Source organism: Aythya marila (assembly GCF_965140915.1).
Source record: "Aythya marila genome assembly, chromosome: 2".
Taxonomy (NCBI): Eukaryota; Metazoa; Chordata; class Aves; order Anseriformes; family Anatidae; genus Aythya; species Aythya marila.
In genome coordinates, this window is record NC_139043.1 from 22,039,997 (window position 1) to 22,112,085 (window position 72,089).

A 72,089-nucleotide genomic window follows, 5' to 3' on the forward strand; every position below is an offset into this window, starting at 1 on the left:
GTCTTGGTTTTTAGCATGGAGAGGAGATTGCATTATAACATAAATGGTACCCAGGCCTTAATTACAGTGACTTGATACTATGGCAAGCCACTTCAGGAAAACTAAAGTCCCACAGTGAAAAGACATTTCCACATTTTCCTTAACTTTGTTCTAAAGTACTGAGACCTCCAGTGCGTAACTTTTCAGCCCATTGGTTTTCTGTTCTTGGTTTCCTTGGAAAAAATATTTTTCCTTGAGATGTAAGGATGCTCTGGTAACTAAAGCACTGGTCTAGCACTCACCATCCCAGGCTGTGTTCCTGGCTAACACATGGTCTTTGTGGACAGCTCTGCACAGGGGCTCACCCTGTTCTCTCTGTTCTGCTTGCTTACACCGTGATTTCTGTGGCTGGCTCATGGGCCTTCTCTGAGAGAAAGTCTGCAAGTCTTGAGTGAATGAGCACAGAGACTCCTGGCAATCTGCAAGAGGATAAAACTGAGCAGTAAGAAGGTAGGCAGGACCTTGCATTAAGAAGCAGGCTTATCCTAGCTGGAGTAAGGGTACGCTCAGCAAACCAGTGCCCAGGTGCCACCCAGAGTCACCACGGCTTGACAGAGCACAATGGGTTTGTGTCTCTTTGAGGACAGGAGAAGAATTGCTGCCTCCCCAGTATGTCACACGGCCGTTGCAGTGGAGGTTTACGCACGTCCTGATGTCATGAAAACCTCCCGGGTTCGAGATGACTAAACACAGCACCCCAAGGGCCCAGCTCCAGCCTGAGACTGACCTGTCTCTCCCAGCACAGCTTTTTTGCTTCCTGGAAGGACAAAAGAGCGGTGTTGAAAGCCCTCTCCTGTGGGTTGAAGAGAGCGATGAGATATAAATATAATCCTCCAAATGTGCTCAGCTGCCTTCCTGGGTCTTGAGCGGCAGCCCTTTGCTAAGGGAACGGGCGAGCTTGTGTCAGTACCAGATAAAGAATTTTTTAAAGACAGAACATTAAAGAAAAAAAAATAATAAAGAAAGAAAAAGGGTGGGTGGGGGGAGATATTTACGAACGTGTGAAATGGAAGCTTTATCAGGAGTTTTGTGGGGAGATAAGGAGCTGGGCTGGCCCATCTCTGCACAGTGCGGACACACTCACTGCCTTTGAGTCTCTCAGGAAAGAGCAAAAGGAGCTGCTGACATTTCTGCTTAAAAGGAAGAATCAATGAATCTTTGTTTCCCACTGCCTGCTTGTTTGACCTTATTGTGTTGTGGAATAGAAAAGAAAGAAAAGAGAACGGGTAAGGGGAGAGGGGATTCGTGCTAATAAAATCCAAGACAAGATCACAGCCCTCTGATCATCACTGGAGATGCTATTATTTGGTTGCTGTCCTATTTGCTGCCATTGCTCATTTCGGATTCCTGCCTTGCTGTAATAAGTCACACTCTTTCCAGCCATCATCCCTGTATTGACAGGCAAATGTCACCCACGTTTGATTGACGTCCATTGCTCCTGAATACAGAAGTATGATTTAGGAATCAATTCTGTTTGTTTATTTAAACAGCTCTTTGTGTACCTTGTGTATTTGTGAGCAGGACAAGTTGCTTAATATTTTCTCCGGAGAAATGCCACTAATAGTGCACATTCACCTTCCTACCCTGTCACAGAGGTGCCCACCAGCTCTTGGGGGAGGAGAAACCTTTCACAAAAGGAAGAAAAAAAAAAAAAAAAAGACTCAACAAAACACTTTGCTGCCGTGAAGTTAAGCCGGTGAGATGCTTTCTCTCAGGTCCAGGCATCTGTTGATCTGCAGATGCCCCACGCTTTCCTTCGGCTTCTGAACGAAAGGGAACTCTTTGCCTTGTGTCACTTTGTTAGCAAAGCAGTGGCTGGCTGTAACACCGGGAAACACTGCAGCCGGTTATGAGCATGCCGCTTTCACTTCATGAACAGAAACTTTGCATTGATAATTGTAATTGGGGAGGGGGGACGAGGGAGACCCAAAACTGTGAGATATGCTGATGTCTGCTACCGCGCGTGGTGGGAGGCATATTGTCAAATAACTTCCACTTGGACACTCGGTAACTGTAAAGCATCCCCGCGTTTACAGTGATATTTCCCAGCGAGTGCTAACATGGCAGGGTGGCCTCGGGGATGCGTTAAGCAGGAGGTGGATTGACCTTTTAATTCTCGATCGGTGACCTGAAGGGTGCCCAGAGGCTGCTAAGCAGATCTCTTCCTTTCGGTCTAGCTCCAGAAAGAGCTGTCATCAGGCGATGCAGCTAGCGAGTGAGCCTCACGATTTCACTGCTCATCCGTTCACGGAGGGAGGGGGGGGGGGGGACCGGGGAGGGGAGAGAGAAGGGAGGGGGGGAGGAAAAAAAAATATATATTTCCCACACTGCCAGAGTAATGCCAAACTCTCTGTGAGTGGGAAGAGCAGAGCAGATGCTGGAATGAGATGCCAAAGCAGCTCCCCTTTCCCCTGCGCTTTTGGGTGCCTATAAATTGCTCCAGCGCGCTCGTCAGCCTCCTCCTCTCCTGGCAGGTGGCACCCGGGCAGGATCCCGCTCGGCTCCGGCTCCGGCTCCGGCAGCGCTCGGCGGTGCGGGCTCTCGGCGGCAGCAGCAGCAGCAGCAGCAGCGGGGCTGAGCCCCATCACCTCTGCGGGGAGAGAGGAGGGAGAGAGCAGAGAGCGGGGCGACCGCGGCAGGCAAGTCCCGGGGAAAGTTGACTCGGACTGACTGGCACAGCGTGCGGAGAGAGGAGGAAAAAAAAAGAGAGGAGAAAAAAAAAAAAAAAAAAAAAAAAGTCGATCGCCAGCGGGAGCATAAAAGTGAGGGCGGCCGGCGAGCAGGCAGCTCTCCTTCCTTCCTTCCCTCTGTCCGTCCATCCGTCCGTCCGTCCATCCCTCCTCCATCCATCCCTCCTCCTGCCCCCCCGGGCCCTCCGGGTGCCCCGCAGCCGCCTCCGCGGCGCAGCCCCCCCCCCAGGGGAGCCGGGCTCTCTCGGGCTCGGCTTTTTTTCGGCTCTGAGGAGGTCCCCGCTCAACCAGCAAGATTTTGTCCAAAAGCAGGCAAGAGGATCGCCCTGCGCTGAGCCGGCTGGTGGGCAGCAGGCGGCGGCTGATCGCGGCCGGCGCGCTGGGGGTGGTGATGGTGCTGCTGCTGGTGGTCCTCATCCCCGTGCTGGTCAGCTCGGCCGGCACCTCGGCGCACTACGAGATGCTGGGCACCTGCCGCATGGTCTGCGACCCCTACGGCGGCACCAAGGCGCCCAGCACGGCGGCCACGCCCGACCGCGGCCTCATGCAGTCCCTGCCCACCTTCATCCAGGGCCCCAAGGGGGAGGCCGGCCGGCCGGGCAAAGCCGGGCCCCGAGGGCCCCCGGGGGAACCGGGGCCGCCAGGGCCGGTGGGGCCGCCGGGGGAGAAGGGCGAGCCGGGCCGGCAGGGGCTGCCCGGCCCCCCCGGGGCACCGGGGCTGAACGCGGCGGGGGCCATCAGCGCCGCCACCTACAGCACCGTGCCCAAAATCGCCTTCTACGCCGGCCTGAAGCGGCAGCACGAGGGCTACGAGGTGCTCAAGTTCGACGACGTGGTCACCAACCTGGGCAACCACTACGACCCCACCACCGGCAAGTTCACCTGCTCCATCCCCGGCATCTACTTCTTCACCTACCATGTGCTCATGAGGGGAGGCGACGGCACCAGCATGTGGGCAGATCTCTGCAAGAACAACCAGGTGGGAGCCGGCAGGGGACGGGGGGGCTCGGGGAGCCCCGAGGGGACGGGGAGCAGGCGGGGAGCGGTACCCGGGCAGGGCCGGGGGAGCCGAGCGGAGCCCCCCGCTGCCAGCAGCCCCCGGCTCCGGGACGGCTCCTGCGGGCGGTGGCTCCTCACAGGGAGCCGGGAACGGAGTTAACGAGGGCAGCGGCTAATTCAATTAGGAAATGTCTACTGTAAATACTACGGGAGCAGGGAAACGAAGTGCCCCGTGGTATATTCACTCCCATGTGAAGGCAGTCCCGTCCATCGCGGGGATACCGTTTTACCGGCAATTAAGACATTAATTTTTTTTTTATTTTTTTTTTTTTTTGGTCCCTATTTATAACGCGTTTTAAGGTGTTTGCTTTCCCCAGACCTGCTACCTTTTTAAAAAATAAAATACTAAACGGAGCCTGGAGTCTAAGCGCCCCCACGTACAACCGCTCCCGGTACCAGACATCAGACAAATTAAACCGATTCAAGGGGAAAAAATATAAAAGGGGAGGGTTTCTAGGCATGTACGTGTGCATTTTTATGCTAGGATAAATACTTAGGTAAATAAAATTGTCTGAAATCGACAGCTCGGATGCGGCAGCGCTGCCTTTTGGTTACGGTCCGTGCCCAGGACGCGAGCCCCGCGTGGTGTGTGGGGAAGCTCGCAAGTTTTGCAAAAAAAAAATCGCTTAAACGGCGCCTGACGGGGCTGACACTGTAAAGTCGGTGTTTTCCAACAAAGCAAAAGCCGTCGGCAAGCGGGAGCCGTGGAGGCAAACACAGCAATTCCCACGCAGTGCCTCCGAGGGATCCCGAGGTCCCCGGTGCTAACACATCGCCCGCTGCCTGCCGGCTCCCCGGGCGTCCCGGCGCAGCGCTGGGAGGCAGCAACATACATGTCTATGCTGCCTGAGTGCTTTAATTTCCAGATAGATACACTGACACAGCGGCACGCTGAGAAGTCATCTGAGACCTTTCTGCCAGGCTTTAAGAGGAAAAAATTATGCTGCCTCACCCACCGAGGTGAAATACTTGAAAACAGCATGCTGGGGTTTGCAGGACGTTTGTCACCACTCGCATACCTGCACTTTACTTTCCAGGCTTTTGAATCCAGGGTCCCTTTTCTCCCCCTTCAGCCACTGTCTCAGGTCTTACAATGAAATGTCCATAGTGTCCAGTGTCCATACGCTGACCTCCTCACGACAGTCACAAACACGGTTTAAATTCGCTTTTACTATCCACAGCAGTACAAAATTTTAGAGAAATCCACTAAGCAGCATTTAATTATGGTCTGTGTGGAAACTAGGAAAGTAATTTAAACCATTTATTTTTGCCAACACGCAAGATAATGTCATTTGATGTGAAAGTTTGTCTCCTTCAGCTGTAGCCCTTTTACTCCTTGCTATTTTGCCCTTTCCATTTCTATTAGCACTACAGCCTCAGCCCACCTTATCTTCTTTGGAGGGCATTTCTAGGGTTAATGGCCCAGAGCCTTCAACTCCACCCTGCTAGTCATTAATCCAGACGAAATACCCTGTGCTTAGAATTGTTATTGCTAAAACACTAGCAAAATAGGTGCCCTCTGTAAACAATACCAGGAGATTCGGGATCAAGAAGTCCTGAAATAGATGTGGTTTATTATCATGCGATGCATCAGTTTAAATTTGCAGCCTGTCAAACCTCTGCAAGGTTTTCAAGCCCTTCTCACTCATACAGGATGTGTAAAGAAATGTATAAATAATTTCCACCTACAGTGATGTTTAAGCTGCATAACACCACAAGATCCTCCATGGCAAAGACATCCCCCCCTGCCACCTTTTAACATTTCAATATTAATGTGAGGCCATATCACATGAAAGTTTAATTGGAAATTTATCATTTAAACTTTGAAAGGAATCTGTGGAAATTTGTGACTTATAGCCTATTTTTTCAATTCAGAACAGATAAAATCCCACATACAGTACGCCAAGTCATGCATTATTACTTAGTTCAGGTTTGCAGTGCCACTAAATCACTTACTGCTCTGTAACTACACCAGAACAAAGACAAGCAACAAGCAGATGATGTGATATAAATCTCATACAACTAAGTTTAAATATTTTAACAAACGGGGTCAAATTATATATAAATGATTTGGAAACTTACAATGCCACAGACTATTCCTTGCTGGAAACCAACATACATCCACTTCCAGTTTGCTACTAATGTCAGATTTAATCAGCTGTGGAATAGCAAGGGACAAAAAAAAAAAAAAAAAAAAAAAAAGCAAAAAAAAAAAAAAGCATATGTTTAAATGAAAGTTGCAAATGAAATTAGAAGTCCTCCATTGCTTGTAAATTCCAAGAGCTCTCAAAGTAAACAGCGACTCGCCCATGATTTTTCAAATATGCATCTTTTACACTACACAGAAATTAAATGTTTGTTTAATGAAATGTGGCATTAACAGCTTTTCCAAGCCCTGACTAGACTACCTTACCTGCCTGTGTGCATTGGAGCGAGCATGTGGGTGTGTGTTTTTTTTGTTCAGTTCTCTTTACAGCACGATACTATTAGCAGCATGACAATAAATCGCCTCTGGAAACACTCCAGCCTGGTACCAGTAGGGCCTCACTGTGGACCCTCACCAATGTCAATCAATTGTTCTGCTGAAATACAAGTCACGCCAGTGTAAAATGGGCACGCGACCACATTCGGTGCTCCCAACTCTAGCTCTTACTACACATGTATATAAAAAGGCACAAAATATTTACGGGATATAAAATATTAAGCAGTTTTGTATTGATCAGAGGACTGAGAAATAAGCAGGTTACTGCTGTAGTTTCAAATACTGTATTGCAGGAGAAAATTAGCAGTGCCCATAAGAAAAAACTACAATGAACATTATTAGATATTGAAAGCGTCAATGTGTGCATGCTGAATCAAATGGTGAGGCTATGCTTGAATTTCACCATGCAGGAAATATGACCAGAGTTTTATTAACCACTCCTTATGTATTTTATGTAGGTTCGAGCTAGTGCGATTGCTCAGGATGCTGATCAGAATTACGACTATGCCAGTAACAGCGTGGTTCTTCACTTGGAGCCCGGAGATGAAGTTTACATTAAATTAGACGGAGGAAAAGCACACGGAGGAAACAACAACAAATACAGCACATTTTCTGGATTTATTATTTATGCCGACTGATAACCAGTAAAAAGACCCACCAAACCAGTCCAAAAACAAAGCTCGCTCTTCTAAGCAATGGATTTGCGTGGCAAAAGTCAATGAAACAAGCACCCCAGCAGAGATCGACCACCGAACACCTCACTAGTGGGGAAAAAAGTCGAATGCTACCTGATGCACATCTGTACGACACAGAGAAACCTTATGTTAAAAAAAATTACTAAGCGAGTTAAACAGATGTGTGATCCACTACCGCCAAAGCAAATACTTCCTCATTGTTAGTGTCCATGTGAATGAAGTCCTACACAGGTCAAATTTTTATAGGAGAAAAAAATAAAAACAAACCACTAAAGACACTGAGCTACTTCTTCAGTGTATATGATACTTGGATGTGTTATGATCTTGCTGCTTTATCCATACTTCAGCTTTGGTTCTTGTGACTTACTCGCTAACAATGATGCTTAGAGTCCACTCATAGTGTGGTGAGGAATGATTTTACAATAAAAGGAAGAGGTAATCGAAATATACTTTCTCTCTCCAAAGGAATTGTTTGCCTTGTACTTTTCTTATTCTTCCACTTAAAACTAGAAAGTAATCAGCTTCAAGCCTTAACTCAATGTTCCTGCTTTGTAGGTTTACATTAGACTTTTAACATAAAGTCAAACCACCGGAGTTGTTTAAATTTTGTCTTCCCCTTAGCTATGTTCTAAAAGAAAAAGAGGGATAGAAGAAACACTTTTTTTTTTTTTTTTTTCCTGAAATATTTAACAGCTGACAAACTATTCTATTGGACCAAATCCCCAATTACACTGAAGCCAATGGCAAAACTCCCATTGATGTTAGTGGAAAGAGGATTTGGCTCTTCATTTGTAAACATGTGTAAATATATAGTTAGCCAGTTTTACAGGCCCATTCTTGATGGTTAGTTGTGTAAATATTTAGCAAGCCTAGCATCCACATCCTCAGACCAAGGTCAAATGTTTTCTTTGCAGCAATTAGTCTTCATTAGTCCTTCAACACTTAGACTGCACTTGGGTACAATTTGTAATAAAATAGTAATGACAGCATACTGCAGATGTTCAACTAGAATTTTGTAGGAATGGGTCAAAACCTTAGTTGTCTTCGGTGTCTTGTCTCACTGGAGTTGGTGAGATTACCCCCACAAAGGAGGAGTGGGAGATGTGACCTGAGGGAGAACGGTGGGACACGGACCTTTTCTGTGGTAGCTAGTCAGAGGTTTGTGGTAAGGCGTGCCTATGAAATGGACACAGATAAGCATACTACCAAAAATGAAAACACATATGCAAAGAAAGAAGCAGATATTTACTTGCAAAAAGAAGCGTGTATTAAAACCTATTTTTCTCATTCATATATATAGATATATATATATTAAGGCTCAAAGAAAGAAGTTTAATACGTATAAAGGATTAACGGCTTGGAGAATTAAACTAAACACAGGTACTATGAGTTACATAGTTATAAAAATGCTTTAAAATCTGTCATTCCACTAATAGCCACAGAATACGTGTCATCAGAAATCAGATTTATTATTTGCTTTGGTTTGGGGAGGGGAGGCTGTCTATTTCTCTCAGGTTCAAACTTGCAGGTTTCGATCTAAAAATTAAGCAAGGTCATTAACCAGCTCCTTAGCAGAGATGGTTAGGTTATTTTTAACATTTTGGCAAATTGAAGGTAACATTTGTATAAAGTGTTACAGAGTAATAGAGGCTACCCCTAACATTTCAATTTCATGCAATTTGCCACAAGCAACCTTGTCTAATCTACTAGGGGTACAAACAGATTTATCTGCACTAGAACGCCAAAAGTGTCTGCCATTGAGACAAAAAGCTCTTCAGTGCTGATTGCTCAGTAAAAGGCGGACAGAGATTTTAAGAATCTCTCAAAATCTCGTTTGAATGAGTGAAGCTTTTCTTAAACAGAACACGTTGCTCATTCTGTTTCTGTTTTTGAGTTGTCCAGCTTGAAAGATATGCTGAGGTAGTCTAGACTAAGAGGATCGCCAGTCTAACCCATTTAGGTTTTATAAAGGGATATAGTGCTGCAAGCTGCTTGTGTATTATCTCATCAGAATGGCTACGCTTCTAGTCTATAACAACGTGCCAAACTACATCTGCACATTGTAGTGATTGCTTTTGTTTTTTTTCTACTACTTTAATAACAGACGTGTAACTGCCCTCACGTCTGTTCAGGCCGCAACTGCTTTCAATGCTTAGCCCACTCGCAGCAGTGTAGCTGGAGTTTGTCTGTGCAGCAGCAAACAGCAACGTGCCAAGCTAGAGATCATTTACAACTAACAACGCATATTTACTAAGGTATTTATTGGAAAAGGTCAATACTACAAGACATATAAGGTCAAATTTGAAGAAGCTTTCAAAATCAGACTACCATTGCTACTGGGTATGATTTTTTTTTTTTTCTTTTAGATAAATCACTTGCCCTGGTTTAAAGTTAGACAAGAGGAAAGAACACACTTTATGTGAAAAACACATATAAGGCAAACATTTCTTCCTTTTTCATCATATCTTGATATACTGATTTGTAAAGACTTATATCACAACCTTTGTTATAACTATTGCAACTCATTAAAACCGTATTATGTAATATATTTTGCCTTTTGGTGTTGCATCCTTGCAAAAAGAAGCTGGTCTCTATTGCAGTTTCACATGATCGCTGTGAGATTCCATCAATTCCCAATGAAAAACTAATCTGGTTAAAAAATAGACATCCGTAACAATACTACACACAGTTTAAGAGGTCTACAAATGGTTTTATTCAAAAATAATTCTTTCCATGTATTTTTTACACATTCAGTTCAAAGTAAGTAAATGATTAAATGAAAAAGAAATAGTATCTTTTTAGAAATATTTGAAATTTGTTTTGCCTTCTGTTCTACTTGGAAGGTATTTCAAAGTGCCAGACCTTTTATCTAGCATTATTTAAATGATATACGGATAATTAACGGATTATCGATATTACAAGAACTGATTTATTAAAATCAACCTGTGGAATAGGGGGATTTAATTGAAGACTGTAATGTTCTTCAAAGCCCTGCTGATGCATAAAAATATTCCTGGATAATGTACTAGTATTATTAGCTTACCCTCTGGAAACAACTATTTTAATACATTGAGAAAATTTTGCAGGTAGGTTCATATCTAGTAAATCATTCCTGAACTGGCTTTCAGAAGGGAGAAAACAAATAATTCTGTTATTCTAATTAAAAAGAGAAGTCCTAATCAGGTTGTTCATAGCATGAATACCTTCCAGTTTCTCTGACAATAAGCATGACTGCTCTTCTGAAACAAATTTGAATTATGCCAAGCTCCCCTATAAAACAGGAATTTATAAGTTTATTCACTATTCTTACTTAAAAGTCAACCACCGCTTTGGATTTTCTAGGAGTATTTTATCAATTTTATCTTGGGAGATGCCTCTAATGAGCATTTTAGGAACTATGTTTTTAAGGATATGCGAATATCCATGACCTCCGTATTTCATCAATCTATTCTTCGTGTGCACATCATGAGCCATCAGAATTCTGTCTTCATGGCCTTCATTGATCAGCATCCGAACCCTGCAAAGGTAAAAAGTGTACCTGTCACTGGCAGCTCTCACTCTGCAACACCGCAGAACTGATCAGTAGTTAAACTTTTTACATTATTGTAGTCCTCCACTGCATCATAACTGAAAGTAGCTACTTTAAGGTACTCAGAAGACATGTTCCTGATATTTAATTAAACCTAAAACACTTACTTTATTGAATGATAATAATACTACTAATAAAAACATACCAGCAAATATTGCAACGTGGACAAGAAAAATTGTTTCCAGCTGGCATGACTTTGAATTTCCAGTCTCATGGGCCCATGGAGGAGGAATTCAAGGATTTCATTATTGCCAAGCACAGGACACAGTTTTTATATACATGAGTAAGTAATCATTTCCTACTAAAACTCCTTGCTAGCACGATCTACTCATGGGGTTAGCTCTTGCTGCTGTCACAACACTGGCCCCATAACAATTGTGGAGGACCAGACTCTGCCTGTGACAGGTCCTTTATGAAGCCTGGCTCAACAAGGCAAATACTTTCACATCTGTGCTTTATTCCCAATTAGAATAACCAGGTTGTCAGCATCATATTCCACGCAGGCAATTATCAACCAAACATGTTTCAAAGATGTTCATTAGAGAAGATAAATAAGACAGGCATTGTACGGTGCTAGCATGTGCCAGCAAATTAGAGGAGTTAATTCAGCAGTCCGACTAAGCAGACTTGGCAAATTGACAAGTCAGCTTGAAAAAATAACGAAACAAAACTCATCCTTCTGGTCATTCCCTTGCAGCAAGCCTCCTACAAGGCGTCCTTCTGTTCTGCATTGCACTCAGGTAACCTTAATCGCTGGCTAAGCTCAGTTTTTAGAATCTATTTGGTAGGTGGCTGAACTTCTCTGTTGCATGACTCCGCTGAGTTTCAGTTTTCCACTTGCACTGGCGGTGCTGAGGTGGCACAGACAGATAGAGCAGGCCTGGAAGTGCTCATTCCTCACTAAGCCACCCAATTCCACCAGATGCCAGCACTGTGAAATTCTAATTTTCACCTTCTTGCCTGTGCTTTGATCAGCAAGAAAGCAAACACTGGTTTTATAAGTAACCACACTGCATCTGAAAGCCTTTACTGTCAGTTTTTATTACAACTACTTACGAGGAGATACATCAAATCAATATGGAGAGTAGAAAGAAGGCAAGTGAGATAGAGCTTTGTAAAAAATCAGTGTCTTTCATAAAAACAATATAAACAGTGCTGTATAGCACACAGCACCATGTATGCTGTAGGGTTATAACACCGCTACTATCTTCTCCAGCTTGAAATACGAAGAGGCCACAAGCTAACCTGAGAATAAAAGCAATGACACTTCAGTGACTAAGTTCTTGGCTGATCAAACATCATCTTAGAATGATCTCCTTCCACATTTGGACTCAATTTTGTGGGGTGGGGAGGTATATGGTCCTTTAGATTCCTTATTTATTGCTTCTTCTTGCTCGTTCCTGTAAGTTTAGTTCATACTTCCTGCTGACTCAAAAGAAAACTCTTCTCTAAAAAATTCAGTTTTCTACTTGCACTGGCAGCAGATTACAGCATAAATGCCTCAGTACACACACAGTTAAGATGTGTTTGAGTAGGTATGGTACGGCTACAGAAGTTTACTTATCTTTTGGACAGGCTAGACCTGAGCAATGTTCTCCATTTAGTTTGGTCAAAATGTGTTTCAGTGACACATTTAAAGATCAGGTTGGTTTCCATCTCTGGGGCGCTGCTAGACCAGAAAAAAAAAAATCACAAAGAAAACCAACAATCCAAGGAGACTGCCACTGCCAACATATGCCCAGTGTGGATGCATCAAAAACTCAACAAAATCCATGTAATGGCATTTCTAACTGGAGGGCAGAGAGCCACACCACACAAAGAGAGGACAAGCTCTTACTATTTTCTTCCTATAAGCAGCCTGCTGCACTAAACGCTCAGCTGCCAGAGAATTTTAAGGAGAAATCTCGGTGGCTAAGCAAGTACCACAGACAGAATAAAAGCTGTGCCATGGCTGAACAAACACTTGCTAACCAGGGCATGCCCCATTCTTCTACACATTTTCCTCACAGTGCTTCTGTACACGCTGACCTGCTGTGGCACAGGAGAGCGGAGCAACTTTAGTGATTCTGAAGGTGAAAACTGCAGATTCATCACAGCAGTTTAAAATACTGTGTGCAAGACTGAGAGACCTGTTAGCAAGAGAAACTATTTCTAGTGTGAAAAGCAGCAGCAAACGCCTGGCAGTAAGTAGAGCAGTAGCCACAATACCTTCTTAGGAGAGCAGCCTGAAAGCAGAGAAGAAAAGTTTTGCAGCTAATTTGACAGTGAGGGGCAAAGCAGTGTCTGAAGTGTGAGTGAAAGCTAGAAAGCTCCTTCATTAGTGATCAGGGACCTTAAAATCTTTCTCCTGAAAAAAAAAGGAAAGAATTATTTCTGACTCTGGAAGCAAAACGAGACATAGGGCAGGATGGCATTCCCACCCCTCAGATAGCTGCTGCCTGACTACACCTGAATACTGAGGACGAACAGTGAAGGAGCCTCACTCCTCTGGACAGACTGGAAGGAGGGAGAAGCCCACTCCCAGCTGACCATACCTGTCTCAGGCAGTTTCTGCAAGGAATGCATCTGCTTGCAATACTTTGTGTTAGCACAGCACACAGATTTGTTATGCAGCTGAGCTGAGAGAGAAACGGGGAAGAGAGATCTGGCCAGCAGGGCCAATACTGTCACAGTGTGGCTGTGAAGAGCACGGGAGTTGTGAGCCTTCACCAGTGGGAAAGGACAAAAGGAGAGGGGTGGGATAAATGCTAAAATGTATGGAGGAACAGTTGTATGGAAGTGCTGAAAGGTATGGAAGAAATGTATGGAAGGCTGTATTTCAGGATGGAAGCACAGGACCAAATCCACCCAATGAAACTAATCACTTTTGCTCCTGTAAGACACTTGTGAGAAGATGTAATAGGCTCAGAAGACACGTAGTAGCAACACTAGGTTTCCAACAAAAGCCAAATCCTAACATAAATCCTCTATCTCCAGCCTTTCCTTTTATAACACTTTAATTTTTTATAATACATTAATATATAAACGCAGTAAATGATAAAATTCAACCAAATCAGCATGGAATTAGGACAGAGAATGAAGTTCGAGTAGCTTTTGATCTTTCCCTCAAGTCACACTCTATGACTTTCTGATTCCACATTTTCCTTTGCAGATAGAAGAAATTATACATGCTGCCCTAAAGAAGTGACAGCAGCAGAAAAAAAATTGCCATTATTTTAGTATGAAAAAAGACACTTTTGAACTGCTAGCAGAATCACTCCGTGATGCCCTTTAAGACAAGTACCAATAATATTCATTTGTCAATGGCAATGCTATTGCTCAAACCCCACTGAAGCAGATACCTTGCAATTCTTTCGTTGTCACTCGGCATGTCGATGTCCGGATGGAACTGGTAATGAAGAAACTCCGTACCAAATAGGTCATACTCTAAATAGCACCCAAGTTTAGCAAATTCCAGAAGTTTCTCTGTATCAAAGATAGTCCTGCAGAGCATATATAACACAAAGTCAGCATTGTAATGGGAAGAAAAAAATCTCACGGTGTGAAGGTGACGTATTCTGCGAGCTCCTGTTTGCAGGGAACAAAACCAGTTGAGGATTTTGAGAAACAGAATTCCCATTTGGCACATGCAGCCGAACCTGGTAGACAACAGTGTCCTTCTTACATCCATCTGGGACTTCATGCATTAAACAAATATGAAACAAAAGCAACTCTTCCCCCATGATATATTAATAATAATAATAAACAAAAACATTTACAATCATCTTTAAATGGAAACAGAAAAGTTACTTACTTTTGGTATCACTAAACCTCTCAATAGACAACCTAACAAGGAAGGACATTTAAGGAGGAGGTTAATTCAGAGTGACATTTAAAAAAAAAAAAAAGAAAAAAGGACAATAGATTACTGACATAAAACAGATTTATGTTCTTAACAGCTACCGGAGACAGCTACATCCAGGACTTGTTTCATCCATCAAACACCGTTAATACACAACTTTGTCTTTAGTTTCTATAAGGTACAGTGATGTTTCCAGATTGTCACCAGAACTGCAATGTATCTTAGTCTGTGCTCGGATCTGCCCGGAACACCTCAAGGAAATGCTCTTACCAAAATATATAATGGGACTGTGAGAACCCGAGGCATGGGCTCTGCATCAGATGTGGAAAGCAAAGGAACAAAGCTGCTAAAACCCATCCCTCACTTGGAAAAGAATGACAACGGAAATAACAGCTCTCTGGAATATTTTTTTCTATGACACATTTTTACCAAGAGCATAAACTATCCAAATGAAAAACAACAACAAACCCAATCACAGAACCCTCAAATGACACCTGGTAAATTTATCTTTTAAATTTATCACAACAGTTTTTTTTTCATCTAGGGAAAAAGCAGGTTCCCACCAAGGCAGCGCAGGTAACCAAAAGTAGCCAGGAATACTCATTCCTATGCAGGTGGTCCTACATGTTTTTAAAAACAAAAGAACAAAAACCCCACGAACAGTGTATCTCAAAACCACAGCCAGAAAAATTTCTTTTGAGAACTGTTTTTGGTGTTTTTTGGAAGCTCTGTCCCAACAAGGGGCAGGAGAGCTTAATCCCATCAGCCACGGGTTCCTCTTGTAAGCCCTGCTGATGTAGCAAGAGCAGCAGCTGGCAGCTCGGTGCTGGAATGAGGTGTTTGGGCAAGTCACCACAGGGACACCCACCAAACCCTCTTCAGACCAGCATTCCTAGCAGTTGCAGTGATTTTTCTAACAAAAGCTGCTGAATTCAACATATGTTGATCTCTAAGATGCCTCTGTAACCTTTTTCCCTATTAAATGATGAGGTTTGGTAGCCAAGGTTTAGCAGCTGCTCCTCCCTAGCCTGCCTGGGCACTGTGCTTTCACGATGGACACTTGCAACCTTTTGCTCTGAGATGTTACACTGCAAAACGAGGCAGCCAGCATTTTAGCTTTTGCATCCGACTGTAAATCCACCTGAAAACTGCCCTTCTGTCTGTGTCGAAAGCAGGCATGAAATATGGAGCTATGCACAAATTGGTCTCACATTTAAGGGCCTGGGATGCTCCCACGTGGATTCTTCTCACTGAAAGAGACTTAAAATGTTAAACGCACATTGCAAAGCCAAACTTCACAGCAGTTCAGAGCCTATGTTACAGCAAGTGCCAACCTGAATGTGTAAAAATAATGATAGAAGCAGAATAAGGAAAAGCCATGCATACCAGCGGCTGTTAGTGAAACTGCACCTCTGCCTTGACTGTTTTCCCACTTATGCTGTTTATTTTTTCCATCAATAAATCACTGAATTCAATGATTTACAACAGTGCATAAAAGCAAGAAAAAATCAGAACTGATGTTTATGTTGTAGCAAAAATGGCTACATAAGTACTGACACTGCAGTTTGCTCAGCCGTCTTTCACAGAAAGATTTAAGCCCTCCGTTTGTCTTAATAATTGAGAAAAAATACAGCTAGACATACAATGGCATGCAGGTAAATAAGGAAAGCCCATATCATTCCTATACAATCAAATATAAATAAAATTTCATGGCACTGAATTTTATGCTCCTAAAATCGCCACACAACATTGAGCTCTGTATGAATACCAAAAAAAAACAACCTGACACTTGATTTGTAAGAGCCTATAATCATTAGAAATTTAGAGCACAGTGCTTTTGGCTGTGTTACACTCACATCGACGACAAACAATCCGATTGCTGGGAGTCATATGACCACAAACAGTCTCCATTATTCAGCAACTGTCCAAACCAATCAATGCTTGGACATTTTCCAAGTCATCATGAGCCACGCAAGGTCAGAAGAGAGAAAAGTACCCCAATTCCTTTACATGTCTGCTGTAGGGCTTCTGGTGTTTGCTCTCAAGGAAACTAAAAGTTAGCTCTGGGGTCTAAGATGAGAATTACCCAAAATCCAACTGTTTTCTTTTTACGTAGTATTTCTTCTGTCTGGCAGCAGAACTGAAAAGATCCAGAATTCAGCCAAATCAATGAGTATGTTAGCATCTGCAAGACTGTGGTCAGGCCCTTAAGAGTAGCCCTGTTTTCAAAAGTGCTGAAGCCCGACAACTTCCCACCCAGCCTGGCGGGAGCTTCTCAGTGTCCAGTGCTTGTTAAATGCAGCGATTTGCACAGGGATGTCAATTAATGGAATCCTCTTTTTTCTTTTTTTTTTTTTTTTTTCCTAGTATGGTTACAGTTATTCCTAATCTTGCATCCCAACCTTCAAAAGGAGTGTTTCAAATCCCTGGATCATTTTATCAGCGCGAACCTACGAGCCGATCCAGTTTGAAGTGCTGGAAGCTGATTAAGCTCCAAACAAGCAGTTTCCTTACCTGTCGAGGTGAGACATGACGGTTTTGGAAGCGTCAGCCCCAGCTTCCTGCAGAATGCGGATGATCTGGAAGGGCGCATCGCTGTTCCTGCCGGGGTGGATGATCACCGGGCACCCCAGCTGCGCCTGGGCGCGCGCGGTTGCCTGGAGCACCCTGCGTTCGCTCTGGGTCAGGGGCCAGGAGCAGCCGATTTCCCCCACCACGCCACACTTGATGTTAGTCCCATCCGCTCCGTCGAGGATCTCACCAACAATGATGTCTGTAAGCTAAAGAACGGGAAAATGAGATATCTGGTTAGTAATATTGTCTGTGTTACACAGCATCACGTTTGGCTGATGGACACTGCGCTGGTCCTAAGGTCCTTTTGAACCTACTTAATTAACAGTTGGGTGTGTGAAAACACTGCAGTTAAAATCTGGTTTCTGCCAACTAACGTCAACCTAGCCATTAACTAAGACCAAAATAAACACAGAGGCAAATCAATTTAACAGTATGCACTCACACAGCTGCCTGGGTTTGCAAGGAAAGATTGTCTACATATAATCCGGATACTGCTTTAAACTGAGACTAATTTTTCTTAAAAGTCCAGGATAAAATCTTGTGCTTCACAAGCCTATATTGGATCCAGAAACAATTCAAGGTAGTTTCTTGCTAAACAAGGGCTCAGAGATTAAGGAATCCTTGTCACTGAAATGGGGAAGGAACAAAGTCCTGCAAAGATTCTGGGCCATAGATCCTGAAAAGACAAGTTTAAGGCAAATCCTGCTCTTGCGAATGCCAATGTAAAACTACTGTAACTCTGCTGACTTTGGAACTACAAGAACAAAGCTCAGCTGACAAACTTACAGGGTCAAAATTACCTTGCTTTTAAAATATTCATAGGCAAAAAAGACATCAAAATCTCCAAATAAAATCAGCTTGTTATAAAATCTTTCACTTTTCTTTTTCAGAATAGGCTTGTGTCTTCAAGAACACACTCAGAAATGAAAGCACAAAATGGCACTGATGGCGATGTTCTAACTATTTGTCCCTGAATGTTAAAGAAATCATGATTTAAAGGAAGAATAAAGTGAACAAAGGAAGAAGGTTTTCAAGCAAACACAGGAAATCAAAAAAGCTCACACCAGTTTTCAAATACATTTCTAACTTACCTTTACTCTGCATCTCATCTCCTCAACAGGTTGATACAAGACATTTTACGGCAGGTCTCTGCCCATCACTTTATCCCATGATCACACACCTCCTGCCTCGTGTATAACCAATCTACCACCCACTTCCAGGGACAACCAGACACAGAGTTCGCTTCTCTCCTGAGAACAACCTGAAGAACATTGCTCCTGCAGCAACACCCTTGTGTCACCAAACTGCTCTGCAACCTCACTTGTGTTAAAAAACACAGATCACTAATGCCGAAATACTTCTCTCGTTCAGTTGAAGTGAGCAACAAAATATTCAAATTATCTTTGCTTAATCAGGAAAAGTATCATTATGACAAATTCACTGGCAAATGAAGAACCACCAGTTATCATGGTGCAGTCCCTGCACAACCCTCATTAAGCAACTGATCGTTGTTTGGCCTGCATTAAGTACTGATTAACTGTTGACTACAGGACACCTGTGGGTCTTCAGCAGCCCATCAGATCCAGGAGGGAAACTTTTGCCCAATGAAATCTTTTGTATCAAATTCCAAGTGATGCAAAAATATTTAGGAAAAGTTGGACCATACAGCTTGAGCCAATTTGGTCCTCGGAGTTGACAGAGCTATGTCACATTGCATCTGCTGAAGCCTTCAGCATTTATTATTAAAATGAACTTGACTCATTTGTAAACTGTGATAGAATTAAAAAAATAATAATTCAGCTCCATACATTCTCATTCACAGCCTCCTGCCTTGGAGGGTTCCGCTTCCTTCTTCTCCCCATCATCACATTTTCTTAATAAAAGACGAATGAATATTTATTATTACAGAAGTATCTGGGGACTTCTGTCATTATTAACACATTGTCGTGGGCACTGCACAAACAACTGGATGCCCTGAAAAAAATAGGGAAATGGCGGAAAGAGAGGTAACAGGCAGCTTGAGTAGAGCGATGATTTACAACCGTCCTATAAATACTGCAGTTATTTATGCTTCTTAAAAGAATTCTGGGTGATCTAATTGGGAAGTAATTAGCCAGGAAAATATACAAATGAGGAATAAGGAATAATGTTTCTTCCTTAAAAAATTGTAAAATGCACAGGGTAGATGGTGTTGTACCGAAATCCCACATATGAAATATTTTATTTTCCTTTACTGTTGCAATCTAACTAATCCCTGAGAGAAAAGGGAGTTCAAGAACTGGAAATGCTGACAGATACTCCCAGTACACACAAGTGGGGCTGGTCCAGCTACAACACACCAGCAGTAACACTGCTCTTAAATTCTGCAAATTAGGAGCTTTTAGATTTCGCCTATCTTACTTGAACTTCTCTCCAGTTTTGACTCATCCAGGGATAATCCATAGGAGAGAGGCTCCTAGGAGATAGTTAAGACTTACCTGCTCCACTGTCATAGCCTGTGTTTGAGAAGAGTGAGTGGAACCCACATAAAACCCAGCCCCAGCAATAATATGGACTCCAGTTTCTTCAGCGAGTTTCTTCAAAGTATTCATATTCCGACCGATTCCTGTGGTCGTGTTCTCCACGATAGTCCCACCACCTGCTGCTTTAAAATTCAGCAGCTCCTCCTTCACAGCATCCCTTTCCTGACACAAAAGAAGGTTTTCTTTGTGGCTGTAGGGGTTCTGCTTAATCCAAAACAAGTTCTTCATCTCAATGGGCCCATCAGACAAAGGCTCTTGGCCTGGGGAAGGTGGACAAAAACAGCTGCTGTAGTTCATTGACAGGTGCTCATGAGTCAACGTGTAGCCAAGCTGCACCGGCTCCACGAGGCCCAGGACAGTCTGTGCCTTTCCTCTCAGGGAAGGCATCTTCAACAACTTCAAGAGGAAAAAAAAAAAAACACAACAGATTCTGCAGAAGTCTAGGAAGGAAGAAGAAAGGACATTTCAGAAAAAGCCAACATTTCTTGGAGAATGTCTGAATTCTCCACTCTCACATGCACATACCTACATGCTGTGTGTTTGTTAGAATGTTTTCAAGTGCTAAATCCAAGTACAGTAGGCATTACGAAAACCAAAGCATTTATTTTACCCAATTACACTTTCATCAGTACTCTAGTAACGTAAAAATACCACATTCAGTAAAAGGAAATTGTCATCATTTATTGTGTCGTAGTCAATACCCCATTAAGATAAATGTTTCCTATTTAATAATCACCACTGTATGTTTATTTAGGATTCTTCGCTCTTCAGCAGCTGTCAATTTTTGTCAGCTTGAGCCACCAGATGAACACACTTGGCACCAAGAGTGAATGTTCCTTACTGGTACGTTCATTTGATCAGTGTCCTCCACGACTTGCTATCCCCTTCCCATGCCGAGGAACCCGCCTGGCTCTGGGCACCTCCCCTGCCCCTCCACTCGAGGAGCGCAGGGATGGGGTGACATCTTCTCAGGCATTTAGCAGGGGCTCGAGTCCTCCTGCCAGTTTTGCTGGCAAAGCCTGGCCTAGCCCCAGGGCAACTCCTCCAAAGCTGACAGCAGTCCCTGAAAACACAACCTGGCCCCCATCCAGCTGGGCAGAAATTCCCATCTGGTTCCAAAGTGCTTTTTTCTGTCAGCTTCGTTGGCCAAATGTTTTACCAGTTTAGAACAGACCTTAGCCTAACGTCTCATTTCCATGGCTCAGCCCCTAAGACGATTTTTCCCTCGTCTTTAATATAAATGAAACCAGGTTATTCTTCAAAACTTCAAATGAGTGGTGACGAAGACATACCTTGGGGCTGCTGTCTACAATTGGTTCATGTCATAGGCATCTGCTCTGTGAAAGTTTAGCCCGGATCTCTACAGGTTAGAATTAGCTGCAGCTGTCTCCATTGGGATTTGGGGGGATTTTTTTTTTCTTTTGAGAGTGGGGATGATCTTTATAGTTTATGTGCCGTATTAACATTAAACATAGCTGACTACTCAGCTCATGTTAGATCTTCCTGATGCTGGTTGCGAAGGCTTGAGGATATGTAGTTATAATCCCTAGTCAACCAAAATCATCAGTTATGAAACAAAATACATGTTTAATCATGTCCAGGGGACAGGACTAACTAGAGCATGCATTATTGATTAAAGAGAGAGGTCTTTCCCATTTCTGTCTCCCTTTTAGTGAATAATATCATAAACATGGGTTTGTTACTGGTAAAGCCCTCAGAGGACGTCTTCCTTTTAACTGTTAATGTTAATCTACCAGGATGACAGAAAAACTGAAATCTGAAGGGCACTGAACTCTACATATCAAAGGGCACAAGGATGTCTGGATCTCTTTGGGGATACTTTCTTTTCACGAGTAAGACTCACTGCCAGAGTACCGCTGTAATAGTGACCCAGCTCCTGCAAAAGGCAGATACCCCCTGTCTAGTGATGTTTGAGTGCTGGCAGTTAATTTAACATGAAAAGTCAGCCATCCATAAGAAAAAGAAAGGACTGATTGACTGTGTGTGCTTGTCTTGTGTATAAGCAGACGTGTATAATAATCCCACGTAGGAAGAACTGTTCTTTTATGAATCGCATTTGTAGACTAGCGTCTTGACTTGTTTGAGAAGGCAGAAGTATAATAACTCTCACGGAACAGACTGCTGGCTGATTAATATCATGTTGTGTTGTGGCTTTTGCCAAATAAATTAAGAAGTCCATGATTTCAGAAAATATTATTCGTGAGAAAATAATGAAAAGCAAAATACCTGTCTTAGTCAGAAACTGCTGCTAACTGCAATTCAGTTCAGTTGTCCAACTGAGCCATTAATTGCACTCCTGAATAAAGCTAGTGTTGTGTAGAGCAACGCCCCAGTCTGGAAAAAGCTCAACGAGCCAGGTCATTGTCATACACACAGCAAAGTGACCGCAATAATATATTCTTTAATTTTTATTTTTCTTCCATCAAGTATCTGCTCTGGTATTCAGTTAAGTCTCTATAGCATAAAAAGTGATATCCACTCTCTACTGGAGAAGCATATTTTTCTCCACATTTATTGACAATTTTCAAATCCATTTATTAAGTTAGGAAAACAGACCTATATAAATAAGTTTGTATATATTCAAGTATTGAAGCTCTTTTAATAAAACTAGACACAAAGTGATTATAATTATGGCCCGTTTCCTTAAAAAGTTTCCACTTTATTTTTTTTGGTTATTTGACAGTGCAGTGGCTTAAAACAGCCATTCTAATTGATTCAGATTTTTTGCTCACTTTCAGATTCCTCCTTTGAATGTAAAAAGGACAATAATTAAAAGTTTATTTTCAACATTTGTTCGACTAATTCCTTTCTGACATAGCTAAATTAGACTACCATCAATTAATCTGGCCCATACACTGTGAAAACCTATGGTGGTATGAGATCTTCTTATAGCCTGAGGCTGCTGTCCTCTGATTTATAACAGCAGGAAACATCTAAAATTACCTGTTCCAGTGCCAGGTTCCTCTTCCAGCAGACATGAATCTGTTGATTTTTAGGCTCTGTACTTCAGATTATAGCATACGTACAGAGCTAACAAAACCAGTACCTACTATTGAACCTTTTGATTGAGCACAAGTGCTTTTATGACTGTAAGAAGCATCACAGAAATGGAAACTGACATAAACAGCATTTAAAGCAGGCCTAATTTTATCTTCCTGAAAAATATGATTAACGTTAATGTCAGTGCCTGCTTACTAACAGTTTTAGAAAACCAACACTTTTAATAAAAAAAAGAAAGAAAAATAGACAGCCAACAATTCGTGACTAGAATTATTTTTAAAAATACAGTCCTGATATCTTCTCTACCATCATTTACATAGACAGCATGCCATGAATATGCTATAATGATACATTATTCTTGATAAGATTCACCTGATGGAACCATAATTTAATTAGTGTCTTTAAAATAGATTTATGTGCAAACAGCTTTCAAATTGAATAATGACTGCTGCTTAATTTAAACACGTATACGTTAATGTTCGTGCGGTTTTCTAATGACTTGTATGCCACGTTCTACACAGAATTTTCTTTTTTGAGCAAGTTTCTTCTTTTGTACACTGGGGATTGAATTCATACCCTCTCACTTAGCCATCTAAAATGGTACACGTCCTTACAAAATAACTGTCTAGACTATTTTCATACCGGAGATGGGAAGACATATCTACAGGCAATTCATCCAGCCTATTTTGAATGCTTGTGACAGGACAGGACAAGATACTTTCTCTAACATCTGCCTCCTTCCATGGACTAAGGAAGGAGCCAAGAAACAATCTTGGACAAGCCAGTAGATCTTAAATGGCCCCGTGTGAGACATGTGAATTAAACTTCCTGAATCCTCACCCAGTTCAAGGGAAGGGGCAGGGAGAGAATGCGAGAGGAAAAAGGGGAAAGGAATTCATATTTCTATGACAAAAAATAAACAGGTAGGCTTTTATCTGGCAATAAGATGTATTTTGGTTTTGGAAATCACTAATTTATACTGTGTTAGTGCTGAGGCACTCCCACTCAGATCAAGGTTTCCCTGTTTAGGTGCTGCATAAAGAGAAATAAATAGTATTTCCTGAAAATATACTCAGATAACAAGAAAATAATCTTGAATAAACAATCTTTTTTTTTTTTTTTTTTTTTTTTTTGTCCACAACAGCTTGGAAATAATGACCTAACATTTCCTTAATAAACTCTGGACTAATCTTTAAAACTCATTGCACGGTGAAATACAACTCTCACCATCACCCTCCTGTTAAATACCGGCGAAGTACATATTTTTCCTAGAGGTATTATTAAGAGGAAAGAAACTTGCTACTAAAAAGGTCACGGTACTGCGTTCCTTACTCTGGTAAAAACTCCACTAAATTCAATGGGTGTTTTGCCTGAATATTGATGGCAAGACGCGTGTTTCTGCTTTTCCCATCTGAAACTCACACTTCAGTCATTGTGTCATTTTAATGGTCTTGTAATGGGACGTCTCTCTAGGTTTGGATTAGTTGCTTCCTACAGTAATTTCATATTGCTAGAACATTATAATCTCATAAACGCGGCTTCCACACGCTAACGCTGCATTTGTTTTGATTCGGTAAGCACATCTGAATGGTATTAGCACAGATTCTCTCGACTTGTATGAGAATAATTGTATTGTTACGTTACAATGCCAGATTACAGGGACACTAAGTGGAGATTGTTGTGACAAAAACTACAAAAAAGCAAAATGAATGGGTATTTATTGTGTTCAGAAACAAATTACACACAGCTGACATTTAGAAACACGGGTTGCCCTGGCTGCATGAAGAATATTATAAGAGAGTTTTTCCCTGTATAGCCATGCAGCTTGAGGAAAGGTGACACAGCAGAGGTTCAAAGTGTATTCACAGCTGGAGGAAATGCTTCGAACATTCAGTTCTACTGTGAGTGACCTCAGCAAAGCACGGAGAAGCCCCGTATCAGTACAGGATACATCTATGGCCCATTAGCTAGTCTATCCTGCGTTATCTCAGCATCCCCCGTATTTGAACATTTTGCAATGAGGGAAAATGTTAGCAAGACAATGCAAGAGGAGAGGCAGAGGGTATGAGAACACATGCAGGCTGTTTAAGGATGAAGTTAAAAACAGAATTTCCCTCTCCCTTCTCACGTGCTTCTGCCAGCTCTGCAGAGCTTTGTGGGGTGAAAGGAACTCAGTTCTGCAGGCACACTTCTCCCCTATACCCATCAGACAATCAAGTTTTCTAACTTCTCTGGCAGACAGGCTCCACATCAACTTTACCTTCAGAAATGTATATAGAAGCTTTAATTACAGGACAAGCATGCCTGAAAACCAGCCTTCTCATCCACTGCTTGCAATAAGCACATTTTTGCTCATGCACAGTGTCAGCAAGTGCAGCTACAGTGCTGGGAGTGGAGCTGTCTGTGAGCTGTGGGGTTGTGGTGGCCAGCAGTGACGCTGCCTCTGCTTCAACAGGACCTCTGCAGGCTCACCCTCAGCTTGCCCAGACACTCCTCTGGTGCCAAAGGTGTCCAACAGCCTCCTAAACAGGCATTCTCACTACACAGTTGTCTCTGAGTTATGTGAGATGCCAGAGAATGTCTCCTTTGGGTTATTTTGCCCCAAAAACAGAATTTGGAAATGAGGTAAAAGGACAATGAAAACTCTTGTCTCTTCTGCAGAAATGACAGAGGGGCTTCTCCGAAGATTGAGTGGATTATTTCCATTAAAGTCCTAAATATCCTTCCCCAGCTCAATGATCAGAAGTGACATCGAACTTTTTCCTCTCCCAAACTGGACCTACGAGACTAACATGATTTGCTGAACTTCGTGCTAACTCAGCACATAGAGCCAAGGCAAATAACCTTACCTAATCACAGGCAGTGTTTTCTTTCTTCACCAGCTTCACACTCTGTAAATTAAACAAAAAACAAGTATGATAAGTATCATGGCAGTTTTTCACAGTATAAACAAGCATTGTGAAAGTTTTTCATAGGTGTTTGTTTAGCGCAAAAGTATAGTAAAGGGAAAAGGATGTACAGTGCTGGCCTTCCTCCTAGTTATCAGGGTGGCATCCTAGTATTTCCTTGCACATAGCACTAAGGCAAGGCTTTGTGTCCTAAGGACCTGTGCCACATAGGGGATTTTCCACGCATTGACTAAAGCCCTCAGAGAGGAGGGGAACACTTACAGCACCTCTCTCCTACAAACACTCTCATCTAACCCTGTAAGAGAGTATGTTGTAGATCTTCCCTTACACGGTACCTGCACGGTACTCATCTTTGCGTGGCTGTATTTTCAAGGAAAAAGTAAGAACCTCACCATTTCAGATATCTGTCATCTCTCGACTGCTTAGAAATTGGCCAACAGATCACAAACCTAGAGATTTCTTGGGGGAATATACAAAAAGTGAGAAGCAAAGCTTTTAAATGCTCATCTGAACGGGTAAGCGAAAACTCTCTGTGGCTCTCATAGCAGACCTCTGGGACCAAAGGAAGCTCCCGTGACCTGCACAGGGCCATGTGTGCACTACTGTCTTAGTATTTAATACTCTGAGTGCTTTTTCCTCAAATTGGTTAAAGTTCAGCTGCTGTTAATGCAGCAGAGTCAGACTTTTGTTTTACCTTATTTCTGTGCAGATAAGGGTCGCAAAATTAAGGCTCCTCCGAGCAAAGTCACATTGAAGTTTGTTCTCCTCAGAGATACGAGACCAACATCCCCATAAATGTTTTTTCATCAGCAGCTCCTTTACAAGAACTTCAGGGGATTTTACATTTTGGGCAGCTTCCAAAGCAACTCCTGAGAAAAGGTCATAGAAGAACTCTCCCCTGGGGTGCAACATTACATTGATTACATTTTACATGCACACACAGTGTTTTTAGGCCAAAAATCAGGCCTGAGGAAACTTTATACTGTATAATAGTCCATGCAAGGATGGATGAGTCCTGCATGCTGCTACGTGCACGTGTGTTTCTTTACCCTAGATGAATCGTATGTACCCCTTGTGGGTGCTGGGCTACAAGCACACACTCTTTCTTGCAATGAAAATACCACACAGGACAGCAGCCTGTGCTTTTTAGGAATATGTCTTCATTCTTCATTCCCTCTAAATTTCAAATTTGAAACTTAAGCATATACCTAGCTAGCTTTACCATTATTCTCATTGACTTGATTGGTTTCACCAAAAGGCATAGCAAATCACTCCCTAGATCTTTACACGCAGAAATAAAGAGGAAAGGGATGGAGATCTGAGACACCAAAGACTCAGCAACATCCTTCTCACCACACAAATCTAGGCAATGGAAGGGTGATGTTCACTACTGCCTCTTGGTCAAGACTAGACCAAGAACTGGAGCCATTCCTAACTAGGACATTCAGATGAATGAAACCCAAGGCCAGCTCCATCCACTGTGGGCTGTGAAGAAACACAGAGAGGAAAATAGCATGGAGAAAGGTTTAGTGCCTCATTTGAAATGGCAGACTGCAGCAACTGGGACAAGCAGGGATTCCAGAACACTTTCTTTTACTGTGGTGGATGGGTCGAGGGTGACCGAGCACTGGCTCAGGTTGCCCAGAGAGGCTGTGGAGTCTCCTTGCCTGGAGATCCTCAAAACCCAGCTGGACACAGCCCTGGGCAACGTGTTCTGAGTGTCCCTGCTTGAGCAGAGGGATTGGAGCAGATGATCTCCAGAGGCCCCTTCCAACCCCTACCATTCTGTGGTTCTATGGGCTTACACGCATGGAACCAAATTCATTTTCCTGCTGCTGCAAACAACTGGGTCTCCAGACTTACCACCAATCTGAAGACCCACCAAAAAGAAAATCCCCTGAGAACAGTTCCCCTTGTGACCGCTCTGCTGCAGTTGTTAGGAGACAGAAGCCACACAGCTTTCCACAGCAGCCCTCACAAGAAAACGTGAGCAGACTGAAAGCTTGAAGCTGGCGGGTGTAACTCCACAGAACATCTTTCAACTCCGAGACTGTCTTTACAGAGCCTGCATGCTTTGTCAGTGGTCAAAGCCACTGACCTCTTGATTGTACAACTGCTGGTGCAAAGTTCTCTGCCCTGGCTGGGTACAATAGCGGAACAGCAGGCAAGGCCAACACACAGACCCTGACATGACTGTCAGATCCCCTGCGTGGCCTTTTGCTTTCTCACCAGGTACTGCTGAATCTTCAGTCTTAACAGGAACTGGACGCAGAAGCCAGCAACTGCTCTGGCTTTTTGTGTTACGGAGTGACTAAGTATTTTTGCCAGAAGATACAAACTCAGTATCTTTATCCTGGAAACTAATAATTAGCCAGGTTGTAAAAAATCTTTGCTTCCAGACTAAAGTGAATAACAAAGACCCAAGTCCTGCAATGAAGTTTACAGCCCTCAAGAGTTCTAGCAGTAAGGCTAGTGGAACATTTCCAGACCCATCTGAGAATGGCAGATGGTATGCAAACAGCAGTGGTGACGGAGTTAACTTGCTTTCATTCGGTTCTGGGTAGGTTTTTTAATTTGTGACCATAAAGCAACAAGATGTCAAAGCAGAATCCTACAAGAAAACCTCCTTGATTAGCTGAGATAAAGGTGAAATTTCTTTTTATAACCAGGGGGGTAGGATACTCCCTTTCCCTCCACAACACAGCTGATCATGCAATGACTTGGATATTCCCCAGAAAAACAGAAGACCTATGTTCAAAACTCTGCTCTAAACCAGAAACCAGGGACTTGAACCTTAGGTTCCACATCCTAGAAGGATTTCCAATCCTCCCACACAGGTGGCATGTCAGATGCAAGCAAAAGATTGCCTTTCTCTGCTCCAACTAAACCTTAAGAAACCTTGGTTTCAGCTTACTGAAAAATGAATGTTGCTCAGTGTTTTAATTTTTGAGATGGAAAAAATATTTGAGATCTACATAAAGCGAAATAAGAAATAAAATACACAGAATGATGAGAGAAACGACTCTTTAATAAACACTCTCCGTTGCCATATGGTTCACTATGTACTGGTGGTGATATGTGAGGAGCAAGCTGATGGCTTCCTAACCACAGGCAGTGACACTTGCTCCTGCTCCACCACGCATTAATTTAATAAGTTAACACTGGTCACCTATGCGAAATGTAATTAAGCATCTGAATGCCATTGTTGCCACCTTTGATTATGGCTACAGAAATGAATGTGATGATGGTGACACAAGGGTAAATATTACGTCTGTTAAATTCCAAAACACGAGAGGCATTCGTAATAACAAATGACACGCACATAGTCCTTCATATGACAATCCCACAGTACCTGACAAAATGATACAAAACCACCTATTACAAGCACCGCTTCGCCCATCACTGAAACACAGCCCCCAGCAGAAAGGAGGCAGCAACCTTTAAACACTACAGAACATATTATGGCAGACAACGCCGAACAACGCATCCACTATAAACCACGGGAGAGTTCTAGACAGGCAAAACGCAATTTTCCAAGAGAAAGTGATCTCTGGCTAAAAAAATTGTTTCATCCAAGAGCTATCACAAGCCACCAGCACAGAGAAAGCAACATCCTCCGCAACAAACGGGCCTAAAACCAAAGAGCTGTGCCTGCAAGTTTCCTGGAGATCAGGCGTATTGATAGTTTTGGGTCAGAAAGTGTTCATCCGAGTTCCCTGCCCATATGACCAACATGCTTCAGCTCAGGTCCAAGCTCACGCAGCCCAGGACGGGCTGTGCCCAAGGCACCGCTGGGTGCTTTTCCCTCGCTCCATGAGCCCTCATCCCTGCTGCAATGTGAGGAGAAAGCAGCCCTTGAGCCACAGCAGAGCTTCCTAAAGGGCAGGGTATCGCAGGGAGAAAAGATGTGGTGTCTGGGTCCCAAAGCTGGTCCTGGAGCTTTGCTTTTCAGCCTTGCTAAGCAACTGTGTAAGCACCTCGCAGGGGTCTGCGGGCGCTTCCAGATGGAGAAGCCGCCGAAGGCAGGCTTGGAAGGTCCAAAATTTGGACCGAGGCACTTGTTCCCTCACGGATCCACCCTGAGGGACAGATCTCCAGCTCACAACTTGGGGCGGACCAACCCGAAATACCAGCGCTAATAATAGCAGCGCAGCCCCACCGCGCTGCGGGGCCAGCCCCAGCGGGCTACTCCTGGCCAAAAACCTCCCAGCGCCTGCCCAGCAGGGAGGGGACAATCCCCGACCCCAAACAACCCCAAACAACCCCAAACCCCAGCCCTCTCCCGCTTCCCGCTTCTCTCCGCCTCACGCAGGCGCCCTCCTCTTCCTCCTCCCCTTCTTCCTCCTCCTCCTCTTCCTCCTCAGCGCCCCGACCCGGCCGCCCCTCACCCCCGGAGCCGCCCTCGCCCCATAGCTCCGGCCGAGGGTCCCGTTAGGGGCAGCCACCGGGGGCCGCCGCCATGCCGCGGGGCCCGGTCGCGCTCGCTCACCCCGCAGCCGGCACCGCCACGGCCGCGGCCCGGCCCCGCTCGGGGCGGGACTAACCCGGAGCCGGGCTTGGAGGAGGCGGCTGGGAGGGCGGCGGAGACTTTGGAGCCATGGCAGTCCCCGGGCTCCCTCTTCTCCGTCCCCGGTTGCCCCCGTGCCCCACCGGCCGCAGCTGGTGCTCCCCAGCGGGCCGTGGAGCCGTGCGGTGGCTCCAAGTGGCAGACGCTGCCCGTCCCCGTTTGCACAGCGGGGAGGGTGCTTGGATCCCCCGAGCCCTTTTTTTTGGGGGTGGGGAGGGGGTGTGGGGCTGTGCTGTTATGTTTTATGATTTGCCCTTGCCGTGCAAAGAACGGGGAGGTTGAAGAGGTGCTTCTGAGGGCTCACAAGCAGGAGGGTGAGGGCAGCGATGCTGGGTAAAAACAGATGCAAAGTATGAAGTGAAAACAAGCCTGACACCGAAGTTTGTACACTTCCCACCTGGATCTCAGAAGTGTTTTATTTCCCTAAGGCTCACAGCATCTCCTGCTATGGCACTAGTCCTTTTTCCAGCAGGGTAAGCAGACATTGGCAAAATGACTGCCAAAGGCACAAAGGACAGCAAACTCCAGCCCTCGCACACAGAGTTGCAGCAAAGCTGCCTTGTGCACTGTGCCGACATGTCGCCTGAACCCGGGAGGGGTACCTCACCCTTTCCTGAGAGGATTATTGCAGTTCTTGCTGCTCTCCCTTCTTCTTTGACCCCTTCCCAGTCCCATTCTTAGCACCTTGCTATGCAGAGCCTCAGCCTGTGCTCAGAGGTACAGTACAGTGCCTGTGAACAGATTCTCATGTGCCTGCCTTCAATAAAGGTGTTCATTGCCTGGCGATGTTGGATCCTAGCTCTTACGCGGATCCCAGACAATCCTGTGACGTTTTCAGTATCATGCAGAAAGTGAGTGGGCAAAGCTGGGAATGAAAGCCAAGGTGTTCTGATGCGCAGGCCTCTTATCATCTATCTTACTGTGAAGGACAAAAGTGGAGGTAGTGGATGAAAAATGAGAAGGATTCGGGAGTAAACAATGTAGGTGGGAGGTGAGAGAAAGTTGTACTTTTATAAAAGTGATGGAAGGAAGGAAGGAAGGAAGGAAGGAAGGAAGGAAGAGAGAGAGGGAGGGAGGGAGGGAGACAGAAAGATGCTCACCACGAGGGGCAGAGTCCACCATGACTGGTGGTATTGATGTGGGGAGGGCTGGGCCTGTAGGGTCTCAGCTGAAAGGGAGATTACTGCCCAGTAAAGGGAAAGTAAAGGTGGAGAAGGTGAGGCAGGTAAAATGTTTGGGATGTTTCCCATTAGCAGCAAGTCGCCACATATATGCACCAGTTATTAATACAGATGGATGGCTAGAGCTAAGCTTCTGGGACAGTTCCAGTCATCAGCCTCACTTGTTTTTATTTGCTTCTCATATGGAGTCAAGTGAGCATGGGTCCAGCAAAGATTAAGTGGAGATATGAAAGCCTGTCATTTATAATGCCTTGTACTTCACCATGTTCATATAGCTGGGCAATCAATGCAGCAGAAATTATGTATGAGAGCTATGTTAAAAATAGTCATGCAGCGGTTTATGGGACATCATTTGTCACTGGCCATATCAAACCTATTTTGAAGATTTGTGATGAATTTTACATAAGGCCTGCAATTCTACATCTCTTTTGTGTTTTAAAATATAAAGGCAATATTAAAACTGGGGTAGGTCCAAAGTAAAACCATATTCAATCTGCATTTTTACACACATAGAATGAGTTTCTCTTTAAAGCAATCTTCAGTATGTCCAAATCAAAGTAAGGTACTATTTTTTTTTTATGTCCTTGCTTCACTCTCCTACAAAACAGAGGCTTGTAAACATAAAGTAATGAGACTGTCTTGTTCAGACCAAATGTGTAGTGAACAGTGAAAACAAGTCAGCACCTGGCAGAGTCTGTACATATGACACTGCATGCACAATTTATGTGATATACAACCTTATGTAGTGTATCTGGCTTTTGTAGCCCCTTTCCCAAGTCTGATAGCCAGGCTTTGGGCTTCCTAGAAATATTGAATTGGTTACCACATTAAATGGCACATGAAACTGGGGGAAACAAAACCAAAAGAAGCCTCAGCTGCATTGCCATACAAACAGCAGTGGCAACTATTTGTAACATCACAAACTAGAATATCCATGTTGCATGGTTCAGAAGCAAGGGCCAGCAACTTACTATTAAAAAAAAAAAAAAAGTTCTTTGCTTTAGCAGGTCTGCACTAAAGAAAAGCTTAATGGCAGTAGCTTTTGCAGAAGTTACAGTGTGCTAAGACCTAAATAACATCCGTTCTTTTGCCTACCTCCATCATGCAATTATCAAAAAGGACACTACAGCCTGTGAATTATGTTTTTCCCATCTGGACACTGTTGTAAACTGGGTCCAGTGTATAATAGGAAACACAAAATAAGGTCCAAATACCATCAGTTCATTAGCTTTAATGCCATTTTCCCTCTTTCCATGGGCAGACAAAGAAGAGAGCAGACCACTAGGTGCAATGCCAGACCTGATACAACAAGAGCTCTTTGCTGTACAAGAAAAGGGACTCACAAGAGAATTCTAGTTTGCTAGAACAAAAATTAGTAACCAAAGACCACAGAGTGCTATTTTTCTTTCTTCAGAAAGACAAACAAGGAAAGGAAAATGAGGCAGTGTGCCATTTAAAGTAATCTTTGTGGAAATGACTTAACAAACGTGTATGCACATACCATTGAAAAGTATGAAGCAAGAGCAGGACTTGCACACATGTGCAATATATTCCACAGTTTGCAAGTTGGTAGCAGGTATAAATGGAACCCCCAGAATGATGGGAAAATTCATCCAGCAAAGTTAAAATATGCAAAATTAATCCTTCAGAAAACCACTTTATTTAGCATGATAAATCAGCTCCCCCCTCCCACCCACCCCCTTTCAAAGTGGTTGCATGAGCTGAGAGTGTTGCAAAGAGCAAATTTGCTTGTCACTGTGGCATACACCCATTGCTCTGAAATGAGAGGACAACAGCCAGGAGTCCTTCAGTACATGCAGGAGATGAATTATATGATAGGCAGGGTTTTGTTTGGAAGGTTTTTTTTTTTTTTGGTTTGGTTGTTTGTTGTTTTGTTTAGTTTAACAATGTTATTCAAAGGTGACAAGAGCTGCTCTTGAAGAATTCTGATGTGCTGCACCAGTGAGAGTTCAATTGCAGGTGCTCCAAGGAGCAAAAGAACAGGAAAAAGTAGGTAATACCTAATATGTAACAGAAAATAACACAAAGCTGTTCATTAACAGCAAAAATGAACTGTTGTTTCTGAAGAATATTAAGTTAGAGTTTTCTGGAGCCAAAAGCAGAGCAGAGTTGACTTTTGACTAAACTGTCAAATATTACAGTCTTAGTTATTATTTAAGATGGTGGAGGGTATTTAGAAAAAGCCAAACTAGGCTGATCATTAAGAAACTTTGAAGAATTCAGCTTTAATATTACTTCTGAATGACATTTTTTCTCTTTATATTTAGAATCAGCATCTGCTTAAAATCCATGGAAATAATGCAGAAGAAAATGCTTGCTATAACTGAGAGAGTTTGGAAGACCAAGCATCTCTAGAATACAATATAACTTTCCATCTGTAGAATAAAATTATTTCACCACCTTCACCTGTTTTTTCTTTGTCTGATTAAGCAAGAAGAGAGTTTTACGGTGGCACCTTTTTTGTTGATTCATATTTGAGGAGTATATATATTGTCAAGCTTTTGTCTGATCTGAAAAATGTTTGTTTTTTTTTTTTTTTTTCAAAAAAATACATATTTGCTGGGTTAAGAGGAACTTACCAAAGACACACATGTAAATCTACTTGATCTAGATGACAAGTGACTACACAGACTTTTTTTAGAAAATGACAGGTTTACTAGTCACATCTAATCTTAAGCTGCGGGTGTCTTACTACTGATGATCACACAGTAAAGGAACAGAAGGAGGAGAAGGATGAAATTCTTGGTTGCACTGCCGTAGTGGAAGATGGGATGATGGGGCAATTTGCATGATTCATAATGGGCTTCCAGTTGAGAGCAAAAAGTTCCCAAATAAATATTTCAGTCTCTTTTCAAGAAATAAAGATTTATTTTTTATTTTTTTAACCTGCACACACAATAAATAAATAAATAAATAGATTAGTGTGACTTTTGCTGTTTCGCTCACAATTATTGCCTTCGACATATTTTATAGTACTACCTGGAGGAATTTTGGAAACTTCTGCTTTGTTTCTATCTCTGTGGTATGGTGGCTTCGTTCAGAGTACAAAATGCAAGCTCATTTCTGTCAGTGATCAGGTATAACACACATGAGTAAACAAAGAGTGGTCACTTCAGCCTGCTGTCTTACTTTCATTCTTTTGATAAAACCCAAGAGCTGCAGTTAAATTACTTTGATACTCTCTGTACTTGCAATTAGTGCCAAAGTTACAAATATCATCATGTGGATGTAATTGAGGGCAAAACTTGAGGCCATTAGATTTCAATTCACTGTACAAACACAATTCCTTCTAGTTAGTTGCCACCTTTTAAACTTTATATCTTTAATGAGAGAAACTGAGAATGAGAAAAATTCCTTAATGAGAGGAATTGAAATGGAGACGGCTCTACAAACTCAAACTAAACCGTAAAGGGAGGCCAGACAGCTTTGTTTTCCCACTAACTCACTGGATCAAATCCTATCTCCTTAAATCAATTCCCCACCTCCCATTACTGTATTGTAAACAAGATTTGTCCTTTATAGCCTCAGATTACCATACCTTTGAAGGTCATGAGATTGCTTATGTTTAAGAAAAGTCAAAATTCGTCTCATGAGCCGTTTGCTTGCTTGCTTGCTTAAAGCACATTTCTTTTTTTTTTTTGTTTAAATGTGTTTCTGTGCTAATTTGGGCACAGAAAGACGCTGTAAGTAGTGTTCTTTAAACCTAGGAGTGAATTTAGGGGCATGGGATCAGGTTCTATAAGCTCCATCCTCTATGTAGTCCTTTTGAAATTAGTGAGGAGAGCATAGCCCTCATTATGGCCAGAGGGGTGTTGCACGCTGGGCATTATCACAGGAGAAGGTACAACTGCTGGCAGCCTAGAAGCATGTGCAGTTAACACAAAACATCCAGACTGCTAGCCAAAGTGGGGCAGATGGGTCAGAAATTGGTTAATGCTCAATCAAGTAAAGCCCAAGTGTGTGTACTTATTAACGTTATCTAGGTTACCTCGAGTGATTGTGGTGCACTCCTGCATGCTTTGGCTTGCCTGTACTTTGCACCAAGCTAGCCTGATCCAGAGAAGTACATAGACAGCAGAGGAGGTCACACAATGCCTTTAACCATTTCCCTGTTGAGTAAACTTCAATAGCTCTGTCTCCAGCCATCCACATCCTAAAAGTTTCATTTGTGATGGCTTTTGCTTATAAACTTATATTATTGGTCTATTTTTTTTTTCACAAGTGGAGTTTCTTTATTTTCCCTTCTTGCAGTATGACCACTTCAGCTTTAACAGCATCTTCTTGGACCTTTATTCTCACCAGTTCACTTACCCGTTGTTTTCACCTGTCTCTCTAAGTAATACTAAGCATATATCTTTCCATGCTTCAGCGTCCAGCCTTTTGCTCTGCTCCATCTTCTCAGTTTTTGCTCTCTGTCATGGCTCATGAGACACACGTTTCAAAACTTTCTTTTAGAGAAATGAAAGATATTGCATTTTCGCCAGTCTCTTCACTTTAACCTTGATCCTTTCTCTCTCATTCTTTTTTTTTTTTTCTTAATTTTTTTATAAACCAATTCATAACATCAGACCAAGGAGATGCCTCCCCATACAATGCAACATATTATTATTTCATCTTTTATTGGAGAAATAAAATTACTTTGTGCTCACAGCAAAAATGTAATTCAGTTTTAGGCCTCATAGAATTGTGCTTGGGAGATACACAACAATTGTTCTGATCTGTGACATTAACTTCCAAACGCTAATCGTGATCAGAGTTAGCTTGCTAAAAGGGGATTCAATTGAACATTTAAATGCCTGAGGGTTTTACTTCTGGTCTGTAAAGATGAAGCTCATTCTTACTGTACAGCAACCTTGGCTATATGCTATTCCCCTAACAGCCGACGTGCATCAAAACAGCCATTTTTCATATGGAATCCTCTTCTTAATACCTCTTTTTGGACAATATCTGTGCATTTGTAGGGGCAGCCTCTTGCACTCTTGCTCTGCTCTCATATTTCCAGCCAGTAAAGCTGCCATGATAGCAGGTCTGTAAGTGACCTGGAAGCTCCCCCGGGACCAGATTGCTATTTAAGACTTGAGCCCTGTCAGTTTGCCTGCACTGCAAGGAACTTGCTTTTATCTATGGTAATTGCTTTTAGAGCTGGATAGCAAAGAGGCTCTACTCTGAGATTCCCATGCTTCATCCTTGCTTGTGGCAGACTACTTTCACAGCTGCTCCAGCCCATTTAGGAGTCATTTTTCTTTCACCTCGTGGATATAAATCTGCTGCATTCTGCCTACAATTGACTGTCCCTCTGCCTCACTTTAGGACTTGTCCATTCAGCACTGCTTAATGATCCTGATCCTGCAGTCCCTTGGCACTGACCAGAAGTTGGGTGGGAAAGGGGTCGAGTTTGAGGCTGATTGATAGGAACAGAAATGACTGCCCCTTTCAAGTCAACCTACGGTGAGCCAATTCTGCCGGCCTGCTCCATCTAGCATGCAGCTGCAGTCCACGTTATTTAAAAGCAAATGTTTACAGGAGACAACCAGTCTTCACAAAGCAAACAATTTTCTCTGGTTCTTACAGATTTCCTAGTTATTGATCAGCACAGCAACTTTTCTGAAAGGGAATGAAGGAGCTACAGGTTTGAACAGCAAAGTAGCAAGATTTGCACTGTATTAATTTGTATGATACCAACTGTATGCTAGATGGTATTGCTTCTAGCCATATTATTTAGCCATAGAAATTTCAAGGCTGACTACTGTCACCTCCAGGGGCTATCACAGCAGCTGGGGACTGCTGGAGTGAGGGTGACCTGGGTTTACCTTTTCCTGCATAATTCCTCAGTTGCAGAATCACTAACAGGGACAGGAATCCAGCTTTGAAAGTGAAAATGTTTCCTTTCTGCCTTGTGCTCACCATGCAAGGATTGATGTAGCCATGGGGAAAGGGAAGAACTGACAGCTCTTCAAGAATAACCAGCTGGAAACCAGGCAAACAAATAAAAGGGGTTTTCTCATATTGAATGTTCATGGGGGAAGGACAAGGAAAAAATCTGTTTTCAATTTTGCTTTTACAAGGAATTTCTTGAGTTTTTAGATCTATTGCTCTTCAGTCAAGTTCCTGCTTTAGACAACGTTTTGCATCATTAATTAGCCACTGATGCTGCAGGCAGCTGCATGTGGGAAGCCCTGTGCTCCCATGTAGAGCCTCGCTATTTTTAATGGTGTGCTGTGTGGGCAAAGGCATCTCTCCCTGGAGAGAGACTTCCAGCATGAGGTGTGCCAGTCACTCTTCTCTTGTTTGTTTGTGTTGATTTTCCATTAAAAAAAAAAATAAAATAAAAAATAATAAAAAAAAGGAAGGTAAAACGTAGCGAAGAATTGAAAGCCACATGCACATCCTCAAACACAAGCATGCAAAAGTACACATATATGAGGACAGGACTAGACACCAAAAGAAGCCATTCTGATGAATTTTTGTGTTGTCTAAATTATGAGCTGACAGTACCCCCTCATATCTTAAAACAGTGTTCATCAGTTGAAAAATCTCACAGCAAGAGTTTTCACGTTTCTCTGTGTTTTGATTTCACTGGATATAGCTACAGTTAGTGTATATATTTGCATTTTTATTTCTATTCCTATTTTCTGTTGAATCTTAGTTTTATATCCAGATGAAAAATAAAAAGGCAAGTATAGTTCCCTTTCAGCTGAAAACATTCTTTCCTTAAAAATTTGGCTGCTGTGTTCTATGATTTGTTGCCTGGCTTATGTTGGACAACATACCAAGTCTCAAGTCACAATATTCCTATTATGAATAATAGTGTTTTTTTCTCCTCTCTCAGTGATAGATAAATCAGATGAGCTTACATTTTAGGAGACAAAACTGCCATTTGCTGTTCTGAATATTACAGTAGCTATCTAAGACACCGCACTCGGGACACTGTACATGCCCTTTTAATCACCGTGCAGGAGATGTGAGTTCCCATATAGCCATGTAGATTATAAAATCACTTACCCTTGTGCAAAAGGGTTGTGAAAACTGTACTTACTGAAATTCCTCCTTTGTTCGCACCAGTGACAACAATCATACATGGAAGCCCATGTTTACAGGGAGATCATCTTCTGAGCAAAACAGATGGGGCAAATTAATCAGAGATAATAGGCACATTTTACAAATTTTGGTTTTATTTTTGTTTCCTGTTTGAAAAGCTATCAATTCAGAAATGTTAACGAATATTTAATACAATTGTCTGTAAAATGGGTGCCAGGTTTCTAGAAATATTCAGAGTCTGATCCAGCTACTTGTGTTTCTATCAGATTTTGGCTTCCTTTACCAAATCAGTAAGAATACTTTTAACTCTTATATGATGTTACAAGCCAGATTTTTTGACCCAGACAGGGTCAATGCTCAGTGCTTGATGTATAGAAATCTTCTGTCCAGTGGCCCCCAAAACACCATCAAGAGGATGAGGATCCTGGGCATATATTTCCCCCAGTCAAGCCACCTTCCTCAGTAGCCCTGAGAAGTGGCTGCCTCCTTTGACAAGGACACCCACACACTCGTACTAAAATGCCCTTACATTACTGGAAAGTGTGATGTTCCCCAAAACAACATCACATTTGTTTCTAATTTGTCCAACCTGCCTGAAATAGTTTGATACCTTGTCTAGAAAAGAAGGTCCTCAAAGAGAGCCTGGTGTGGAGCCAGCAGAGCTCTGCTGGTCTTTCCATTGAGAGCACAGTAGAAGAAATACACAGGAGGTCAGCTCCAAATTATGCCTGCACATTAAATAAAGTGGAGAACACGCAGACATGAAAAACCTGGGAAAAACATTGTCACTGCCTGTATCAGAACCTGATGAATATTGAAAAATATATTTGCTAACATTTAATAGAATGAAAATGAGGATGTTATTCTCAAAAGAGACTAAGCAGATGTTCTGAGAAAGCTAAATCTCCTTCTCTCTCTTCCCTCTGTGAAAGAAGACAGTATTATGAAACACAAAAGAAAGGTGTTAAAATATCTGTAGAACTGTTTATACTCGTAGCCATCTCTCCACAGAAAGACCTTATTAACTCAAGGTAAATTGTACCAACTACCTTAAAGTGGTGCCTGTCTGTTCTAATTTTTTTGATGTAGCAAGCCAAAGCTTAGCATAATAGTGATTGCACTGACCTATTAAGACTGAAACAGGAAAATGCAATTGTAACCTACAGGTTTATATTTTGATGAAACAGGAATATTCTTTTCTTGCTCTGTTCTTGCTTGAAAAGGAGACAGCAGTTCATTCCTTTTGTTTTCCAATTAGATAACGCTGGTAAGTTTTGCTATAAGGGTGCATTTTAAGTGGGATTCTTTTTAAAATGCATTTGGCAGCCTGAAGTTGCTACCAGAATAAATTACTTATGTTTAGTTCTGTGCTCTAACAGTACCTTTTCAACTGCTTTGAAAATAGAGCCACTTCCATGCTTGTATTGGTTTACCACTGCTCAGTACAGCTCGTATCATTCTGCTAAGCTAAGCTGGTAACTTTTCCTCTCTTAATTTTTTTTTTGTATGAATTTGGTGTTCATGAAAGATACCAAATTAACAGCCTAGAGACTTTCCTTTCTTTGTCCTGAGGACATGCAGAGGGTCAGAAGCAAGACTACAGTTTTCACTATATTGCCCCAGCAATGTGACATTCATTTGACCACCCCAAACGAAGGAGAAGGTAGTTCGGATTCCTGTGGGCTGGGTCTCTGCCTGTCCTGCTCACACTGCCAAAAAAGGAGGTATCGCAGAGCTGTGCAGCATTGAGAGCTAAAATCACAGATTTGCCCATCTGCCACATCTTCCACCATAGCACATCACTGGATTTTCCTCACAGTTTTTCCAGGTCTGTTTGCTATGGGAAGGTGTTTTGGTAGGTTTGTGCAAAAAGTGCTGTACACTGATGGATAAATAGCCATGAGTTCCTAAAGCAGCTAAAAATAGTCCCACAGAAGAGGTTGGGTGCATGCTTTGGTTTAAACACATAGTTAAATGTTCCATTGACCTCATTCTCAAAGACTTTTATACTTAGTAACAGCTTTGTGCTGCTAATCACTTTTGATTAATATTGAGAGCTGCTGGGTAGTATAACTAAGTCCTCTTGTAACACTTCATAAAATAATTCAAGTCCAAGACATAGCTTCTCTTTTAGGTACCAAAACATGCAGAAATCTGAGGGTACAGGATATTTTCACATGTGTTTGAGTGTCTTGGGAGCTAGCATCCTGACTGATAAGCAAGCGTTATCAGATAGTGCAGATAGGACTTCAGACGCAGAGAGATATTTTTAAAACCATGGTATAGCGGGTGTCAAGCTTTGCTTGCTTCTTGCACTTAGAATTCAATTGTGTAAAGTTTACACCTGAGTACTTGGACCATGAACAATTTATTTGAAGGTGCCAGTCAAACAGGCAGCAGTACAAACACTCCCAAATGTACCTGCATTTCATTTTGCAGGTACAGGAGGAAAACTAGTTTTCAGAGCAGTTGAGTGCCCCCAAATCTTGTTTCTTAATTAAAACTTTATAGGGTTTATTTTTGTTCATTTGGTTTGGTTTTACACATGCTGTGGGGTTGTAAGGGGGCATCAAGAGAATTTATTTGGCTTTTCTTTAAAGATCAGCAGAAGCATTTTTAAAACTATGATTTCAATGAAATACCCAGGAAGGAACTATGACATTATAACGTTATCAGTAGCATCACGATAGGTTTTTCTCAGGATCTACGAGTTAGATTCCTGTACCAGTAATAAAATTTTTTCCTATCCCTAGCTGACCCAATAACAGCCAGGGGAGGTTTACTGATGTTTGGTACGGAAGTGCTGGTGAATGCACTGCTGTCTCCTCTGCCAGCTGCCTTGTGAGTCAGTGAACATATGGGTCAGGAACAGGGAGGGGGCAAGGCAAAGCAGAGCTCAGCAACATTTAATCTTCCAATACCTAAGTGTTGCATCAGAAGAGACATCATTTTTCGCAGGCCATCAGCATGTTAGCATTGAGACTCGGTGTACTGAAGCACGGAGGACTGTCTTCACTCACTAGGAAATCGGTGTGATGCAAACCTACAGAATATATCAGGCCTACATTGTACCAGCATAAAGTAATTGGTGCAGTTTGATATATTCATGGGAGCATGCCTTGGTGTAGCTAACTTTAAGACAAAGTCTTGGGTCTAAGCCAAAAGTAGTCCTACAGGTTTTGAGGGTGTAAGCATGTGTTCTAAAATGCAGTAGGTACGCGTTATGCTGTCCCTAAATTCCTTGTTCTGGATTAGGATGAAGCATTCTCATTTTCAAGCCCTGAAGTATTGTTTAGTGTTGGTGTGCACTGTAAAATAGCTCATAGGTTTCAATTTCGAGCTGCCTGTATTTTGTCATTAGGTATGGGATGCAAGAACATGTAAATCAACTTGGCATCTCACTGCAGGAAAGGTGCTTCATTTAGGTTAAACCTATGCCTCTAGTGTCTTTCTGTGGTGGACTATTACAATAGGCATATTTTCTATAACTAGGGGAGCAAATACAAGCAAATTCTCTCATTTGTGATCTAAAAATATAGACACGATTAATAGTTGCTAAAATATTAAACATCTAATTTTAAGAAACTTCCTCTCTTGAAAATATATTGTCATATTGGGTATGATCCACCTCATTCTCATGTTTTTTTTCAGAACAAGTCTGTTCCCTCACCCCCTCCAAATACTCTTACTTTACGTCTGTTTGTACAAAAGGTCTGCGTTTTAGAAGTCTGAGAACCAGTGGATGCTCACAAAGGGGATTTCCTTGCTACCTTAGGTCATAGATTTAGTTCCTGCCCTCATTATAGAGTGAACACAAACAGTATTTACCTTCTCTAAATCACTTGTCCTTGAATATGTTTTTCTTTCCTGTAATCTCTCTTTTTAAAGGTACTTAAGCAGAAAAAAAGAAAGAAGGTAAAATACCTTTTATCACATGAGATTGTTTAATGTAGCTCAAGAAAATTATCGGCTATGCAATATGCATTATACAAGATTAGTTTATATTTCTGAAGCCTTAGTCTTTGTTCTCCCAAGTTCAGGTTGTAATGAGAACATATTAAATAACTAGTTATAATTGTATGCTGAAATAACGCTATGTACACATTAACATGAGTCTGTGTAGCTCATAGACACACAGACTTTATAACTGCTGTGTGAGCAAAGTTATAGTCAAAGTTATGATGACACCAGTTTGCAGATATTGGTTCCAGGGTTGTTGCATAGCTGTACTCCTTGAATAGGCTGAGCATTAAAAAAAAAAGAGATGAGTACTCTATATTTACATTAAAAAAATAAATAAATAGAATGCCCCTGAATTTGCTACATTTATCACAGAAAGTGGCTTTTAGAGATTTTCAATATTTTCAGAGTAGTACCTGTTCTCCATAAAATTCTGTTTTGTTTTGTTTTCAAAAAAGGAAAAATATTTTTCACACAAGAGATAAAAAGGTCAACACGTACATTTGACCACTTCTCATAACAATTTCTAGAAATACAATTTGAAACTTGAAAAATACACCGCAGAATATGTGATTGACATTACCCGTATTATCTGGAACTTGGCTACTTAGTAAGTCTCACAGAAAAAAACAGTAAATTGGAAAATAATTATCTGGCAGGGACAAGACATCTGTTCTTGGCTCATTGCCGTTCAGTTGTCTTACTGAATATTTTTGAATCATCAAACTAAAACGTACAGACTGAAACAAAAATCATAATGGGATAGATTATATTTGATGTGCTTACTTAAAGAATGTATTTTTTTAAATTCAACACCATACAAAGATCTTGACCCAGAGAAAGTATTGATGAGAGTGCGAATTCAACAGGTCTGAAAATGAGATAAGAATCACAGCAGATAATCAAAAGAAGCTGAGTTCCCAATCTGATGCCATATGCAAGACAGCAGTGTAATTCCTCCGTGCTTATACCTGAAAATATCAAACAGAAGTAGGAGATAGAATTACTTCTAATCCATAGTGGCAGTGCCTCATGTCTTATTTCACTATTCTTTCTCTCTCTCTCTTTTTTTTTTTTTTTTTGTCTCTTCACAAACAGTACTGAAAAACACAAAAAGCACTCAGGCAAGGATTACACAAAGGGGTCTAGGGTCAGAAAACATGAGAAAAAGAAGCGACTCAGAAAGCTCAGTCTGTAAGTTTTCAAATATTGCTTATCAAAGATAAGATTAAAAAATATGATCATTGTGTATTGAGATCACCAATTTTATACAGCTCTTCATCTGAAAAAGTAAAAACACTGAACCTGAAGCTAGACAAAAAGAGATTAGAAATAATACCCTTTTTTTTAACAAGTAAAACAATTGATCACTGGAAAGATTTATCTAGGGAAAAAACAAACTATTCATATCTTTTCTCCTATGAAGACAGGCTGGGAGAGCTGGGATGTTCAGCCCGAAGATGAGAAGGCTCCGGGGAGACCTCATTGAAGCTTTTCAATACTTAAAGGGGGCTTAAAAAAATGTGGAGAGCAGCTTTTTGCTCAGGCAGATAATGATAGGACAAGGGTGAACTAAACTAAAAGAGGAGAGATTTAGATCAGAGGTTAGGAGGAAATTCTTCACTCAGAGGGTGGTGAGGCCCTGACACAGGCTGCCCAGAGAAGCTGTGGATGCCCCATCCCTGGAGGTGTTCAAGGCCAGGATGGACGGGGCTTTGGGCAACCTGATCTGGTGGGAGGTGTCCCTGCGCATGGCAGGGGGTTGGAACTGGGTGATCTTCCAACCAAGTTCCCTTCCAACCCAAACCATTCTGTGATTCTATGGTCTTGGTTTTAAATCAAAGGATGCATTTATACATAATCCACAGTCACTCAAACCAAACTTGTGTCTGTGATATTGAAATGTTGAGACAAAATTCTCTGTTCCATAAATGCTCACCCTCTTGTAGTTTCTTCAGTCTCTCAGGCTTTCAGTCTCTCTGCTTCAGTGACAACACTCGACAGTTCTCCAGCACTTTCTATCAACAGCTCTCACATGGATCAGTGAAATAGTGGGACCTCTCCAAGACAGGGATGCATCTAGGTACTGCTTCAGGAATCTGGAAACCCAGAGTCCACATGTACCATGACTAATTGCTTCATTCTTCTGTTCCTTTGCTTCTCTTCCCACCCCTTTTCCATTCTATGTGTTTAGGTCATTAGCTTTGAAGACAAGAATACAACAAAGTATAAACAGAACCTTTTTGTGTGTTTTTGTTGTTGTTCAGTTGGTTGGTTGGTTTCTCTAGATTAGATTTTCATGTTTAGACACCAAAAAATGGCCTGTAGATGTTCACATTTCTGAGAATCAAAAGCAAAGTAACTGTGTTTCCACACATCTTGTCCATCAGTCCAAGACTGCAAAGATCTTATAGTCCTAAATATTGAGCTTCACCATGTTGGTCCTTTATTCTTTTACATGTACATATATAAGGTATATATGGCCCACTCCTTTCTCTCTCTCTCTCTCTCTCTCTCTCTCTTTTTTTTTTTTTTTTTTTTAATTCTGTCCTCTTACATGTCTCCCCTGTCTCTCTTCCTATTGGTTTTCTATTAGAGCTCAAAGCCTCTGATTGCAGCTTAATGAACACTTGTGGATCAATGTTATTGGATAAGGGATATTTTCTTAATCTCATCTGCATATATATATATATATATATATTAATTAGATATTTCAGTGCAGGGTCTTAAAAGGGCCAATTTATGAGGAAACCTGATAAGAATTTGGGGATTTTTTTTTTCCTCTTCTGCTAACTGTGTATAATAATGGCACACATCACAGCTCGGTGTTCTGTTTAGTAAACAGTGAGTATTGAACAAAGGCACGATTTCCCAGCCCTTAGTTTCTGTGCCTGAACTGTCCAACTTGTACCTCCATCTTTAACACTACAAAGCTGTTTCTTAGTGTCATGCGTAACTGCACTGAAAGGCTTCAGATGTCGTTGTTAGTCTGCAATTGCATTAGCAATGTAATAATTGTAATAATTGTACACACTGCTAATGTCTGTGGAGACCATATGTCTGCTGGTATTACCACTGTGGAAAGTAACAGCTGCTGAAGAGTATCGAATTTCATTGTTGACTTGAAAAAAATGGACTGAAGTACCTTAAAATGCCTGGTTTTCACTATATGTCCTCATAAACGTGCCAGAAGGATGCTATGCAGTTAGATAGCAAGCAGTTGGCTATTAAAAGGTGATTCATATAATTTGGTAGAGTTTGACGCTTGATAGAGCTGAATTTGAAACGTATAGCTAGAGTTTTTCTGGTAGCTGTCTAATTGTGAAGGTAGCTGTCTTGCTGTCCAGCTTTTTTTTTTTTTTTTGCCTTTTTTTTTTTTTTTTCTCCCACATACCAAAAAGATGCTGCTGTTAAAAAAAAAAAAAAAAAAAAAAAAAAAGACTATTTTATTTTATTATTTATTTATTTATTTATTTTAAGGCTACGAAAAGTGCTCTCTACCCACTAGTATTATCAAATAGGTCCAAAAGGAAAATGTTTTTCAACCTCCTTGGAAAAGTTTTCTTGATTCTTTTTCCACATGGGGATGAACGCAGGTATGTTCACCTGTTTTCAAACTGTAGAAATGAGAATATTAGATAGACCACTTCTAATTCTGGACAGACATAAATGTTATGTGGATGGGAGTGTGAAAGGGGAAGCTCATTCCCTGTCAGGTTTAAAATCACAAGTCATGCTATGTAAGAAAGGTGGTTACAGCCTATTCTTCCTTGCAATTCTGGCTCTGGCCTTGCTCACCTCAGAATGACTGCAATCACAGTATTTTGACAATTCACCTGAGACGAGGAGGCTTAGATGCAAATACCAATTCTGAATCTCTTTGTTTGCCTACTTGTTTGTTTTCAACAAAGGTTTATGAAACCTTTTTTTTTCTTTTTTTCCCCACAAATTTTTGATTCTGTGAAAATGACATAATTATGACAGGAAGCTATTTTACCAGAAGAAAAATCCTACTAATTCCAATATTGATCCTTTAGAAGGGTAGTAGCAGGACTCTAGTTCTATCAGGGATTCCATCAGCAAATTTATAAGGAGAGAGTTGTTTAAGACACATATTTTCAAATGTTTTCTCAAAACTGAGAAAGAGAATTCATATCTCCCATTGAGATTTCACACTTGGAAGTCTCACACTTGGAGATCTTCAAAAGCCACCTGGACATGGTCCTGAGCAACCCGTTCTGGGTGGCCCAGCTTGAGCAGGGGTTGGACCTGGTGGACCCAGAGGTGTCCTCCGATCCCAACCATTCTGTGATGCTGAATGGTTGGGGTTGGGAGGCACCTCTGGATCCATCTACATTTCTGATTTTGTTAAGAGCCTGAAAGTTTTATTTTTATTTTTATTTATTATTATCTTTTTTTTTTTCCAGAGAAGATGGAAGTGGAGAAATTTGCATCAGGCCCTGTGATAAGAGGTTGGAGCCCTGACTTGCTACAGGGAGATATCTTAACAGAGAATGGTTAGCAGCCAAAAACTGTACTCCTGGTGTACTCTGCCCATCAGAACTGCTAACAGTTGTCCCCGGGCTCACAAGAGCCTGTGGTGGCCTTTTTGGCAAGGCTCTGGGCTGCCGCACTCCATGCCAGATGGGTGTCGTCTGCCTGGCCAGCTGGTGCCCGGCTGCCAGGGCTGCCGCTGGTTGCTTTCTTTTTGGGTCGATTTTTAAAATAAAAGAAAAAATACAGGTGTATCACAAAACTTGCCAGGAGCAATTTATTTCAAAAATAGAACTGAGTTATTTAAATATGTTTGGTTTGATAAAATTTTAGGCTTCAGATTTTCAATAAAATATTTTACAGGGTGAAATAGCGGGGGTTATTTATTTAAAGCATTTTACATCTAATAATTTGAATTAACCAGCTCCAACATATTCACCTATGGGCTAAATATTATTCCTAGAAGTCTTTACCCTGCTTTTTTTTACTGTTATCTACTATGTCTACTTGTTCAGAGCTTTCTCAGAAGCGAGGCAGCACATTCAGATGAACCCATCATGATTTCAATGAATACCAAAGCAATTAATAATGATTAAACACTTACATTAAATGTCATTCTCTATATTTCAGTTAGAATAAAATTTCTGGCATCTATTTTTATTTGAAGAGAGTCACATTGCCCACAGAAAATTTCAAGTGCATACTCAAAGTTTAGCAATTAGCAGAGATCAGAAGGCCAGGAGCAGAACAGACAGCACTAAGCGGTTTGGACTTTTGGTTATTTCATGGGAGGCATGTGCTTTCCCAAGCTGTTTCTTTCCTGGAATCAAGATGAGAATCAACATGCAAAGCAAAAAAAAAAAAAAAAAAAAAAAAAAATATATATATATATATATATATATATATATATATATACATTGCCAGCTTTTTGAATAAGAGAAAGGATGGGAGAGGTTTCTTTGTTGCAGTTGTCACAACTGGGTTATGAAAACATGAAATGGAAGTTTAAGAAGGGCACTTTGCCCTGGTCTTCCACAGTCCTGAGATGTCAGAAAAATATTTTTTTTCTGTTTAGCTGTCACTTCTGAAACAGACTGCAGGGCTAATGGAGGCTCTGTTACCTAATTTCCTTTGTGGCCACACATATTTTTATACACATAGACGTTAATGGTGAGGAGGGAAATGAGAGACAATCAGAGCAGTTTCATATATCTCTGATCATATAAAATACAATAAGCCCTGGAGTGGGGTTGAAAAGAAGGTGAGGATATAAGTGTCCTCCAGGGACAGTTTGTCATTGATTTATGATTAAATCTTCTCCAAAAATCAAATTGGAATGGTTTCCATTTTGCATTTTGCAGGCCTTACCATAACAGCAGCCTCACTGGCTTTCAAAGGACGAAAGGCAAAAGAAAGGTAAGTTCCCTGCTTGTACAGCCAGTCAATATGTCCAACCACAAGACTATTGAAATGATTCCCTTTTCCTGGCATGATTGTGGACTAAAAGGACATGCAGTTGCTGAACTTGTGCTAGGATTCAGTAGCTCTGATAAAAGTAAATTATCTATCACTCACGGCCCCTTTTATAGGCTTGGTGGCATTTAGAGCTGCGTCACCCAGCATCGTAATGCAGCTTTCAGTGCACAGGGTTGCATCTCCTTTGCTAAAGAGGAAGAAAATCCAGCACCTGACTGACAGGTGGGCAAATGGCTGGTGCAGATCCATCTCAGCTACTTCCCACATAGTAGCCTTTATAAATAAAAATATATATATATATATATATTTCTTTTTTTCCTGAGAGTAGGGCAAAGTGACGTTAATCTGCCCTTATTGAGATATCAGCTTGGTTAGCAGGCACGAAGCAGCCTTAAGCAAAAGGGCAGAGCTGCCTGAGAAATGCTGGCTGTTTGTCTCCAGCGAGGTGCTGATGGGGAAGCCCTGGAGAGGTTCAGATCCCAGCCTGTCTGCTAAGTGGTCTGTGGGGAGACCTTAATCCTGCAGAGAGGATCACGGATGGGAGCTGACTGGCGATCGATGCAGGTGCTTTGCTCGGGATGTTATAGCTACCCCACCTTCTCTTTGGCTCCTGCAGCATGGCATCTCTCTCCCCAGAGGTGTGCGGGACCCTGCCGGCTCTGCAGCAAAGTCTGTCAGAAGCAGGACTGACATTTTGCTGATTATCTCGACTGCTTTGACATCTCGCCGGCAGTACAAACGATCACTTATGTAAAGGTTATTTGAATAAAGGTAACATCCCTTGGTGTGATTTAGCTGTGAAAGTGTTCCAGTTCCCTTCAGGTGCCCCTCTGAGATTTCCAGTCTCCTAAAATGTGCATGAATTTCTAATTTGCCTGGAGGCTAAGAAAAAGTTGGAACCTCAGGTCTGTAGAGCTTGTCTGAGCTGGCAGAAAACACTGAAACAGAGGCTTATTCAAAAAGGATCCCGCAGAGCTACAGATAAGACATGAAAAAATGTTGAAGAATTTCTGCCTCAAGGAGCTCCTTTAACTAAAAGCACCAAGGTGGGGGAGCAAGGGGAGCAGCCAGGTAGCTGCAGGGATGGATGTTCCTGCCACCAACATCATTTGGTAGGCAAAGGATTTGTTTCCCAGCGGGAACCTAGGGCTGATCTGCTGGGGCTTGCTCCCATCGTAGCCCTGGGGGCTCCCCTCCCTCTCCCAGGGTGAGCAGGGCAAGAAGGCTCAGCATGAAACTTCCCTTTGCCAGCAGTGCCCGTGGGTTTTGGCAGATTAATGAGACTTTGCTGGAAAATCAGCGTGAGTCCTCCATAATCACCACTCAGCTCCTCCCTTCCCATGAGCGTGGTGTTTGAGAGAAGCAGGCACACGACTTGCCTCCACTTTGCTTCAGATTTATCTGCTTTTGGGGCGCTTGGATCGTGTGCATGGGGTTTGTGTTGCAGTTCCCCTTAGGGTTAGAGACAAGATGTTAGGGAGGGAAACGTGTTGGCTTGTTGTTGTTTTTTGTTTGCTTAAAGAATATTGAATATTTGTAGATGAAACAATTTAACTCAAAGATGAAGGAGATCAAGAGATGACTTGAAGAAACACAATCAAGTATTGCAAAGGGCTCCTAATATTTCATCAGCAAAACTGAGGCTCAGATGTGGTCTGGGCACTCACCCCCCACTGCTCCTGCTGGGGGGAAGCTGGAGGGGGGATGGAGCAGAGATGTGTGTGCAGAATCCCTCTAGAAAGGGGAAAGCCAATGTCCTGGTGCCCTAAATCAACCCTACCATGTTCTCCCAGAGCTCTTCTAGAGAATTCTGTAATTATACCCCTCATTTGCATGCCCATGTAGGCATTTTCTTCATTAACTCTACAGTTAACTATCTAATTAGTGTACACAGACGTATCTGAAACTTCTGTACATGAGAAAATCTGTCATGGAAAAATGCAAGTATAATTTTAGATACTGCTTTGCTTCATGTCTGAGAAATGTTCAGATAGTTCACTGCATTGATAGATGCTGTTAGATCATAAGCCAAAATGAAGTTACCTCAGGTAAGCAGAAATGAAAATGCCTTGCATCTGTAGGTGAGTAAGCAGTTCAGCTTCTCTGAGTACTTGCCATGAGCTCTGAATTAGTCTGATTCAAAATCATTTTGAAAAGATCAAACCTGGGGTTAATTCCAGTACTTCTGCACTGTACTGCAATGTGGGAAAGGTGGTCAGAGGCACATGAAACCTTCATGTCTCAGAAAACCACCCGAAAGCTCCATGTCTCAGAAACTCCCTTAGTTATCCTCCCGTGATAAACTGGAGCTAAGGGAAAGAGCCTCTGGCCACCGTATTTGCAGCAGTGTGCTGATTACCTTTGTGACTGTGCTCTGGTCCTACTTCCAGGCTCAGGATTGATCACAGACAAGATGCAAATACAGGTTTTTGAGCTGATTTACAAAATGCCCTATTATATCGTATTAAAATCACATGAGGTCATATAGTAGTTACGTGAACAGATTTCTTATTGTTCCTTTCAAAACAGTCTCTGCTATAATGCCAAGTTCTCATCAAATATGATGAAAAAAAAGCCTACATTTCTACATTCTGTGCAACATAGTTAAAAATCCTTGTGTTTGAGTAGTAATATTTCTTAGGAGGCTTCTCATCTCAGGCCATGGACTAGAAATCCCTGGTGTACCTTAAAGACAGCAAAATCTGAGCCTAATTTTGTTGCACACAGAAATGCTCATGGCCCTGGAGCTGGTGGCAAGGTTTCCATCAGGCAGACACAAAACTTCAGTTCCCTCTCACAAGAGAAGATGTACACTCACTCAACTGACAGAGAAGAGCTGTAATACATTTGGGTCTGAGTGCAGGGAAGAGAAATGGTGCTGTTTTCCTGTGTATCTTGGTTGTAAACTTTTGCTAAAGCTCTTTATTTTTAATGAAAATGCTGTACCATAAGTACATTAAGAACATTAGCTGGTGCCAAGCTATAGCAGGCATCTGGAATTGTCTGTTGGATTCATAATTGCAATAAATTAGTATATGATGATTTTTATACCAAATTATGAAATGCCAAGATAATTATTAATTATTGGACACTTGTTATACAGTATTGCTTGTCAATGAATGACTCCATCTGGTCTGAAACTGTTGCAGATACTCTGAAGCGAGACTGTTTAAAAGAGTAGGAAGATCTTCATAACATGCAAAGTGAAAGGATCACAAAATAGAAAAGAACAAACATTTCCAACTTTCAGTTTCATTTGCTTGGTGTTTAGGTTCAGTGAATTTCTTGTTAGGCTTTTCAGAATCCTGTAAGGGACTTGTTCCTCCATGCAGAGTCAGTTGCATGAAGTTCCCCTGGCTGCTAGTCAACAAATGCTCTCACCTACTTGTGGATCCATCTTCTGTCCTCCAGGACGAGTAGACTAGCAATGAGAGAAGAAAGGACTTCTTTCCTGTAAATGTCATTAGCAGATTTTTGTTAGACTTTCTGTGCTGAGGAAAGGTAGTCATTGGTAACACCATGAGAAATACTGACTGAGCAATGTAAGGTGAAGTGAATTCAGTGCTGCTGTGCCCTGCAAACCCAAACTAGAGTAGCTGTCTTCACTAAGGTCATTCCTGTCAGCACAGAACAGTACTGAAGTCACATTTAATGACCTTAATTTGAGAAACTCCTTATAGGATGTAGATGGTCAGATTTATTTATTTTTTGTCATATTTCACCGTTTGCTCTCCATCAAGAGCAGGATGTTTCCTGTGCTGAATATGTCAGCTGACCTCCCACATGCTATCTTCACTTCCTTCTAGCAAGGCATTTCAAATGAAAAGTTGCAGATTAATTGCTGAAAGGCAGCTGAGCATGCTTAGTGATAGCAGTGTGATACCAGAAACAAGGGACTTCGCAGATGTGACCATTGGTAACTGTAATCCTGCCCATCAAGTGGGATCTGATTAGCTGGCCCAGCTTTATACAATATTGCTCAAACTCAAGGCCATGAGGCTTCCCAGGATAGGGGAAGCCTATTTTTCTTATCCTATCTGTATCACCTATTTTTCTTCCCAATTTTAGGATTCTGTTCTATGATTCTACAATTTTTCTTCCCAATTTGAAAAACAGGACTCCAGCTTTCTGTTGGATCTCTCAAACATCGCTGAGTCAATGCAGATGATTCCCCTCTCTTTTGGGTTTCACCATGATTTGTTTTTGATGATACAGTTGCAGTCTCCCTTTAGAAAGGATTTTACCTCAGCTAGGCATTTGCCTATTGGCAGCCAGCTAATCACAACCATTTGAAATCTTTGGGCCAGAAACTCCACTGATGTCATTTCAGTTGACATTTACTGATTTACTGAAGGCAACTGAGGACATGGCAAGATATAGACCTGTCTTGCCACGTCTTTTACCTATGGACTCTTCAACTGATCAGTTTCTCTACTCAGTGGTCAGTTGTTTTCTTCTCTTGGACCACAGTCAATTTTTAGGTCCTTTACCCCCAACCCCCCCCCCCCACACACACTTGCTTATTTTCCCCTACTCCTTCTAAAGCATCAGTGGGTTTGGTGTTTTTTATCTTTCTGTTTGTGTGTGATCTGTTTTCTGAAGCTTCCTCTTAATTCCCTTTTTGACTCATTCCTTTCTGCTTCCTGCGAAAAGCATTTTGTTTTTATTACTAGGCAACATCTTTTCTGTCCTTCCTGGCTGTCACCGTACTCCTTGCCAGAGTTGGCACAATAAGTCACAGAAGAAAAACAAATGTCTCACTTGCCAATGAATTTTCCACTTTCCTTCCTGTTGCCCAGACCACAAGGGTTAATTCTCATTAAAATCGAGTCCCAGGCAGCCCTACAGAAAGACTGTCATACTTGCCACAGTATTCTTCCTCTGTTAAAACTCTTTTTCAGATAAAAACAGGCACTTTTGGGGCTGACCTAGCCCAAACGAGTGCTCTCTCATAAGAATTTTCTGGATTACGCCACAGAAGCTCCTTTATTTTCCACCGAAGGAAACAAATTGCTTTCTTGCCAACCTCCAGCTGTCTTAGAACAAAATCACGGCAATTAACAAGAAAGACTGATACTCTGTGACTCGGTTGCCACTTGACTGCAGGATACCTTCAGTGCTTAGCTGCCTTTTTGCCTTCCTTTGGGTAGCGCTTCTGGTGGTAATCACCTCATCCATCAGCTGCAACGGGTGTCTGCGCGACGCGGGCCGAGGCTCTGCAGACTCCTGTCGCTGTGAATAGTCACGCTCTTACCAAGCGCAGATGTTTCTGGTGCTTTATGAGAGCATCGGGTGCTTCAGTTCGGCTTGGAGTATTTCCTCCAGCACGGGAACTGCAGGCAGACGGAGAACTGAATGGGGAAATGCACAGAGGGCTCAGGGAAATGGCAAATTTCCCGAGTGCCTGTTGAGGCCACTTCCAACAGCCTGTCCCTTTTTTGGGACAAGACATCCACTTGTAGCTTTCCACATGGCTCATGTGCCACAGACTGATCACGATGTTGGATGTGGCCAAGTGCAGGGATGTGCACAGCCAATTGAAGGAAACCCAGTGAAGCAGGTAGTCTGTGTGCAAGAGGCACAAGTTATGCTATTATTCATGGGTTTCTGACAGCAGTGCTAACATTTCTGTCAGTGTTGTGGTTGCACGGGTCTGTCTCGGCTGCCCCAAGCACCTGTGAGCACCTTTACCCCCACAGCATGAGCTCACGGTCCCTAAGAAGCACCTGGTTCAGCGTAGGGCTTGGAGGTAAAATGACAGATTCCAGGGAAAGATCCAGACTTTCAGCAGATGCAGCTACTGAGTAATATCTATTCTAGAGTCTATCGTGCACGAACCCTGGCTTTCTGCTAGCAGTAGCTGTCTGTTTTTATGTATATATTTTTTATTTGAATCCTTGGCACCCAGGCCCTGACGGGATTCATACTCCAGCGAGCTAGCAGCAAAGGCAGGATTTAGCAGTTTTCTCTCAGCAAACAAGCTACGCTTTTGTTGATTTCTTGTTTATTTTACTTCTGCCTCAAAATGTGGTGCTTAAGAATGGTATTTTAATTGTAAATGAAAGAATCACAGTCTTCTTGCTGCAGGGGGATGCACGCCTACCTTCCAGGCTTGGTTTTTAGAGACCGACTGGAAAGAAGAGGCTCTTTTTCCTCAGGAGCCCTGGGGAAGATGAGGGGTGCAGAGGAGCTCGGTGGCTGGCTTGGCTGGTGAGGGGGGCTCCTGGCACAGGCACTGGTGGTGTGAGGGTGGAGAAGGGGCTGGAAGAGCTCCTCACACAGTGGGGGATCCTGCAGCAGCTCCCCTAAGCCATGGGGTGTCAAGGAGTCATTAAGCATGAGCTTGGGGTCGCCATCCCGAGTGAGACTTCTTGGTAACCTGTTTTCCCTTCCAGGCGCTCAAGCTCTCAAAACACTGCATTTGTTGCCATAGTGAGAGGACCCGGCTCAGACAGCACATGCTTGCTTTTATTTGACAGATGTCCAAATAAAAATAAGGAGAATCCTTCTCTGACTTCAGCGTTTGTCTGTCACCCAGTGAAAATCCGTGCTCTTGGAAAGAAATGGGCTCCAGACAGCGTGCCCTGGGGAACTGCTTTCAGGACTGGAGCCACCAGGACATAGCAAAGAGACAGGGAATGCAAAAAGAAGATGCAGAAATATGGAAGGAGTGGTTGATTTGTTTGCTGGCTGGGAAGGACAGGTGGTGTGGGAAGGAAGAGAGGCCAACCATATCTGTATTGCAGCGGTGTGCTTTCCAAGCCTGAGGAGAGTGCTCCTGCCACCAGGAAGGAAGGATGGACTTCTCCTAGGGCTTCAGCTGGCAGCCCTGTGTGCCTGAAGAGCTCTGACTTAGAGCTGCTCCGTGGTGCATGTGTATCCCAAGAGTCTAAGAAAATGCTTTTCTTTGATGCATGTGCCCTGAGAGTCAGCAGCGGGGCCATCTCCTCCCTACCAAGATTTTTACACTTGCTTTTAAGCTAAATACCAGCTGACCTGCACACTGTCACCTGTCTGTCTATCTCTTTCTCTAACCTTACCACCTGGAAAGACTCAGAAGTAAGGTTTTGCTCACTTCTGTTAGATGACCATCCTCATTTGTGACAATGTCATAAAGGGAAGCCCTCCAAGTAAGCAGAACAAGCGTGCTAGTGAGAAGAAATGTGGTCAGATATCTTCTAAAGAGAAAGACAAACATGCAGGTACAGGAGACATTGATCATGCTGTCTGTGTGATCAATGGGGTTTTGCCAATGACTCCAATGGGAATGTATTGGCAGGAAAGGGAGCAGGGAATGTTTGTGAAGAAGTGCATCAGCTTTGCATTCGTAGAAGAAAAAGCAGCTGCATTAGCAACTGTCCCATTAGAAGGTGCTCGGGGAAACCAAGATTCATTACTTCTGTCTTCCAGGCATTAACTGTACGCTTTTACTCTACCTTCTGATTAGAATATTTAATTGAACCAAGCCCCATTTCTCCTCCTGCATGCAATGTAATGGGCTCAAGCAAGAGGTTAAATGTAAAGCTGATGAGAGAAGTTTTCACACAGCAGGGTCTGTGATGGTGTTCTTTCCTCAGAGACTGGCTGGGACATCAGCAATCTTCCTAGTGGGAGTGCTGCCCTGTGCCACAGGCAGACCAAGACTGTCCTTATATCTCCAGCTAGACATGCAGGGAGGTCACATTTACACAGGACCTTCACTACTGTGTAGAGAAGTTCATTGGTTCTGAGCCATCTCACTCAAGCACACCTTTGCCATTATCCTGTTTTTGAAAGCAGAAGACTTACACACCCAGAGAGTGCAACATTAAACTGAATTTGCAAATTTGGAGGCCCTGTCTGAAATCATCATCTCCTGTGGTAAAAAAAAAAAAGTGTTGAAAAATAAAGTAAGCAGGAATAGTCTGTGATTTTATGGGTTGGCAAAAGAGCAGTGAGTTCTCTGGAGGTTACCTTGGTAAGTACTAATCGCCTATGTGACCTAAAACTAGCCACTTGAAAAAGTTTGTCTTGGCCACTGCAGCTGAAAGCAAGACTTACTGGAGCAGGAAGATACCATGTTAGATTTGAGCTTTCTGGATCATCATACCCCCCACAACTGACAGAGAGTTTTCTTGATGAAATGGAAGCATGTTCCATAACTTTACTAATCACTTATGTTTCCATATGTGAGGTGATTCTTTTCATTAACCAGATTTGTTCCTTCATTCTCAGGAGTTCTCTAAAATGCCATCTTCTAAGGCTTTGCCAGTCTATTAATTCATACTTTTCAAACAGCCACTTACAAAACATTGTGTTTTTGAAAATATTGCTTTTCTGCAAGCACTCTCAGCAATCTTTTGCAGTAATTATATCCCAGAACACTTCTGGAGACAAATATTTACCCTTTACTACAGAAGTAAATGTTCTTATTAGTGGTAAATAGATGTCTACGTACATGGCACCCTTCTTTACCAGTGATACAAAAACAAATTAAGCAACGCTAAAATACAGTTGCAGCAAAGATGAGTCTTCCAGTATGTAATTTTTTCCTCTTCTGTGTAAACAGCATATTTGCATATTATTTTTTTTTAAATATGAAATACAGTATTAGTATAGAAAAAGAAGTTCCTTGGTCAAACTTACTTTTTCTGCTAACAAATTGCTTGTTCTTAGTAATCAGGCAATTTATCTTGCCTTTACCTTTCCTCTTTATGAAGGACATCATCCTTATTGCATGAGAAAATAGTGTTTAAACAACAAATCAGAATATCATGAAGAAAGAACTTGGTGACCAGAGGACTGAAATAGACAAAGTAATAGGAAATTGGATAAGAGGTAATTGCACTTAAGGGAGAATAACAAGATCTTTTGTCATGAACTGGGAATTCTTTGATTTGAAATGGGAAAAGAAAAAACGGGATGTGTTAGTCCATGACAGAATGGCTGCCAGCAATAATTATGATGTAATTGTGAAAAATTCAAATTTGATATTAATGTAGCCTATGGAGCATTTTCTGAAAATAAAGAAGGAAGTGTCATTGTACAATGTAAATTATTGGACATAACTCTGGATCTGCATGCTAGAATGATGAACTCAAATTAGAATTGGTGTGGGGATTGAGGATGACCAGGAGGAATGGAGACTAAACCATAGGTTGGTACAGTTGGTATAGGTTGGTATAGATTGTGCATTAGAAAGACGTATAGGACATATGTAGTCAGAATAGAGAAGATGTAATCAAACAAACAAACAACAACAAAAAGCACATAACAAATAAGTATATATATATTAAGGTGTAAATTAGCAAAAAAGAACATTCCTAACTGTTGAAGTGGTGAGATATTCTGAAGCAGCCTGGCCAAAGAGGTAGTTTCAGACAGCAGAGCTTGGTGAGTTCATGAAAAGAAGAATATATTACTGCTGTCTAGGAGTTAGAGAATAAAGTGCCCAGGAGTTTCTTTTCTATTCCAGAGCTCACATTGGTTTCCCACACTTTGCCATATGAGAAAGCTATGAGAAGGCAAGGAAGATTTACAAATAGATAAGACCTCGCACTGATGTTCAAATTGTAGTCAAGTCATTCGTGTTTTGGCACAATGAATGGCCATGGCCAAATGACCATGTCTGCGGCCATTTCAACTGCTTTTCTTCAGGGAATACACAGAGTCACTGGCTGACACCAGGGAGTAAACTGTGTGAATCACTGTCTTCCAGTTAAATGTCATAACTGCTGCCGTATCTCAGACAGGCACTTGTAGTAGGTATCCTTGGTTGTGGCCCAGCACCAGAAGCCTGTGCAGCAAAAATAGACCCAGGGTCCTCCCCCGGTTATAAGCTCCAAACTGCTACAAATGCACCATTCAGTTGCTAATGTGATAAATGACAAATTCAGACTATGCTAGTCCAGAAAGTTTCTTATTCAGGCAGCAAGTCTCCTCTCTGCAACAATTTCTATCTCAGAAGAGTCTAGGCAATGAAGGGTCTGGGAGAGAAGTAATAAAATAGAAAAATATTGTTTTCTAATAATATTCTCTACTTAAAATATTTGCGTTGCTGACCTTCCTGCTGCCTCTCTGAATACACATTCCCTCCCTTGAAATAGGTATTTTTATTTTCTTGCTGTGTCACATGAAAACTAATCTTTCCTTTCTTGCACCACAGAGCTTCAATTCTGATTAAGCTCAATGGCTATTTTGTATTGGGAATTGCACTTTCTCAGAACAAAGCAGTTTTTTTTACTGTACACTGTAACTGTATTTTCTGTGACTGAGTAGCAACGTGCTGCAGTTCACCCTCAGCATTCAGTTATACATAGCATGTGGGGGGAAGCAGTGAATTAAAATGACAAAGAGAAGAGCCCTCAGTCTCGGACTCCATCTTTATGCATCGAGTATTATACTAAGCATGCTTTGGCATCTTCTGTCTAGTTTGAGCTGTTTTATGCTCATTTCCTCTTGATGCAATTTAGTTAATAGCGGAATTCAGTCACAAATCTGCTTGTAAATAAACACCTTGTTACAGATTATGGCATTCTCAATCTGCATGGCTGCTTGGCTCAGTCTATCAAACAATAAAATCTGCCAATACTGTATATTAAGTTCTGTCATGTTCAAGTGTTTTTATACATTAATGGAACAGCTTGTAATTTCACCATATAGGCTACCTACTCCTGGATATACAGCGCATATCAGATAAATAAGCTGTCCAAAAGAGACATTTATATTGGATGTTCTCTGTTGGTTTCTTCCCATACTGGCCTCAGATGCAGAAGCTGCCCTGGGAGATGAATGTGCCAGGATAAGTTATCTGGGGCTCATAAAATCTTTTTTAGAAGATTGAAATAAAGTCAGTGCTTGCAGAAGACAAATCAATTGTGACATTTCTGAATAGAGTGCGATGCATTTAATTAGCACAAGACATACTGGCAAATGCTGAATTACCCAATAAATCACTGAATGCTGGAACCCATACAGAGCCGGGAATCAGCTGTCTTTTGAGATGTACAGCAAGTGATAATAGGAAGATCTGGCCATTTCTCCTCCATTTTCTGCTAAATTTCTTCATTTTGACATTTACATGCCAGACCATTTTAATTATTTTCAAGTATCAAAGAATTTCTCCAACATAATCTGAGAAATTTGTAACATTATCTGCATTTGCTGAAGACTTAAACTTTTGTCTTATGATATACTACAGTTTTACCTTTCAGTCTGAGGAAAATGATGGAGGTTTATGCTCTGGGAATAAAAGAATTCTTATTTATAAGAAAAATGTACAAGGCTGTTCCCAAGGGCAAATGTGGCAGGACCAGGTTCTGCAGTGACCACTGATGTTGGCCTGGATCTCCTGGGGCTTCTCTGTGCGATGTGCAGTGTGGGCTTCGGGCTTCTTGCAGCTGGGCAGGAAAGGGAGCAGAAGAGAGCTGAGCTCAGACAGAAATGCGCTCCCTTGTTTGAGGCTCCTGGCCACCAGCTCTCCTACCATGAAGAGGTCAGGACTGAAAGAAGCAGCAGGGATGTGGTCAAATCTGGGTGAACACAGGCAGAAGTGCCATCCTTAGGTGTGCAACCCCTTATCTTAGCCGTGCCCTTGCACCACTGCCATTACTCTTGTTGTGTGGCAGGAGTAAATTCGTAGCTGTTCAGCAAAACTTCTACTAACATGGAAGAAATCTGTCCAAATGTTTATATTTGCTCTTATCACCCTACTATCTGAATCTCACTCCCTTTCATTTCACTTCCCTGTGCTGCACTATGCAAGCTCAAGAAGGTTTTCATCACAACAGTGTTCACCTGGGAAAGACAGAGAGTGATTTCAGGTATTTTGGGGGTAAATCCTGTTGACTTTCGGAAGGAGTTTGGGTAGTACGTCTAAACATGAAAAAATTGATTCAGTGGTTAGGAGTAATTTTCCAGACTTGTGCACCTAAGTCACTTAAGAAACAAAACAAAGAAACTGCTAAGATCCTAAGGTATGTACATGCTTATCGAATATTTTGCACGTAGTAAATTTGAATTTACAAAAGATTTTTGTTTGCTTGTTGCTATACAGCTTAATCACATTTTAAGAATATATTTGTTTAATGGGAAAGGATAGGACTGTTTCAAAAAACTTGACCTCGAGCTAGACTTAGTTGTCTTTAGGAATAAGATACAAAAGACATACACAACTGCACTGCTAATGATGTGCCTGCAGTGATACAAAACTGAATATGCAACTAGGGCCATGAAATAAAGATTCTGCACACATTTAGGAGGTCTGTGTTTTCTAGGATTTGGTATTTAATGATATTTCACCATGCAGGGGTGGCCTACAGTCTCTGTTCAGCATCTTCTATTAGGCGAAAGATTAGAACGTGGCCTCTTCTTGAGAACAAATCTAATTGCTTTGGATGTTGCCAGTACTTGATATTTATTTAAATACATGTTTACCACTAGCATAAAAATAAATATAAATCTAGCTTCAGTACACGGGCCTAACTTCTCTGTTTCTTCTGGCTAAATGTGTTCGGTGTAACACTGACATAAAATATTTAGTAACCTATTCTTCTTCTGTAGAGGATTTGTTCTCTTGTCAGTTTTGCCTGGTCCCATGCTTGTTTTCAGTCTAGTAGTTCTTGCTGCCCTGAGAGAGGTGGTCTAAGCCTCTCTACCAGGCATGGTTTTGCTGTAAAAATGCTTGACTTCATTAGTAGACACTACCATAACTGTTTTTTAAAACAGGTTGCAAACAAGCACACGACCAAAATCCAGCTAAAATCCAACTACAATGCTTTGTGAGCCAGTGTGTCCCAAAGCACCCATGCAGAATGATGCAGACTACTGACAAAACAAGTGTGACCTCCAGCAAGGCCACGTCCCTCTTCGTCCCCATTGCTCTGCATGCCAGCAAGACTGCATTAAATCTCATTTGGGGCTGGTGCTGAAGGTGCTCTGAGAGGCAAAGGGAAGGAATTTGACATTAGAGCTGTTCTGCCACCCAAATCCTTCCAGTGCCTTCAGCTCTTGGGACCTTAGGCTTTCAGATCAAAGCCACAACACTACTGCAGAGAGGAGATCAGTTTGCCAAAAAGACAGAAAGAGGAATGCCTGCCAAAAAGAAAGCTCACAGAACATTTGCGACGTGTATTAGAAGTATCACCTTCCATTCTGGTAGCCCACGCAGACCTGCTTGCCTTGGGAGCCAGCTTCTGTCCCACAGCTTCTGGTGCAGGTGTCACCGGTGCTTCAGCAGCATGGCCCTCAGATGAGGAGGTCACCCCCCCAGCCCTGGAAAAGAGTCAGCTTCTGATCCCCGTGAAACTCAGTTGCAGAACAACAGAGATCTCTGCCGAGCACTTTGTCTGGCTTTGGTTTATAATTACTACTGCTGAGACAAACTGTGGGTGATGATCACTACAGCTTCGGCAGGAATGAGACGCTACAGAACTGAGACTGTTGGCTTGGAGAAGCCAAAATAGAAAATGCGTTGCCTGCTTTTACTAAATCCTAATAAGTTTTTTGTGCCACTTGCATTACTATTCTGTTCCTTTCCTGGAGATCTTTAAGGCATTTATTTATTTATTTCTGAATCGCCTTCATGGTACTGGTACGTCCCAGAGGGGTGTTAGAAGCACCCAGTCTATTTTGTGAATCCTTATTTTTGTGTCAGTGTTGCTAGCAAAAAATTTAAGCATATTCCATCATAAAGCTTGTGATCTGGGGGTTCCACTAATAACTACCCGTTTCTTTTCCCATCATCATCCAAGCCAGTTTCTAAGTGAATTTATGATTCTTGCTCTAGTGCCAGTCTCTTCCAGCTTAACAGTTTCTCATATGGCACCATATGTAGATGATTTTAAACTGAGGTAAATGAAATCTAGGACATTTCATTTGTGTTGAAAACCAGCAATTATCATACACAAACCCCAAATAATATCAGGACAATTTGGCATAATCTATTCTGGCAAGGAAATTTATTTCCATCTTATTCTCTATACATTTCTAAATCTTTAATTTTTCTTTCCTTAAGGATTCTTTCTCTAATTTGAATACTGCTAATGTACCTTGGGGTTTTTATCAGTTCTTCATAATTATAGATATCTAATTAATTAATCTTTGATGTGTGGCACATAACTGACTTGACTAGTTTGCTGAAAACCCTCTGTGAGGAAATTCTAGTTCCTTCTTTCACATATGTGGAACTGTAGGGATTTGCCTTCCACCTTAAATGTACTGATTTCTGTCTCCCTTCCTTTGCTGGTGTCAACGAGACCCGAATCTGGCCTTTTGTTGGAAGGAGCAAGCAACAGCGTGTACACAAAGCTGGGAATGCGGAGAGGGGCAGATGGGATTTCAGAGGCTGTTTTTGATAATTTGTCCGTACACATTTGTCCTAGTACACACGAGGCATAACAGTATGCGAAAAAAGGGAAAATGAATCCCCTTGCTAATGGACAATTTGTTTCTGGGATCCTCCCCAGTGAGGGGGGTTAACACACAGGCTGTTTTCTTTGTAATATTCAAGCCCTGTCATGGTACCATCTATCTTTTGCTCTGTAACATGGAGTTTTCCTGTTACATTTGTCTTTATAGAAGTTAATTGTGAGCTTCACTGAGTGTTTTATGGATCATCTGTATCTTCATCGTCAACAGAATTCCTTATTAGTTTATTTTCTGTAATACCTCTCACTAACAAAGAAAAGTGAAGCTTTAGCTGGTATTATTAAGACTTACGTATTTTATGTCTTGTATTTATTGCAGCTATCATAGCTTCAAAATACCTTTTTCCTTAACACTCCAAACATGAGTTGGCATTTGACAGTATATATATTTTGGCAGAGATAAGATCAAGTTAACAGGCTGATGGCATTTTAATTATTTTATTGAGATGGCACTGGCCCAGGATGCTTGTTGGAATTTACAAATGTGCGTTGATTTATATTTTATTTTGTAAACCAGGCCCAAGAGGCTGACTAATTAGAAACATGACTTTAAGCTATAAGGGCTACTTATTGATTCAGATCATGAAAAGACCAGAATGATCAAAAGCAAACATCTATCTCCCTCTTCATCTGGGGTTCAGAAGGTTAAGTGCTATTTGTCTGAAATCCCTGGCATTAGCTCTGTCTCTGTAATGGAGAAGACAATTAACATCTATATCTATTCAGTTTTAGCATGTATTATATTATTTAGAAGACTGTTTTTCATAACTTAATTCAACCATGCACAACAAACTATTATCACAGATTGTTTCTTTAAGTGGTATTTTGCATTTTTCTCGCCTTAACTTAAATTTTTACTCAATTTATTTAAGGTTCAAAATGAATGGTGGCTGCATTTTAGAATAAATAATGCGATCTGCTAAGTATATAGGTTTTGTGCTGTAAATCTCATTTGCATACCATGGCAACATATAATAACTTCATTGGTTACTTGGGACCAATTTTAAGCAGCATCAAGTCTTCTGTGTTGCCACAAAGCAGTAAAAATACTAAAATGTTAATGCATTCATGGGATAGTCACAGAAAAGACAAAGCAGGAGTGTTTTATACTGTCTGCTCTCCTCCAGGTCTCCACTGGAGATTGACTTCAGGGCTGAAAAGGAAGGAAATGGGTATGCCGAAGGCAGGCTGAGAATTCAGACTCCTCCTGAACACAGCTGAGGGAGGCTTTCTTCTGGGGAAGAGAACAGGCGGCATCCATACCTGCCTCCTTCTGCCCTTCATCCTAACAGGGTGACCAGTTTGGGGCTAATCTGGGTACACCCTTCTGACCCACCACAGCACTGCAGGGGGACGTTGTGTTTTCATGGGTGTCTCAGATACTTAGGCAATATTTTTCAGACTGAAGAGCCTGATGTGAGGAATATGGTTAATTTTTAGTAAGTAATAAAGCAGGGATAAATCTCAGGGTCTTCTGAGTACTGTTCTGTCTCTGCCTGTCGTCTCACCATGGCATGCACGCAAAGCACAGCTAGTTACACTAGCACGGGGATATGGTGAGAAGTGTGTTCGAGCTGGGGTCTGAAAGCAGTGCTCTGCTGCAACTGCCTGTGCCAAAGCATTCAATACTATGAGCAGGAAATATTCACACCCTCCCACACACAAGGACTGGATTGAGAAAGCTGCATATTGCAGAGTTACAGAAATTATTAAATAGAAAAACAAAGGATGTCTCATGTGGGAAATGATCTGTCTGAGGGTTTTAGCAGTGTTGATGGGAGGCAGGAGTTTCCATTCCAGATCTAAGGGCTTCAGTAATGACTGCCACCAACTCGTTGCAACCCCACAACTGTTTGGTGCCAGAGAAAAAGTGGCTTGACACTCCCAGTGGAGTGCCTGCAGTAGAAAAGAAATTTTCTCTAGTGGCCACATTCTTGGCCTCAACTGCAAGACCGAGTGTTGAGCACCCTCAGCTTTCATGGCTGGAACCTGGAGGTGCTCAACATCTGGTGCAGTTATGCTGTCTGTACTGCTTTCACCCTCAAAAGTGAGAGTTTCAGGCTGGGACTGAGACCAGTGAGAGGCATCAGGCAAAGCCCTGTTGGGTGTCTGCCCATGTCTTTCCTGTCCAGCGGGTGACCACATTGAGTGGGAGGGGGAGCAACAGAGTGGTGCTGTGGAGTGGTCAAAACAATTAAAAGGTTTCTGGATACCCTATTGACCCCGTATCTGGATATGGCTTGTAGAAAACAGGCTCCTGTAACCAAACACGATTTAGAGTGCAGCCTATGAGACAGCTGATTTCTTTGAGCTACTCCAGCAATCATCTCCAGGTGTGTGTGAATGGGGACATTTAAAAAAACCTCACCCCCACCCAGTGGAAAAGAATGTGGAACCACTGCTTGAAGATTTGACAAGCCAGAATTCCATTTTAAAAGGACTTAAAATAGATATTGTCACCTGGTTAGAACAGCAGGTTGGTTTCATCTAAATAAATGTAGATATCCACACCTGAGTTGGTCAGCTCGGCTCTGTTATAGTCAGTAGAGAGAAGGTCAATGGAGTAAGTAGAGCATAAAGCATGATTCCTCTCTTCCTAGAGGTGTCCAGAATACAGCATGAATCCCAGCATGAAAAATACTTGTTTCTAACCAAAGGAAGCTCCCCATGACTAGCTCAGACTTGGATCTTTGCATTGCAGATGTGTAAAGTCAAGTAAACGAATCCTACTCTATGTGACCAATATTCCTCCTTTCTTCCTCAAACATTCTTACCATTGCCTCCGTTCCATGAAATATTTGAACCGTAATGACCTTACCTCCTTACTCTTGCTGTTTTGTTCTGCACCTTATTCATTTCTCTGGGCTGCAAATACTACCAGGAGGACGCTGTTCTTTCCCTGATGTACCTACTTACTGCAAAATGCTGTGTACACTGCTGTATAAATAACATCTCAGGAAAAATGAATAATTGAAAAGGATGAAAAACTTTGTTCAGTTGACTGAAATAATCTAGTAGAAGCTGCACAAGAACAGAATCTACTAGGACAAAATTTTCTAAGTGTACCTCTGAAGAATTAATTCTGGCAGTTCTGGACAGAGTTCTGGACAGATACAAACAAGCCAACATGCAGCTCTGGAGAAGACAAAGCAGGGCTCCCAGAACTATTAACAACAAAGCAGGGAGCCCTGCTCCAGGTGGAGTTTTGCTGATGCCTGTTTCTAAAACTCTTTGAAAGGTATAATTCTTGCTAGAAGAACTACTTTGCAGCCCAGTGTAAGGAAGAAGCCTCTGTTTTCCTGGCCAAAGGGTTTTATTTTCCATTTGGGTTGCGAAGTGTTTGGCAGCTACCTTTCCACACTGGGTTGTTCTTCACTTTTCTTGAGTCCTGCCAATGAACCTGCAACCATTTCTGTGGGGTAGCACTTGCTCTCCCACCGTCTGCTTTGACACGAAGACTGGACTACAGGAATTTTCAAAGAAGACCCTTCAAGGTTGGGTGAAAGGTTAGTTGAGTTCATTTTAAATCCCACTAGATGAGGGATCTGTGGTGAAGCCAATGAGCTTAATGGTGGGTGGATGACTGTTCCATATTTCTGTAGATTACTTCTGTGGTCATGGACAAAATCAAATCATTTTTCCTTTTCTTTGTGTCCCATTAAAGATTTTGTGATGAGTGATGGGACTTCCTTTGATCTTTTTCCATTTCTTATTTAGAAGAAAACTCTTGGTATGCCTTCTATTGCGTACATTTATGTTACTTTACACATTGTGGCTCTCCTGGGGACTCTATATCTTGCTGTAAACTAGGAATGTAATTTATTAGAAAAGAGCAGTGTACCCCTTATGCATTTTTCACAGTCATTTTCTTCTCAATGACTCTACTGTTTAACAGGGATAATAACCGTTAATAATTCCATTTAAAAATGTAATTATTTCTTCAAGAACTTCAGAAAAAAAGCTTGTTATCATAGAATCACAGAACACTGTGGATTGGAAGGGACCTTAAGGATCATCTAAGGGGTGTCCAACCCTCCTGCCATGAGCAGAGACACCTCCCTCCCACTAGATCAGGTTGCTCAGAGTTGTCATCTTTAAGTAATTTAGGGGAAAATAATGGATGTAGAGAGTGCTTGTTACAGCTCTAGTATAAACTAGAGTCACATGTGGGGGAAGCTGTAAGATAAAATTATTTAATTCTTGAGGTTTATTGACAAATAAATGAACAAATTTAGAGGAGAGTTTCAGTGTAATACAAAGACATCTTTAATTACACTGCAGTGACTGTGCTAAGCTGGATACCCTCCATCAAAAAGTCATACTTGCTACCAAACCTGCTTTTGTAACACTGATGGCACGGAGCAAGGCAGAGAGCTATGACGGGACTGCAGACCCTGTGCATTTCTGGCACCGAGGTCTGTGCAAAAGGCTGTGTGGAGCTTTTGCATTAGTGGGCACCAGAAGATGGGACACTGAAAGACATAAATATGAATTAAGCTAGCAAGCACCTGTACTTAGTACCAACTGCATATACCATAATCTTTTTTTTTGTCTCTGAAAATTCCTGCCTTTGATATGAGCAGCAGTGGGAAACACACGGTGTGCTTGCATGTCTTTGGTCAAAAAACCTGCTTGAGACATGTTCGAGCTGACTTTACGTCAGCCTTTCAAGTGACCACAGTGCTAGAGCTGTGTGATACAAACTTCATGGGGAGATGTCTGGCTGAATAAGTATGTAGAGCCTGTGCAGGATTTTAGAGCCTGTGCAGAGGCCCAGGATGCTGTGGTCTTTGTCTTGCATAGATCAGAGCTGGCACAGATAAATTTATACCTGTAACAAGCATATGGGTGACTTGAAGCACTCAAGGGTATGCACAGACTCCAGGCTGAATGCTCCCACCTATGCTGGCAGACTGTGTTTTATGGGTTACTGTATTCCATTGGCTCATTAGTCCCCTAATTAAGATTTTGACAAATGCTTATGAAGCTAGATGGGGGTTTAGATGTGCTTCCTTGTCACTTAAGATGGTTTTTGGCCTGAAGCTTTGTCATTCTTGGGACATAGGCTGTAGTTTGTGTTCAGAGACCAGGGAAATAAATATCTTTTCTCATGAGGCAGACAGAGAAAGAGCAAAAGCATTTCTGAAGTAGTTGCTTGTAAAGTGAGAGCTCATCACCAGAATGTGCTGGCAAGGAGCTTGTTGTGGAGCAGTAAGTTGCGTAAGAAGGAAGTACAACAGATCAGAAGGAGAGGAGGACACTGTATGTCACAAGCTGCAGTGAACACTAAATTAACAAAGAAGGTAACATTGGGAAAAAGAGAGATCTGCTTATGTGGATTCTGCATTTTCCATGTCAAGAAGAGTGCATGGAAGCATGTTCTTATTCAAGGGAAGACTTGAACAAAGCAGCAGCTCCAAGAGCTTTACAAAGAGATGAGTATTAATGATCAACTATTAATTACAGAAACCTCAGGAACTGGCCAGGGGAGGTGGGACGCAGGTGGTACCACTTTGGAAGTGGGAGAGGTGCCACGTCCACAAGCAGCAGGGGATGCTCCAGGCCTGAGACCACCCAACCCTGGGTTAGATGCAACCAGGAGAGAGGTTCAGCAGAGGACAACCCCTGGGGCAAAAAAAGGACTTAAGAGGAGCAAAGACCATCCATTTAGAGAGACCACATAATATCATGCTAGGTAACTGGAAAACCCAGTCTTTCCACCTCCTCCTCTTGTGAATGCGCTTACCCCTGTGCACAACCCTGTTTTATCATCTTCATATGTTTGTGTAATTTCTGTCTCACAGATAGACAGGGTGTTAGCGAGGCAAACGCTTCCTGAGAAGTAGCATCTTCTGTATGCCCATAACAGTGCTGTCTTTTTTTAGGTCTAGAGCTGAGCATTCTATTTCATTTGAAATAATCACTTTTTTTTTTTTTTTGTCGTTTTCAGTTTTGAGTTGAATACAGTCTTTGTGGGGGTGGGACTAAAAGAATTTTCTTTTGTTCTAATGACCGATATTTTCTGTAACTATTTGCTACCCATTGCTGTCTGATTGCTAGCAGCCAGACTCAGTCCTTCTGTATTTGTTATAAACTTGGCCTTTAGACCATGCCTCTGTTAAAGCCCTTAAAACTTTGCAAACCATGTTGGTTGCGCTTTATATTAGACTTTCCGTAATAGGTTCTCACTGATTATATACCCTCAGGAAATAAACACATACATATACATATATGTAAAACATTTGTCTTGGATAGACTTTTAAGCCATTCATTAGGAATGAAGAGAGTAAGCATTGATTTATAGATTACCTATTACTACAAGAATTGTATAGGATGGTCCCTGCTCATAATAACACATGAATGCTCTCTGCAATAAGAATAAAAAAAAAAAAAAAAAAAAGAAATAGAAAAAATAAAAATAAAAATAAAAATAAAAATAAAAACAAAAACAAAAATAAAAACAAACATTCGTGCAGCAAGCAAGAAAAAATTTTTGGAAAAAAATCTGATCAGGATCAGACTACCACAGGCCTCAACCCTCCCTCTCTGTGCTTCAGGCTCCCCCATGACCCTGGTTAAAAGCACAGAGAGGACAAAGGGTCTCTGAAGCCCAATGGGGGTCTTTTATGGTGCAGCTCTTACTTCTGACTGAGAGTTACACTTGAGTGCTTATGAGAAAATAAATACAAAATCTTGCAACTATGAAAAAGTAGGTGCTTATTGGGAATATTATTGCTGCTACATTTAATATAGCTGCTTCATCATGCTGTTTATATTGGCCAGTGATCCCCAAAGACTTCTTGCATGCCAAGGCACCTCAAGTGTGTTTGAGGTCAGTCTGACCTTGCTGAAATGCCTGCTAGCAAGTTTTTTCTTGCCAAGATCAAGGTAATCAGCATCTGGATGTACCTTTCTCTCTCCCTTTTGATTGTGGAGAGACCCTAGAGTGACCAGACTTGCAGCCAGCTACCCACTGCTAAGTGCCTAAATTTAGGTGTTCATCATCAAGTTTGCAAGATACTGTAGTAACTGTTGTTAAAGGTGAGAAATAGATGAATCATCCTGATGGATCACTGAAATAATGTGTGGATATTTGAGCTGATTTGGGTACCTTTATGTGGCACTGTGGTGTACTTTACAGGCATAAATCCAGTATTCCATGATTATGCACCACAGAATGACCCCAGTAAAACTGCAGTACTATGGCCCCTCGTGTGCACGTGGGTCTGTTGGCTTCAGTGGCAGCTTCAGTGTATGCAGAGAACAGTGTGTGGCTCCTATTTTTAAGTGACAAAGGGCTCCTAGATCCTAGACTGGACAGAGGTGGCACTACAGTTCAAAATTCAGATTCAAAAGAGAGATGCCCGGTGGTATTTGGACCACCACAGGCAGTAAAAGACTCTGAATATTGCCCTCTTCAAAGCACGACATTCATACATGTAAGAAATTAAAAAAAAGATGTATAAACAGATGAAGTGGGAATGCTAAATGGTGACGAATTGAAAGTGAAGAGCTAGTGGGAATATGGGAGGATGTTACTAACTGGCTTAAATGGCAAAAGTTTTCATACATGGTATAAAGCCAAAACGAGTGGGTGACAACGGAGGTCCAAATGCCGGCAGGAATTAATGTTAATACTGCCTTGAAAAGTACTTACCAAACATTTGAAATAATGTTTTCACATTCCCCACTTAACTGCAATCCCTACCAGTTGGCTTCCCTTCCAGAGAAGTTGGCAGATAAAATAGATGGCTTTCTGCAGTGTTGGACATGAGAATGTGTTACTCATACACACTTTTCTTTCCTGTCTGATGGCCTCCGTAGCTAAGGAACAGGTATCCTTTAAATGCAGTTAATCTATATCAATTCAGATATCCCTAGTTTTCAGTTGGGAAAGTTATTGGAGTTGCATTTTCGGTATATCCAAGGACAGAAAGACCAGCAGCTCTCTGGGCAAATTGCTCCAGAGTTTGTTTACTCTCACTGTGAAGATCCTTTTCCTTATTTATTATCAGAATTTGCCTTTCTGCAAAGTGTGTGCATTGCCTTTTGTCATTTCACTGTTCACCTCTGGGAAGAATCTGGTTCCACTTTCTCTATACCCTCACACTCAGAAGTTGAAGATGCCAGTAAAATCTTCCCACGGTTTTCTCTTCTTCAAACTGAACAAATCCAATTCTTCCAGCCTCTTCACATGTTTACACTCCTCAGTTGTGCTGCCACCCCCTAATTTCCTTGATGTTTGTTAAATTTTTGATTGCATGACAGAAGCCAAAGCTAGACACAGCACACCAGATGTGGTCTCACAGATGCCAGACAGGGGGGGAAGAAGCGAGCCACAGTGTGGTCTCACGTTTAGCTGCTTCTCCACCACCACCCACAGCTGGCCCCAGCCTCTGCTCTTGCAGGGGTTATTTCATCCCAGATATTTGGCAATATAGTGACCTGAGAGCTGACTCAGGCACCAGAAGCAGGATGGTCTGGTTAAATTTGTTCATGTAAATGCTGAGGTGGCTGTATTACCTCTCCCACTGTGCAGTGTATTGTAGTTCCAAATTTTCTGTTTAACAATGTAGGATGACATGAAGCCTCCTCTACTAAGAATGACAATGACAAGGACTAACTACATCACAGAGATGGCTTAGACTTATCTGTTGTTTGCCAACCTGAGTTCACAGATTTTACTGGTGAAATGAATACACAGGAAAAACAAACAAACAAACAAACAAACAAACAAACAGAAAGTAGTGATCATATGGATTGCAAAGCCCTCTTTTCTTCTGGTTTTCACAACATCCAGACTGGAGGTAACGTTATCTCCCTTTGGTCTTTGCCATGGAGTAGAATGGGGACATAAGGGAGCAGTGGAGCAACATCACTGTCATAGAGATGAGACAGCATTTCCATAACACAAAGGTCCTCCCATCCTGTGCTCAGGAGGCTCTGTGCTGGCAGCAGTAAGGTCAGTGGGTGGCAGTGCTGGCTCTCCACCTCCTCTTCCCAGTGCAAACAGACCAAAGGTAGCTACACACCAATGGGCAGGAGACATCTGCTCCTGAGAAATTAGAATAAGGAGAAACCTTCTGGACTGAAGACTGTCAAGAGCAGCCCTGGTCTAGAATTAAACAGAACAGGGTTTATGTGTGCGGATTGATGTTGCATGACAAGGATCATGAATTGCCTTTTAAAGAGTAATTCAAAACTTGCCAGCTTGGTAGGCAATGTTTTTACAATGTCTTGAAAGCAGAATCAAATATTAGACTAGCCTATAATTTCTCTGCCAGTTGCCGTGGTTTTACAGTCTTTTATTTCTGGGTTGGGATTTTTTTTCAGTTTAAGTTTGTGAGCCTGTATGTGTGCTTCTGTAATTGAAGTGAATGGCAGATGACTGGCTAAATCCCTTTAAGAGAGTGCTCCCAGAGACACAGTGTCAATAAACTGAAACATGAAGGATTATAATTATCTGTGATCTGTCTAATATAATAATAATTTAATATGGGTATGCGCAGAGGGTCAGCTCTTTAGT

General features: G+C 42.0%; 2 protein-coding genes across 6 annotated transcripts; one reads left to right on the forward strand and one right to left on the reverse strand.

Annotated features, from left to right (window-relative positions):
• The first annotated feature begins 3,096 nt into the window (after positions 1-3,096).
• C1QL3 (complement C1q like 3) lies at positions 3,097-7,250 on the forward strand. Its single transcript, XM_082752616.1, has 2 exons — positions 3,097-3,708; positions 6,729-7,250. The coding sequence occupies exons 1-2, from the start codon at positions 3,121-3,123 to the stop codon at positions 6,906-6,908; spliced, it is 768 nt and encodes a 255-aa protein (XP_082608742.1). The 5' UTR covers positions 3,097-3,120; the 3' UTR covers positions 6,909-7,250.
• A 2,097-nt stretch (positions 7,251-9,347) lies between these two features.
• On the reverse strand, positions 9,348-29,989 carry PTER (phosphotriesterase related). 5 transcript variants are annotated; one of them, XM_082753738.1, is made up of 6 exons: positions 29,810-29,924; positions 25,362-25,403; positions 19,447-19,751; positions 16,910-17,175; positions 13,896-14,036; positions 9,348-10,482 (listed from the first exon to the last, which is right to left on the reverse strand). In XM_082753738.1, exons 3-6 carry the CDS (start codon positions 19,717-19,719, stop codon positions 10,272-10,274), a joined length of 891 nt encoding a protein of 296 aa, XP_082609864.1. In that variant the 5' UTR covers positions 19,720-19,751; positions 25,362-25,403; positions 29,810-29,924; the 3' UTR covers positions 9,348-10,271. The 5 variants fall into 5 exon arrangements, with proteins under 5 accessions (XP_082609864.1, XP_082609861.1, XP_082609860.1 ...); XM_082753735.1 differs by having other exon boundaries at positions 9,349-10,482; positions 19,447-19,931; positions 29,911-29,989; XM_082753734.1 differs by having other exon boundaries at positions 9,349-10,482; positions 19,447-19,931.
• Between the last annotated feature and the right edge of the window lie 42,100 nt (positions 29,990-72,089).

Excerpts from the sequence above, each read along its gene's own strand:
- C1QL3 (XM_082752616.1), top strand. The coding sequence starts at position 3,121 with ATGGTGCTGCTGCTGGTGGTCCTCATCCCCGTGCTGGTCAGCTCGGCC. Across the intron at positions 3,709-6,728 it reads ATCTCTGCAAGAACAACCAG|GTTCGAGCTAGTGCGATTGC; the intron begins GTGGGAGCCGGC and ends TATTTTATGTAG.
- PTER (XM_082753735.1), bottom strand. The coding sequence starts at position 19,878 with ATGCCTTCCCTGAGAGGAAAGGCACAGACTGTCCTGGGCCTCGTGGAG. Across the intron at positions 17,176-19,446 it reads AGGCTATGACAGTGGAGCAG|CTTACAGACATCATTGTTGG; the intron begins GTAAGTCTTAAC and ends CCCGTTCTTTAG. Across the intron at positions 14,037-16,909 it reads GTCATGTCTCACCTCGACAG|GACTATCTTTGATACAGAGA; the intron begins GTAAGGAAACTG and ends TATGCTCTGCAG.